The 69,373-nt window shown below is 35.0% G+C and overlaps 1 long non-coding RNA gene across 1 annotated transcript; it reads left to right on the top strand.

Moving 5' to 3' along the window:
• Nucleotides 1–23,564: 23,564 nt before the first annotated feature.
• On the top strand, nt 23,565–41,969 carry LOC102152262. Its single transcript, XR_005382511.1, has 4 exons — nt 23,565–23,689; nt 31,721–31,827; nt 40,963–41,071; nt 41,501–41,969. It is a non-coding gene; the product is annotated as an uncharacterized LOC102152262 (long non-coding RNA).
• Nucleotides 41,970–69,373: the final 27,404 nt, after the last annotated feature.

Raw genomic sequence — 69,373 nt, 5'->3', positions numbered from 1 at the left:
TTTCCTTGCAGATTGCCAGCAGGGGCTGCCAGCTTCTTTTTTTTTTTTTTTTTTTTAATTTTTATTTATTTATGATAGTCACAGAGAGAGAGAGAGAGAGAGAGAGAGAGAGAGGCAGAGACACAGGCAGAGGGAGAAGCAGGCTCCATGCACCGGGAGCCCGACGTGGGATTCGATCCCGGGTCTCCAGGATCACGCCCCCGGGCCAAAGGCAGGCGCCAAACCGCTGCGCCACCCGGGGATCCCTGCCAGCTTCTTTCAGCTATTTTTGGCCACCTGCTTTTCTTGTCACTTTGTCCCTTCCTCAAACCAGCAACAGCACTAATGTAACCTCTAATCTCTCATTTCTCCTCTGCTGCCTTTTTTTCTGCCTCCAGCTGGAGAAAATTTTCTGCTTTTAAGAGCTCATGTGGTAAGACTGTACCATATTTGATAACTCAGGACAATCTTTCAATTCTAAAGCAGATGACCCTAAATAAATACAAATGTTTTTGCTTTTTAGTATTATATATTCACACACTGCAAAGATTACATAAAGATCTTTGAGGGATCATCTTACCTACTACAGAATGTTAAATTTAATATTTAGAAACATTTTAGTAATTGCTTCTATAGTCTAAGTGAACAGTCTAGTTAAGAAATTGTTCCCTAGTTTTATAATAAAAACCTTCCTATAGAGTGTTTAAGTTTCCCAATAAAGGTTTGAAAATAATACATATGCCAAACTAATTATAATATTTTAATAGCTCTTATGGGGCCATGGTCACTTATGAAGAGCAACTCTTCTGTCAGACATTTGTTTATGGGTTGTTTCTCCTGGACAATGTTGCCCTAGTGGGATGCCTGGGTGGCTCAGCTGTTGAGCGCATCTGCCTTTGGCTCAGGTCGTGATCCTGGGGTCCTGGGATCGAGTCCCACGTCGGGCTCCCTGAATGGAGCCTGCTTATCCTTCTGCCCGTGTCTCTGCCTCTCTCTCCCTGTCTCTCATGAATAAATAAATAAAACCCTTAAGAAAAAAAGAAAAAAAGCAATGTTGCCTTAACTTGAATTCTTCTAATTCTTTCTCCTGTCCTGGGGAAACATTACATGGATTAGTCCAACTTCTTATCTGATAAGGAAAGTACATATGATAAGGAAAATACATATTTAAAATTTTTGATAGCACATAAGCATCATTATTAAAGGTTTTAACAGCAATGTTAAAAATCTCCTGACTCCATTTTATCTCTACCCCTGCTGCTCCATTAAGATTTTTAAGGTTTTGGCCAAGATCCTTTTAGAAGCACATCTTTCATCACAACCTGATACAGGCAAATATAAGTACTCAGAAATACTCATATCATGTACATATGTAACTGAAACACACATTCCCAAAAGTAACGCTTTTCCTACTTTAATTATTTTTTTATTTTTTAAAAAGATTTATTTATTTATTTATGAGAGAGAGAGAGAGAGAGAGAGAGAGAGAGGCAGAGACATAGGTGGAGGGAGAAGCAGGCTCCATGCCAGGAGCCCGATGCAGGACTCCATCCCGGGACTCCTGGATCGTGCACCGGGCCAAAGGCAGGTAGGTGCTAAACTGCTGAGCCACCCAGGGATCCCTGTTTTTCCTACTTTTAATATGTAATGTACATTCACTCATTTTCTTTTTTGGTTTTATTCTATTTTACTGCATTTTATTTCACTAAAAATTTTCAAACTGATTTCATGACTTACTAATAAATAGGTAACTACCTGTAGTTTGAAAGAAAAAAAAAAAAATCTTCCTTGAACGACTCCAGGCAGGGCAGCCTGGGTGGCTCAGTGGTTTGAGCGCCTGCCTTCATCCCAGGGCATGATCCTGGAATCCTGGGATCGAGTCCTACGTCGGGCTACCTGTATGGAGCCTGCTTCTTCTCCCTCTGCCTGTGTCTCTGCCTCTCTGCCTCTCTCTCTGTGTGTGTGTGTGTGTGTGTCTATCATGAATAAATAAAAAAAATCTTAAAAAAAAAAAAAAAAAAGAAAGAAAGACTCCAGGCAGGGTAAGATATATTCTATCAACTTCTCTCTATTGAAGTGATGATTTTTCAGTAGTTCTCACATAATGGAATATGGAAATAGAATTTACATTTCAGGGCAGCCTGGGTGGCTCAGCGGTTTAGCGCTGCCTTCAGCCCAGGGCCTGATCCTGGAGACCCAGGATTGAATCCCACATCAGGCTCCCTGCGTGGAGCCTGCTTCTCCCTCTGCCTGTGCCTCTGCCTCTCTCTCTGAGTCTCTCATGAATAAATAAATAAAATCTTTTTAAAAAATTTTACCTTTCAAAACTGGAGACTTCTCCTCTCTTCTGTTCTGAGCTAATTTTCCAAGAATCACAAATCTCTGCCAGTGTAGCAACATAGATAGAATCCCTCAACATCTTTATGCTAATTAGACACCAAAGGTTCTTGGCTCCCTTAAGACCCTCCCCACAAAGGACTGTTTATTCCAGTATCAATAGGTGCTAAAGCAATGAGCTGTTTCATCCTTACATACCATGAACTGCTATTTCCTTTACTCTTAATACAGCTGCATTTGCACTGCCATCAGCCCAAAGTGTGCTGATAACCCAGTTCAGATTAGCCCAGTGTCCCTCAGGGCCACTTGCCTGAAATTCACTCCAGGGGCCCAATTTTCCTATCAGCCAGAAACCTGGACTCTTAACTTAAATAAGAAATGTCACTTATATGGGAAGCATAAAAAAATGATGAAAGGGATTATAGGGGAAAGGAGAGAAAATGAGTGGGAAAAATCAGAGAGGGTAACAAAACATGAGAGACTCCTAACTAGGAAACGAACATGGGGTAGTGGAAAAGGAGGTAGGTGGCGGGGGATAGGGTAACTGGGTAATGAGCACTGAGGGGGGCACCTAATGGGATGAACACTGGGTATTATACTATACGTTGGCAAATCAAACTCCAATAAAAAATATACATAAAGAAAAAAAGAAATGAATTTACTGGGGCACCTGAGTAGTGCAGTCCTTCAAGCATCAGTCTTGGTTTCTGTCAGGTCATGATCTCAAGCTCCTAGGATCCAGCCCCACATGGATTTGGGTGCTCAGGGCAGTCCGCTGGAGATCATTTCTTCCTCTCTCTCTGCCCCTGTTACTAATACTATGCGTGCTCTCTCTCTCTCTCTCTGAAGTAAATCAACAAATCTTTAAAAAAAAATGAATTTACTGGGAACAATGTAGATGACTCAGAATCAAGAGGAAAATTTAGTAATCTGGTTTAGAAAGTGAGAAAGAACCAAAGGAAACCAATTTACCTGCACCCCAACCAATGCCACGCCCAAGATCCTAGGACAGGGGCTACTGCTGTCACCGCGGGTGCCACCTCCACGAGGTGGAGGGACAGCCGCAGGTGGACAAGGAACTGTCCTCCCGTGGCGTGCTTTCTTGAACCCTGCTGGAGTCCGTGTTGCCCCAAGTAAAATAAGGCTCAGATCCTGTGCAGTGACATACTGCTTGATGTTTATTTTATTTGAAGCAATTGCTATTTTCTTAATTACACTCTTTTTTTCTTACATAATTCTTCTGAAATATAATCCTTTGCCTAGTCTTTTTTTTTTTTTAAGATTTTATTTATTTATTCATGGGAGACACACAGAGAGAGGAGGGTGGGCAGAGACACAGGGAGAAGCAGACTCCAGGCAGGGAGCCTGAGGAGGGACTTGATCCCGGGTCCCCAGGATCAGGCCCTGGGCTGAAGGCAGTGCTAAACCACTGAGCTACCCGGGCTGCCCTTGCCTAGTCTTTATTACAGTCCTCTCTCCCCCCACCTCTCCCTTGGTTAGGATGCATTGTTTTCATGTTAGTCACAATTTACCTTCAAAATGAAAAGGGTGCCAACAAAATTGAGAAGTGTGGAAATGGGGTAGGGGAGTGAGCTGGGGAGCAGGACACTTGCGGAATTTCTCACTGACTCTGCTATAAACTCAACCTCTTTGTTTTCAGGATTCCACAATGACATCTCAGATTTCATATGCTTGTGTGATTTGATAAATTAGAATTTAAATATTTCCCTTCTCCCTTAAATGTGATTATCCAAATGCCTCTTACTGTCTCTCCTTTCATCTCGTGACCGCCAATGTGCAGCCAGCTTGTCATTCTAGCATCGTTCTGACCTTTTCTACATTTTCCTTCACTCTTGAAAGTGTGAGGATAATATTTGCCAGAATATCCTGCAGTTGGTTTCCAGTTAGCTTGCTCTTAAAGAGAGATGCTCACAAAAGCTTCCAAAGGCAGGAAGGATAAAGCCATTTTTCCCCTCTGGCAGTAGCAGATGTGCAGGCTGACAGCAGAGGTGCGGTTTGCAGTGGCTTCTAGGCATTCGCTGGTGAATCACCTGCTGAGGTGCTGCACCCAGCCAAGATCATTAGCAGCATTTTTTTTTTATGATTGATACATGTAAGAAATTAGACCTCATTAACAATTTAATCTTCAAATATGATCAATAATATGAAGAAGAAAACTGTTAAATAACCATTATTCAACTTCATAATTGCCTAGCTAGTTTTCTTCTCCTTCACATGTTTAGCATGGTTTACATAGATAACGACATATGATAAAGTAAGATAACTCTTTCCATATACATTCTTAATCTAAACATTAAATATTACCTCAAGTGTAATATGAAATAATTTTTTTAAATTCATGAGAGACACACAGAGAGGCACAGACCCAGGCAGAGGGAGAAGCAGGCTTCTTGGGAGAAGCCCCATGCAAGACTCGATTCCCTGAACTACCGGATCTCTCTCTGAGTCAAAGCAGACACTCAACCACTGAGCCACCCAGGTACCCCAAAATAAAATATGTTTAAAGAATGTATAGGGAGCCTGGGTAGCTCAGTCTGCTCAGTGTCTGAGTTCAGCTCAGGTCATAAACTCGCCGTCCTGGGATCAAGCCCTGAGTTGTGCTCCACCCATAGAGGAGTCTCCTTGTCCTATCCCTCTGCCCCTTCCCCCCACTTGTGCTCTGTCTTTTAGGTAGATAAAAATCTATTAAAAAATAAAGAATGTATAGAGTTCTGATACATTCTTTATTATTCACTTATAAATTTCAATTTGGCAGTCTTCAAATGGATGAAATATAGAATTTTAGATTTCCAGTATTAGTTGAAACTCAAATGATGCTAATATGAACTAAGGTTGGCAGCAATTTAAAATCAATAGAACAGGGGCAGCCCGGGTGGCTCAGCAGTTTATCGCTGCCTTCAGCCCAAGGAGGGATCCTGGAGATTCCGTATGGAGGTCCGTGTTGGGCTCCCTGCAAGGAGCCTGCTGCTCCTTCTGCCAGTCTCTCCCTCTCTCTCTCTGTCTCTCATGAATAAATAAATAAAATATTTTAAAAATAAATAAATAAAACCTAAGATATAAGTAAACTACTAGTGAGACTGATGTTAAATTTAGATGAGGCAATTTCTTTCTAGTAAAATTTATATCATAGTCACATAACTTGCTAGAATAGACTTTAATTCAAAATCTGGGCAATAAGTGATCTCTTTAAAGAAAAATATCCTTAAACTTTGCTGCTATTTCATGCTGCTACCATGTTAAAAGAAAGAAAAACATAACTTTTTTGTCTTCTTTTTCTGTATAGAGTTATGTGAAAAACATTATAATGTAATCACGAAAGGCTGTGACTATTTTTTATTATGAAAAAAACAATAAATAATATGCCTTATATTTCATAAACTCAATTTTCCAATGATGAACAAAAAGAACATAAAACTGTAAAATATAAATTCAGATTAATTGCACATGACTTTAAAATTCCCTTCTTATAGAAATATATACAGCAGTTGATTACTGCTGCCTTATATCATTATGTTTGCTAATATAATTCCATTCTTCTGTAAAGTTCTGATGTCATTGAGACAGTCCTTGGGGTATGAAAGTGAATTGAGATCCAATATCACTGTGAAATATATTTTCAAACTTAGAGTTGTATTTTTCCTTAGAAACACTGAAAATATTAAGGCAGATCCAAAGGGATATCTTTTAGGCTTTGATAAACATAATGCTTAGTAACTTTAAGAACACTTTAGTTTTAATTTACCCTCATTTCTAAATAATATCTGTAATTTTTTATTTTTATTTTTCATAAATTTTCATGTATTAGAACCAAACATACTTCATGTGAAAATGCAGTATACTAATGCAGTAATAGTAATAATTATTAGTAATACTAATTATAAGTAATACCTCCTATCTTAAAAGGCCTTCCCAATGACATCATGGGCTCATTGTATGGGCTCTTTGTATGAGCTCATTGCATGGGCTTTGTATGAGCTCATTGCATGGGCTCTTTGTATCTCTAGTGTGTGTGCTAGTTTCTCAAAAAAATCAAATAAAGGAAAGAATGAAAAAAAATCCCTCAATTATTTCATCCATTTCACCAGGTTTGTGTTTACACATGGACAGCAAGTCCATGCAAATAACTTCCAAATTTATCCTTTAGATTTTGCCTTGTATATGAAGATGTTTATTCCATATATGAAATTCATTGCTCATATTATGATGGACGAAGTTCCTTTTATTTCTTCAGTAATTTGCTATCTGCCTGTAGCCCAGCACCACATAAACTGCAAATGCTTTTACCCAAAGCAATTTTGATCAGATTCCCCATAACCCCACATCACTGATTCAATGATGCATTCTTTTTTGCTTTGTTTTATTTTGTTTTTATTCAAGGCCCTTTATGAAAATGAGACAACATATCTTTTCAGCCTTTTCCTCCTTTCTCCTATTATACCTTTTGTCCAGTCAAAAAAAAAAAAAAGCTAATACAACTGCCTGAAACCATACATTGGGCTTTGCTTGTTTTCCCTCCATGCATTTAACTAATACCTCTTCTGGGATTTGACACTCCATCCATCCTAAGGAATCAAAATTTTCCCTGACAATTTTTCAACACTGACGTCAAATATTACTTACTTCTCATAGTTTTCCCTCAATTATTCTCTTTCTCTTTGAAGTATGTAAGACATGTGCCAATCTTTTCTATGCTACATCATTCTCTTTAACTTTTTTATGGTACTCTTATTTTGTATTATAAATATTTATTAATATTATATTGAGAGCTTTTATGATCTACAAAAGATAGGATACCCTGTAAAAAGTAGTATTTAAATGTTTGTAAAATTTAATGCACTTAAGAGAATTATCTTTTTTTATTCTTTTTTTTTTTAAGATTTTATTTATTCATTCATGAGAGACACAGAGAGAGAGGCATAGACACAGGCAGAGGCAGAAGCAGGCTCCATGCAGGGAGCCCGATGTGGGACTCCATCCCGGAATTCCGGATCACGCCCTGAGCCGAAGGCAGACGCTCAACTGCTGAGCCACCCAGGCGTTCCGATAATTATCCTTTTTGTTGTGAATCATGATAATTATTCTTGTTTTTTATCTAGTCACGTAAAAGAAGAAATATATATCTCTAAGTACGTGCAAATGGCTGAAAAATAATTGCATCAGATCAGCACAGACACCATTGTCTCACACTTATGGGATGATTATAATTTGAATACTTACAGAGAATACCTGCAGAATGAAACAGATAGATATCAAACCAAAATCATTATTGTAAACTTTTCCACTCCTAGCTTTCTCTTATTTTGTTTTTGTTTTCCTTTTAAATGAATGTGACTAAAATACTTCAAATTACTTAGATGCAAAAATTACAATAATCTGTCAGCTTTCTCTCCTTGTTCCTTACATGTAGTTCTTCACACGGATATTACCTGCAACTTATGTTACTTCTGTAATGAATTGTAGAATATTCATTTTGAAGATTCTGCTTAAATGCACACTATCCCTTTGGGGGAGTACAAAACTAGGACCCTTATGTGAAAGGATTAAAAAGAGATTACTTTGGAATGGAAAATTAGAAAATACCTCTCTCCTTCTGATAAATGCTATCTGAAAGTAGGGTTTATCAATTAGTACATAGAAGATTAGCTGAATTTCAGCCCTTACTTGCCCTCATCCAGTTGCCTTGCACAGGCCACAACCTGGACAACTGTGTATAGCATTCCTACTTAACATGAGACCTCCTTCCCATTCCTATTATTATCCTTCAAGCTTACTACTACAATAGAGTTATCATTACCACTGGAGTAGTTTTTTCCCCGACCTCGAGTTATCACTGTATGTTTTCCATTTTTCATTGCAAGACTTTGTGGATATGGTTCTCAGATCTCTTCAGGGGTCTAAATTAGTTTTGCTTCATCATTCTTTTTGTTTTATTCTGTCTGCCTCCCTTGTTCCTGCATTTTACTGTGCAGCCTTTCTTCATTCCACTCTTTATTTTAGTACATGTTCTATTCTCAAAACTATTTTTAGTTTTCAAACATTGACATGGAGATATTTTTAAGGGCTGGTCTATTCACATTTCTACTTGTTATTAGCAGCTCTGAGACAGCGAAGGGGCTGGTGGCTTATTTGTGTGACTTTCAAATTCTCTCCATTGAGAGCTTAGTGGAGCATGTATGATAGATTTCTTACTGATTTTCAAGCTGAGAGGATTTGTTTTTCTTTCTCTAAATTAATTCCCCAGATCTCTGCTGCCCAATACAGTAGCTACTAAAAGCATGTGATATTTAAATTAACTTAAATGCATTGAATTAAATTAAAGCACTAGTGCTTTAGTCACATTGGCCTTATTCCAAGTGCTCAGGACAGCACACATATAGTACATTTCCATGTTTGCTTAAGTTCTGTTGGACAGCTCTGCCCTGGTACAAATTTAAAAAGCCTACATACATTTTCAACTACATTTCATAAGGCAATTATCATGTAATTTTGTCACTAAGGCTGTCCATTTCAGTGCTGTGTCCTATAGGATTCATAAGTTGTCTGATGAACCAGTCCTTAAGTAACGACTTGCTGTTTTCTGTAGAAGGGAGTTCACCACTTCCCAAGAGAAAGATAATATCAATTCCTCTGATCTGATATAAATACAGCTTCAGATAAGAGCAAATGATATCCTTATAATTTAGCAATTATAAAAGCTGTGGGTTAATTTGTGTCTGGAGAAAATTAGAGAGATACAACAGTATGGATACAGATAGCTTTAAAAAGTTTGCATCTGGTCAATGAAAATTGTTATTTTCTTACTTCTATGTAAATATACTAGCGTAGCTCAAATTAATATACCAGATTATACCCTATATTAACACAGCAGAGACAGGCTATGACAAGTTATTTTGATTATGATAATTAAGATTTGATAAATTTAGAGCTAACCTAGGCAGAGCTGCTAATCATTTACAGAGGAGTTTGACATATGTCATTATATTCCCACTAAAATATGGTATTATAATTTTGTCTTTGTATGCATGTGGAAATTGAGGTTTAATAGTTAAAGTAATTGCATGAAGATTATATACATAATATGAAAACAATTGAACACAGTGCTCTCTGCAAATCCAAATTGCATTATACTATTTTATTTATATTATCCATTCCTTTTAATGGCTTTTATTTCTTTATTGATTTAAATCATCCTTGGATGTAAGAAAGCCACCTGTAGAAATGATGCAGCCACTCTGGAAAACTGTGTGGAGGTTCCTCAAAGAGTTAAAAATAGACCTGCCCTACGACTCAGCAATTGCACTGTTGAGGATTTACCCCAAAGATACAGATGCAATGAAACGCCGGGACACCTGCACCCTGATGTTTCTAGCAGCAATGTCCACAATAGCCAAACTGTGGAAGGAGCCTCGGTGTCCATCGACAGATGAATGGATAAAGAAGATGTGGTTTATGTATACAATGGAATATTCCTCAGCCATTAGAAACGACAAATACCCACCATTTGCTTCGACGTGGATGGAACTGGAGGGTATTATGCTGAGTGAAATAAGTCAATCGGAGAAGGACAAACATTATATGTTCTCATTCATTTGGGGAATATAAACAATAGTGAAAGGGAATATAAGGGAAGGGAGAGGAAATGTGTGGGAAATGTCATAAAGGGAGACAGAACATAAAGACTCCAACTCTGGGAAATGAACTAGGAGTGGTGGAAGGGGAGGAGGGCGAGGGGTGGGGGTGAATGGGTGATGGGCACTGAGGGGGGCACTTGACGGGATGAGCACTGGGTGTTATTCTGTATGTTGGCAAATTGAACACCAATAAAAAATAAATTTATTATAAAAAAAGAAAGCCACCTGTATTGAAATACATTTCTTATATTCTACAATATTTGCAATGCAAAATGAGAAAATTTTTTGCTCAATATTTTATTATCATCAAAGCCAAGAGATTCAGATAATATTTTATCATAGGACTTTACATAAATTTATGGTAAATCATTCATTCGTTGAACAAGCAACTAGGAACTTATTATCTTCCATTACTAATCTAGTGTTTAGACATAAAAAGATGACCTGTTTACTCTCATTGACCCCCAGTAAGGTCCTACTCAATGGAGAAAAGAGCATCTACCTAGACAGAGCCAATCAATGCAATATTATAATAGTACCACACTATAGACAGAAAAAGTATATGCTGAGTGAAAAGTACTTTGATGATCATGTAGAAAGATTTTTGTGAAGTATCTACAAAGAATCTCAGGTTTACACATTGCATTTTAGGAAGGTAGTACAGCATATACTAGAGCTAAGTCAGAAATCTTTGAAATGTCCCTAACTGCAAATATTTATCTCAAAGTGAAGGTACTAATTAAATTATCTAAAGTCAGTAGCTTAACAATAAAGCCTTTTGGTAGAGAATAATAGAAAATGACACTAAGAGGCATGTTATATCATGAAATATCCTTCATGGAAGCTAAGGAAATTTTCTGTTAGCACAAAACCATTGGAGAAGTTCACATAAGGAAGTGATTTGATAACATTGGTGTTTTAGCTATATTATTATAGGGCTGCATTTAGGAAAATTTGGGGAAAGGATGTCGGGCTAGAATCACTGTGATTAGATCTAAGGGTTTTAGAAGTTATTTCTGTCAAGGAAGGAGCACAGATGCTGAAAAAGAGGAAATATCCTATTTAAAAGATACTTTGAATGCTTCTTTGGAAGTTTTGGGAGTGATTTGATTCAATTCTGAGTATTACTTTATGGATTTGAACAATCACATCAATGTATTTTCAGCCACAAATAGCGAAGGACTCTACTCAAAGTGGCTTAAACAATGAAGAAAATCGCTATCACGCTGTCTATGTCCCAAGGGATGATGATTGGCTAATTCAATGACTTAATGAAGACACCAACTGCTCTGGTTCTTTCCATTTGGTTTTCTCCATAATATTTGGTTTTCAGCTTCATCCTCAGGGTGGCTGCCCTCATGTCCATAGTCTCTGAATGACATTTCATGACAACATGTTCATAAAAGAAAAGGGGAAGGTGGTCTGCCAGTCTCCCTCAGACAAAGGAAACCCTTCCTATACATCTTCCAACAGATTTTTTTTTCTCCCATATCATTAACGAGAACTGTTTCATTTGTCCAGAGAGTGAATGGCACTACTATGACTGGGAAGATCAACTGGAATCTATCCCCTGAGGGGCAATCTTTTTTTATAATTTACAGATGTGGTGCCTATAAATTATTTCCCAGATCAATGATACTTTTTTCATTTTTTGAAATTATTTTGTCCTTCTTTGTTTCATTTTGTATCTTTCCTATTGCTATGTCTTTAAGTTCACTCCTATTTTTCACTCCTACCATGTGTAATTTGCCACTAGACAAGTTATCCAGATCCAAATGATCCAAATGATAGTATCGGGTATACTTCCCTGCTTAGACATCATTGATTTCACCTCTAAAAGTTTAAATTGAGTCTTTTTTATATTCTCCATGGCTCTATTTAACTTTCTGAACATATGGAATCATAATAAAAACAGTTTTAATATCCTTATGTGTGAACATCCGCGTCCTGGTTCGGTGTTAGTTTTTATTGAATGATTATTCTCCTCATTATGGTGATATTACTCTGTTTTTTTTTTTTTGCATGCTAGGAAAACTTTAGTTAGATGGCAGACATTATGAAATTGACATTGTTGCTGGTGACTATTTTTGTGTCTATAAATATTCTTGTGCTTTATTCTGAGGTGCAGTACTTGAAAATTCTTGAAAGCAGTTTGATTCTTCTGGGTATTGCATTTCTTTCTGTCAGGCTGGTTTGGAGCAATGCTTGATCTAGAGCTAACTTTCCCACTTCTGAGGTCAAACCTTCCCGAGTAGTCTGCTCAGAGCCCCATGGATAGTTTGGCTTGAGGGTGATAGTATAGGCAATGTTACCTTGAAACTTTTGCCTGGTGTTTCCATGGGACTTGAGTAGTTTCCTTACATGCATTCACTGATAAATAATCTCCTGGTACTCAATTTGGAGGGCTGCAAAGCTCTCTCTGTGCAGCTCTCTTCTCTGTGGTACTCTGCCCTGAGATGCCTAGCTGCCTTGGTTTCCCTGGACTTGCAAGTCTATCTCCTCAACTCCAGGAGTCCCAATAACTCCACAGCTTGCAACAGAGCCTGGACACTCTTTCAAGGTACTAAGGGAAGTTTTAGGGTGTGCCTCACTTATCTCCTATCTCTCAAGAACCAGTGTGTCTCATTGCCTGATTTTCATTGTTTTTAAGATAGTTGATTTCTTTATTTTTCTTTTCTGTTTTCTTTTGTTTCAGGCAGGGAGGAGGGACAGATAATCCATTTCTTGTAACTCCTTCTTTACCAGAAGCAGAATCCTCCTTATTCAGTCTCTCCTTAAATTCTTTTCTACTTTCCACAGCTCTGTTGTTTTAGATGCCTCTGGGAGAATTTCTTAGACCATAACTTCTACCTCTCTAATTTTAGATTCCATACCCATTTCTAGAACTTTTACATATTTCATTTTAATGCTTTCCATTTACCTGAGAAAGTTTGCAATCTCCCCTTTTATTTGTTCAATATACTAACTATATTTTAAAAGTCTGTGATAACTCCATTATTTGAAGCCCTGGTTTTAGAACATCTCTTGAATTCTGATCATGGTGTCTATTTTTGTTGAGTGCTTGATTTGGTTGATGAAATAGTATTCAGTAAACATGAAAATTTGTAAACATAATTTATGGTCTAGGATGATATTAATATTACGTTTGCTTCTTGTGGACATTTGGTGTACTAGCTATCTCAGACCATTTAAGGGATTCAAGATTTTGAAGTTGACTTTAGACTCTGCTGGGGGTAATTTCTTTCAAGTTTATTCTTGTAGCTTCTAGAAGTATGAGAATACCTTTTTGGGTATCAATTAAAAGCCTGGGACACTTAATAGGAAACCCCTCTTTGGAAGCCCTAAATTAAAACTTTTCTTCCTTTAGTTTGTCCCATTTGTTCTCTATCAGGTGCAATTTTGTCCCCCCTGAGGATATTTGGCATTTACCAAGAACAATTTGGTTGTCACAACTTGGTAGAAGAAGGATGTTCATACTAGTATTCAGTGGGTGTGAACCAGGGATGCTATAAAACATTTAAATTGCACAGAAAAACAAAACATCATTCAATGCAAGATTTTACTACTACCAAGCCTGAGAAACCCTTCCTAGCCCTAGCAGATTATGAAAAGTCCCATTCAGGCTCTCGGCTTCTTAATTGCTTCTTTCTGAGTCAGTAGAATACTACAAAGGAAAAATATCCCCAAATGTTTTACTTAACATCTCTGATTTTTCCTTATCTCATCCCTAATTATTTCCTGTCTTAAGTCTCCAAAGTCTTTGATATGATCATTTTTTTCCTGCATTTTCCAAGTTGACAAATTATTCTCAGTGGGAGAACAACCATAAATGAGAAAGTTAAGTTCTGTAGACCCTTGACATTTACAATATTAGTTCCCTATAATATGCACACATTTCCTATATTCACATTAAACTTTGCTGTAAAATTTTGAAATAATTTGATACTAGATAAACCCAAAAACTGTATAAAATACTATAAATTATATACATCATAAATGTCATTTTTTAGACATTTTAAAACTTTTTTTTTCATTTTTGCTCTTTTATTTTAACTTTAACATTTGGAGAAAATTATTCCTCCAGCTTCAAACACATTACCCCTATGGTTAAAAAATGGTACTAAAAAACTTTAAAATTTCACAGATATCTATTACTTATGTGAATATATTAACTATCACAATTTTAATTTATCACAAAAGAAATGCTCTGAGGAAAAAATGTTTGCCAATGGCATACAACAATCGCTCAGATATGAAGTGATTTTATTGCTGTATTTTACAAGACACATAAATAACTTTCATCTAGCTATCTCAGAGCTGCATGTGTTATAGCTGACATAATTGACAGAGGTAGTTCTGTCTTAAAAACACTAATTGCAACAAGCATCTTCCAAGAATCTCATGAATACAAAGTAACTCTGTGCAATGTCTATCTTAAAGTCTGACTGGTCCCATTTTGATGAAGTGACTATTGAAAGGCTAATTTTAGGAAAAAGGATACTTAACTGGTAGGTTATCTAAATTACATATTATACTTTCTAAATTATATATTATACTTATATAATTTAGAAGCACCTCACAATTTCTTACTTTAAACTTAAAAAAAAAGCATTTCTCTTTTGTTATTATCATCAGTTTCCAAAGCTAGAAAGGACAATGAGATACAGTTCCATTATTTTGCTTTGTTTTTTTCTCAAGATTCCAAGATACTAGTTTATTAGGTTATAAACACAATTACATAGGTTTCAATACTTTAACTTTCTCATTCTTGTTCTCATATTCTCGCTTTTTTTTTTTAATGTCCTATCGGTGAATTCACCACCGCTAAACATATAGTAGTGTACAGCAGCTACCCTGCCACTTGGCAGAGTTCTAGGTCTGGATCCTTTATATTTTAGTTGCTCTTTAAAACCATGGGTATTTTTCTGTGCCCCAGAGCATTCTGGGCTCACTCAGTGAGGTGACCCGCCAGCTATAGAACCCAGATTCTGCTTCTGTCTCCCTCATCAAGGTGAAAGGGGCATACAATAAATTTTATGTCTGATTTAATAAAACCCTACAAACTCACAAAAGGCCATCCAAAAATAAAATCAGCAGAATCGTGGAAGACTGATCTTTCACATTAGCATTATAATCTGAACCTCAGTATGTATAAGTACTGGCTTAAATAGTTCCCCCTCAAAATTTGTGTCATGTCTAGCTGGAACCATACAAAAGGGAGAAATTTGGACACAGAGACACAACAAACATGGCTAACACCATATGATAATGGAGAAATGATATACCTATAAGCCAACAAATGCCAATAATTGATAGAAATCACTAGAAGCTAGAAAGGTTGACAAAGGCTTCACTAGAGACTTCAAAGAGACCATCTATGGCTTTACCAAAACCTTCATTTAGAGCTTCTAGCCTTAAGAATTGTGAGAGAACAGACTTCTGTAGTTTTAAGCCACATAGTCTGTGTAATCCATTAGTGCAGACCTAGAACACTAGTACAGTACACATTTAGTATTATAGAACAATCACAATATTATATAATGTTATAATTTTATATTTCAATTAAATATCTAAACATGCATGAGCCAATAGAAACTTTGAAATTGTCTCATACCAAAATATGAGTATTAAAAAATAAATTTAAAAAAGAGCATTTGTATACAAATGTATACCTACACATTTATTGCATTTGTATTATAACTTGATGTGGTTTTACTGCAGAAAGGCATTTTTAGTTTATATCAGAATAAACTAGTTTTTCCCATTAAACAAATAATTCATGTATCTTTACAGACAACTTCAGGGTATACCATATATACAATAAAATGAGTATTAAAACTCTTCAAAAGAGAAGAAGCTATAATTCCTTATTTTACTAGAGACAATATTTATTTATTTATTTATTTATTATTTTTAATAATAAATTTTTTTTATTGGTGTTCAATTTGCCAACGTACAGAATAACACCCAGTGCTCATCCCATCAAGTGCCCCACTCAGTGCGCGCCACCCAGTAATCGCACCCCCCGCCCTCCTCCCCTTCCACCACCCCTAGTTCATTTCCCAGTTAGGAGTCTTCCATGTTCTGTCTCTCTTTCTGATATTTCCTACCCATTTCTTATCCCTTCCCCTCTATTCTCTTTCACGATTATTTATATTCCCCAAATGAATGAGACCATATAATGTTACTCCTTCTCCGATTGACTTATTTCACTCAGCATAATACCCTCCAGTTCCACGTTGAAGCAAATGGGTATTTGTCGTTTCTCATAGCTGAGTAATATTCCACTGTATACATAGACCACATCTTCTTTATCCATTCATCTTTCGATGGACACCGAGGCTCCTTCCACAGTTTGGCTATTGTGGACACTGCTGCTAGAAATATCCGGGTGCAGGTGTCCTGGCGTTTTTTGCATCTGTATCTTTGGGTAAATCCCCAGCAGTGCAATTGCTGGGCCGTAGGGCAGAACTATTTTTAACTCTTTGAGGAACCTCCACACAGTTTTCCAGAGTGGCTACACCATTTCACATTCCCACCAAAAGTCCAAGAATGTTCCCTATTCTCCGCAACCTTTCCAACATTTGTGGTTTTCTGCCTTGTTAATTTTCCCCCATCTCACTGGTGTGAGGTGGTATTTCATTGTGGTTTTGATTTGTATTTCCCTGATGGCAAGTGATGGAGAGCATTTTCTCATGTGCATGTTGGCCATGTCTATGTCTTCCTCTGTGAGATTTCTGTTCATGTCTTTTGCCCATTTCATGATTGGATTGTTTGTTTCTTTGGTGTTGAGTTTAATAAATTCTTTATAGATCTTGGAAACTAGCCCTTTATCTGATATGTCATTTGCAAATATCTTCTCCCATTCTGTAAGTTGTCTTTGAGTTTTGTTGACTGTATCCTTTGCTGTGCAAAAGCTTTTTATCTTGATGAAGTCTCAATAGTTCATTTTTGCCTTGGTTTCTTTTGCCTTCGTAGATGTATCTTGCAAGAAGTTATTGTGGCCGAGTTCAAAAAGGGTGTTGCCTGTGTTCTCCTCTAGGATTTTGATGGAATCTTGTCTCACATTAAGATCTTTCATCCATTTTGAGTTTATCTTTGTGTATGGTGAAAGAGAGTGGTCTAGTCTCATTCTTCTGCATGTGGATGTCCACTTTTCCCAGCACCATTTATTGAAGAGACTGTCTTTCTTCCAGTGGATAGTCTTTCCTCCTTTGTCAAATATTAGTTGACCGTAAAGTTGAGGGTCCACTTCTGGATTCTCTATTCTGTTCCACTGATCTATGTGTCTGTTTTTGTGCCAGTACCACACTGTCTTGATGACCACAGCTTTGTAGTACAACCTGAAATCTGGCATTGTGATGCCTCCAGCTATGGTTTTCTTTTTTAAAATTTCCCTGGCTATTCGGGGTCTTTTCTTTTTTTTTTTTTTTTTTTTAAAGATTTTTTTTATTAATGATAGTCACAGAGAGAGAGAGAGAGAGAGGCAGAGACACAGGCAGAGGGAGAAGCAGGCTCCATGCACCGGGAGCCCGACGTGGGATTCGATCCCGGGTCTCCAGGATCGCGCCCTGGGCCAAAGGCAGGCTCCAAACCGCTGCGCCACCCAGGGATCCCTATTCGGGGTCTTTTCTGATTCCACACAAATCTTAAAATAATGTGTTCTAACTCTCTGAAGAAAGTCCATGGAATTTTGATAGGGATTGCATTAAATGTGTAAATTGCCCTGGGTAACATTGACATTTTCACAATATTAATTCTGCCAATCCATGAGCATGGAATATTTTTCCATCTCTTTTGTCTTCCTCAATTTCTTTCAGAAGTGTTCTATAGTTTTTAGGGTATAGATCCTTTACCTCTTTAGTTAGATTTATTCCTAGGTATCTTATGCTTTTGGGTGCAATTGTAAATGGGATTGAGTCCTTAATTTCTCTTTCTTCAGTCTCATTGTTAGTGTATAGAAATGCCACTGACTTCTGGGTATTGATTTTGTATCCTGCCACACTGCCTAATTGCTGTATGAGTTCTAGCAATCTTGGAGTGGAGGCTTTTGGGTTTTCTATGTAGAGTATCATGTCATCGGCGAAGAGGGAGAGTTTGCCTTCTTCTATGCCAATTTGAATGCCTTTAATGTCTTTTTGTTGTCTGATTGCTGAGGCTAGGACTTCTATTACTATGTGAACAGCAGTGGTGAGAGTGGACATCCCTGTCTTGTTCCTGATCTTAGGGGAAAGGCTCCCAGTGCTTCCCCATTGAGAATTATATTTGCTGTGGGCTTTTCGTAGATGGTTTTTAAGATGTTGAGGAATGTTCCCTCTATCCCTATACTCTGAAGAGTTTTGATCAGGAATGGATGCTGTATTTTGTCAAATGCTTTCTCTGCATCCAATGAGAGGATCATATGGTTCTTGTTTTTCTTCTTGCCGATATGATGAATCACATTGATTGTTTTACAAGTGTTGAACCAGCCTTGTGTCCTAGGAATAAATCTTACTTGGTCATGGTGAATAATTTTCTTAATGTATTTTGGGATCCTATTGGCTAGTATCTTGTTGAGAATTTTTGCATCCATGTTCATCAGGGATATCGGTCTATAATTCTCCTTTTTGGTGGGGGCTTTGTCTGGTTTTTGAATTAAGGTGATGCTGGCCTCATAGAACGAATTTGGAAGTACTCCATCTCTTTCTATCTTTCCAAACAGCTTTAGGAGAATAGGTATGGTTTCTTTAAACGTTTGATAGAATTCCCCAGGGAAGCCATCTGGCCCTGGACTTCTGTGTCTTGGGAGGTTTTTGATGACTGGTTCAATTTTTCCCTGGTTATTGGCCTGTTCAGGTTTTCTATTTCTTCCTGTTCCAGTTTTGGTAGTTTGTGGTTTTCCAGAAATGCGTTCATTTCTTCTAGATTACCTAACTTATTGGTGTATGGCTGTTCAGAATATGTTTTTAAAATCGTTTGTATTTCCTTGGTATTGGTAGTGATCTCTCCTTTCTCATTCATGATTTTATTAATTTGAGTCTTCTCTCTTTTCTTTTTAATAAGGCTGGCTAATGGTTTATCTATCTTATTAATTCTTTCAAAGAACCAACTCCTGGTTTTGTTGATCTGTTCCACAGTTCTTCTGGTCTCGATTTCGTTGAGTTCTGCTCGAATCTTTATTAACTCTCCTCTTCTGCTGGGTGTAGGATCTATCTGCTGTTTTTTCTCTAGCTCCTTTATGTGTAAGGTTAGCTTTTGTATTTGAGTTCTTTCCAGTTTTTGAATGGAAGCTTGTATTGCGATGTATTTCCCCCTTAGGACTGCTTTTGCTGCATCCCAAAGATTTTGAACAGTTGTATCTTCATTCTCATTAGTTTCCATGAATCTTTTTAATTCTTCCTTAATTTCCTGGTTGACCCTTTCATCTTTTAGCAAGATGGTCCTTAACCTCCACATGTTTGAAGTCCTTCCAAACTTCTTGTTGTGATTTAGTTCTAATTTCAAGGCATTATGGTCTGAGAATATGCAGGGGACGATCTCAATCTTTTGGTATCAGTTCAGACCTGATTTGTGACCCAGTATGTGATCTATTCTGGAGAAAGTTCTATGTGCACTTGAGAAGAATGTGTATTCAGGTGAGTTTGGATGTAAAGTTCTGTAGATATCTGTGAAATCCATCTGGTCCAGTGTATCATTTAAAGCTCTCGTTTCTTTGGAGATGTTGTGCTTAGAAGACCTATCGAGTGTAGAAAGTTCTAGTTTGAAGTCACCAAGTATAAGTGTATTATTATCTAAGTATGTGAATTTTGGTTATTAATTGATTGATATATTTGGCAGCTCCCACATTCGGGGCATATATATTGATGATTGTTAAGTCCTCTTCTTGGATAGATCCTTTAAGTATGGTATAGTATCCCTCTCTTCTCTCACTACAGTCTTCGGGGTAAATTTTAGTTTATATGATATAAGGATGGCTACCCCTGCTTTCTTTTGAGGACCATTTGAATGGTAAATGGTTCTCCAACCTTTTATTTTCAGGCTGTAGGTGTCCTTCTGTCTAAAATGAGTCTCTTGTAGACAGCAAATAGATGGGTCCTGCTTTTTTATCCAGTCTGACACCCTGTGCCTTTTGATGGGCTTTTCATTAAGCCCATTCACGACCAGAGTTGAAAGATATGAGTTTAGTGTCATCATGATATCTATTCAGTCCCTGTTTCTGTGGATTGTTCCATTTGACTTCTTCTTAAAGGGGAATTTTAAGAGTCCTCCTTAAAATTTCTTGCAGAGCAGGTTTGGAGGTCACATATCCTTTCAGTTCCTGCCTGTCTTGGAAGCTCTTTATCTCTCCTTCCATTCTGAATGAGAGCCTTGCTGGATAAAGTATTCTTGGTTGCATGTTTTTCTCATTTAGGACCCTGAATATATCCTGCCAGCCCTTTCTGGCCTGCCAGGTCTCTGTGGAGAGGTCTGCTATTAACCTAATACTTCTCCCCATAAAAGTTAGGGATTTCTTGTCTCTTGCTGCTTTAAGGATCTTCTCTTTATCTTTGGAATTTGCAAGCTTCACTCTTAAATTTCAAGGTGTTGAGTGGTTTTTATTGATTTTAGGGGGGAATCTCTCTATTTCCTGGATCTGAATGCTTGTTTCCCTTCCCAGATTAGGAAAGTTTTCAGCTATGATTTGTTCAAATACACATTCTGGACCTCTGTCCCTTTCGGCGCCCTCGGGAACCCCAATTAAATGTAGGTTTTTCTTCCTCAGGCTGTCACTTATTTCCCTTAATCTATCCTCATGATCTTTTCATTGTTTCTCTTTTTTCCTCAGTTTCCTTCTTTGCCATCAACTTGTCTTCTTTGTCACTCAGTAGTTCTTCCACTAGAGACAATATTTAAACTGCACTGCCAAATAGATAATCTTAGTCTGTGCAATGCTGATTATAATCCTTCAGTGCCCCATAAGCCATTCAACTCAAACCAAACTTCCTGTAGGATTTCCCATAGAATTACATCCTTTGGTAATCCATTGAACTTGTTGTTAGATCTGTTATTTATCTTAGAGTGATTTATCAATATTTTTTCTATATAAATATTTATAGATACAAATATAAAAATATAAATATAAATATTTATAAATTTAAAATCTAGTATGAATATTTGATTATAGAGAAATTGTTTGCTAAAATATACATACAAACAAAATTGGAGATCTTGAGCAAAAGGCATTTGATTCCAAAGTGTGGATATTTATGATCTTTCTTTTTTCTTTTTTTAAAAGATTTGGTTTATTCATTCATGAGAGACACACAGAGAGAGGCAGAGACATAGGCAGAGGGAGAAACAGGTTCCATGCTGGGAACCCAACATGGGACTCGATCCTGGATCATGCCCTGGACCAAAGTTGGTGCTAAACTCCTGAGCCATCCAGCCTGCCCACTTATGATCTTTCTAGTATAAATTACTATACTACTAACTAAATATATTATATGACTTAACATAGTTACATAAAACCAAACTACAATCAATAATTTGATAAAATTTTAAGTCTTTATGTGAGGAAATAAATCCTTTTTATTCAGCAGACACCTTTAAATAACTGTTGTAAGGAATGGCTAAATCTCCATAGTCTTGCTTCTAAATTAAATACATTCTAGCTACCAATAGTCTTATATTACCAGTGCTCCAAAGTATGCAATAAATTAAAATTTCAGGTTGGCTAACATAAAGGCCAAAATATTCACATTATGTGATTAGTTGAAGATAATCACCCAATGTAGAGCACTAAAGATAATATTTCATTTCATCCTTTATGAATTTGTGAAGGCTTGAAAGCTTAGAGGAAGGAAACTCTTTAAGCAAAATAATTATATCCATTCCTAGGTTAATGCAATTTATTCCTTGATCTCAATAATTTTTAGAAATGGTCTTCATGACTTTTGTATTTTATTTACGATTTAGCCTATATTTCCTCTCGAATTTGGGGGTTTTAATACATTTATTATTTTATTATTTATTAAATTATTTTAATTGAAATTAAAACTGGTGGAAAATAATAAGTATTGTTAAAACTGCTTATATTTATATAATGCTTTGTAGATAGTATAGTGTGTTTTAACTCACATTTCATTGAATTTCCTAACAATGGACCAAATAACAAAATTAAAAAGTTTTTAAGATTTACTGTACTCTTTCCAAACACAGGGTCAAATACTAATATCTCCATGTTAAGACATTCAACAAACAGCCCTCATTTTAAAATTAGAACTGAAAGGACAGAAAAATATATTTACACACACACACACACACACACACCACATGGTAGCCAATCAGAAAAATAACATGTCTTCTGTTTGGACACAGTGCCCTATTAAAATTTTCAAGTTCCATTTCTTCAAGTATTCACTTCAATTCTGTTCCTCATCATCACTATCCCTAAAAGCTGGCGTTTAATAAGTATCTACTATGTGCGAGGCATTTCTATATATCTCTTCTCTTTAGCAAGTAAGTATTATGATTCTCACTTTTTGGTAAATTATCTCAGAGAGATTATGTTATTCTTCTTAACTCAAAGAAAGAGTAAAGAGAAGAGCTGAAATTCAAAGGAAGCCTAAGCCTTAAGGTAATGTTCTTACACTATACCAAACTGCTTCTGATTCCCTCATATTACTTAGTCTACTTCAAACACACAATTGCTCAGCTGATAGAACATAGCAGTGGGCAGAATCAAGTAACATACGGTGCAGATAATCAAGAGGGAGAAACTTTTGTCCTCTAGGTCAGAGTGCGGAAATCAAAGGGACAACAGGAAAGATTTTTTTCACTTATTTTCCAAACCAAGCTGGGCTTGAAAGCATGCAACTAAGTGTTTTTAGAAGTCAAATAAATATCAAGGCTTTAGAAAATATGGTTTATTTTTCATTTTGATTATTAAAAATATGACAATTTATCCATAATTAGAAACATGTCATAAATATACATCAACAATACGCATCAAGAGAAACTTAATAACTTGCGGGAGGGGGGGGACCTATCAAATAGTAAATTAACCAGGGCGCACATAAAATATATTATCATAATTGCTGTTTTAATGTTCTTTTTTACTATTTAACCTTTAATTTCTATCATTTGTGTATTTTCTGTGTCAGTTTTGATTTTCTCCTCATTAGTTTCTATTTTCCTTCCTCTTTACATACCCAAAAATTTTTGCCTGGATACCAGATATTGTGTATTTTTCCCTCATGGTTATAGGATGTTATTTTTTGTTACTATATACTTCACCTTTGTTCTGGGACGTCGTTAAGCTTTTTGGAAATAGTATAATGCTTTTGAATCTTGCTCTTAAGCTTTGTTAAGTGATTCTAGAGCTGTGTTAAGAGTTAAATTTTCTCCCACTTTTGCAGTAAACACTGCCTCCCTATTAGTAAAGTTTTCCACTTTGATAGTTGAGAACAGGCATTAGTACACTTCTTTAAATGCCAGATATTGTTATCTCTAAATTTAGAGTGGTTCTTTCTCTGATATCAGGCAGTGTCTTTACTTGATGCTGCAATTAGTAATCAACTGAGCATTCAAGCGGGTCCTTCTGAATATATTTGAAATTCTTTTTCAGGATAGCTCTCTTTTCTATATTACTCTGTTCTACAGACTGTACCTACCTTGGCATCCCAATGCTGCTAGCTTTACCACCTTAATTCAGGGAAATGGCTGGACTGTGGATTTCTCCTCCCTGTGCTATAGCCTAGAAAGTGAGTCACCTCCTTGTTTCCTATCCTTTGTCATTTCTTGATACCTAATGTCTTGTGTGCTGTTGTTTCAAACATTCTGTCTAATATTTGGTTGGTTTTGTCTTTAGGCAGCAGTATATTATTATTCCATCTTAACCAAAAGTAGAAGATCCTAGCATGGTTTTATATTTAAAATATTTGTCTCTCCCTTACATTATCTCAGTTATTTTAATTTTTATGGGATCGACAACTCAAAGACAGAATAGTTTTTTTCTTATATTGCTACTTAATACTGGAAAGCTACAGCTTTCCTTAATACTAAAAATAATTTTACACATTCGTGCACAAAGTGTCACTTCATTCACAGTATCTACATGAGTAGGTGATTTGGGAACACCTGAAGTTTATTTACACTTCATATCTGGAAACTTTTTTAGGTTTCAATTTGGGGTTTCATTTTCCTTTAATTTAATATCAATTTCTTTTGTAACCAAAAACACACATATTCGAGACCTAAGTAATATTTTTCTAAAGTCATTCTGACATACTTCCTCAAGTCTAGATCTGTTCCATAAGACTTGACAATTTCTGCTCAACTAATGTAAGTAAATTAACTCAATTAACAATTAAAGCAATAACAATAATTCATAATTCAGTTCACTGCAAAAAGAAAATAACCTTGCAACACTTAATACTCTGTAAACTTACAAGCTGATTTTGTGAGTCATGTATTCTTGATCCCAATATCAGAAAGATATAGTTGAAGTGAGGAAGGATGGTTAATCCTAAATTATAGATGAGGAAACTGAAATTTCAAGACCTAAAGTGTTTTTTTTCAGTCACAGGAGCAAGAAATTGATGAAGAAAAGTTTTGAACACAGACCAAGCTTTTGATCCAGAGATCATGCACTATACCACTATACTATACTAGCAGTTTTTAGAATTTGTTAAAACTTTTAAATGAAAATATTTTAATCTTATTAAATTCATAACTAATTTGTAATCTTTGTGACATTTGAAAAATCATGAGATTTGATCAATTTATTTGGAATAAAGTTATTAAGATACATAATTTGGATTAATACAATTTGTTTTGATTCAGTAACTTGAGATTCTTTATGCCATATATAGAAGTATAATAATAGTAATAAGAATTTTTCTGATATATTTGTTGCTATACATAGCATATTTCCCTTTATTTTACAGCAGAAAGAAGCAATGCTTTATAAAATATGAATCAGTTATTTTTTTGAATCAGTTATTTAATCCATGCTTACCTGAAATCTATTCTAAAGGTCTTTGAACATTAGAGATAAGGTTATATTTACAATATAAAAAAATAGGATCATAGGAAACTGAGATTAGAAAGATACTTTCAAGGAAGTAAAAGAATCAAAAATATAACAATAATAGGAGTAGACTATAGCTACTCTTCATGAATTAATGTGCGTTTACTCTCCTATCTGTAAATGGTTTTTACAGATTTGACAATTTATATATTCACTTGAACTAGTATAGACTGACAACAATATATGTATCAATAATATCTTTGTTTTCTGGGACACCTGAGTGGCTCAGTTGGTTGAGCGTCAGACTCCTGATTTCAGCTCAGGTCATGATCTCAAGGTTATGAGATGGACTCCAAACTGAGTGCTATGTCAGGCTCTGTGCTCAGCAAGAGTCTGCTTGAGATTACCTCCCTCTTCCCTCTGCCCCCCGCCCCACTCATGCACACACGTGCACTCTCTTTCTCTCAAATAAATAAATCTTTCAAAAAAAGAATATCTTTGTTTCCTGACATTGATCAGTATGCATTTTCCTTATTCTACTTTAGCTACTTTTCTGAAGGCTTTACATTTCAGCGAACAGTACAAAATCTGAAGAGGTCACTTTTTTACTTAACAAGGCACTGTTTTCTGCCTCATAAAGTATTTTCACCTTTAAATAAATATAACTAAATAGGAAAAAAGTTTTCATTACCATTCAATTTATTTATGTGTAGCCTTTTTTTTTTCATTTCTTGACAGATGATATGAAGAAATTAATGTGCATTAGATAATGAAAAGTATTTGGAGATGAATTTATATATTTTTTTATTTATGATAGCCACACACACACAGAGAGAGAGAGAGAGGCAAAGACACAGGCAGAGGGAGAAGCAGGCTCCGTGCACAGGGAGCCTAACATGGGATTCAATCCTGGGTCTTCAGGATCGCTCCCTGGGCCAAAGGCAGGCGCTAAACCGCTGCGCCACCCAGGGATCTCTGGAGATGAATTTAAAAGAAAAACAGAAATGCAAAGAATGGGATTTTATTATTTTTAGGGTATAATTTTAGCCAATTAGCTCAATATAGCATGCTGATGCGCACAGGTCACTCATGATTTTCTTATTTTTTTCTTCTACTGACTGTTATGCTTTTCTTCCCAAATTAGGTTTCTTTGATTTTTTGCAAAAGACAACTCTTTTATAGAATATATTCTTTTCCCTTCAAGTTGAACTGGCTACTGAGAAGTAGAAAAGGATTAAAAGAATGATTGGAAAATAACAAAAAATGTAAATAATTTTTGTAAATTCAATCTGGGAGAATACTTTAGTACATTTGAACATTTCTGACCCTACTTGTGTAGTCAGTAGTTCTTGGAGTCTCGCACTGAACTTATCACTGATTCACGGATCTGAAGAATACTCATTTCTCATCCATCGAGAGTCAGCTCTCACAATATGGTGTACAGACAAAACAATATGTCCAAATTCCCTCCAGCACCACCTACTTTGTTTATCATTAATACCATCAAGATGGATATTTGCCCTATAAGGTTCTACCAACCACTCAGTCTCAGGAAATTGGAATTGGGATATGGAGAGACCTCTTTCGGTTATACATGAGGCCCAGTCCTAAAATATAGGCTGACCCAGTGTTAAGATTGCTACACTGGAGTTGCAACATTGGGTACGTACTGATCAAACCATGAAGAAGGAGTTTACCAGCAGAAACAAGAAATGAATAAACAAATGATCAATTCGAATAGGAAATAGATCATTTGACCCTAAAGAGTAGGAGAAAAGAAGAAATGATGCATCAATTCTTCTGGAGGTGTATACTTTCTGTTTTTTTATAAGGCCTTGCTGTGGTTTTTGCTCATAAGTCCCAAAATATGTTTCAGCTTACTTAGGCTCATTTGGATATATTTCTGTTTGTTTCAAACAAATGATTCCCAATATATTAGCCAAATATTAAATGTCTTATATTCTATTTGGTAACACAATCTTTTTTGCCATTTTGTTTTCCTATAATGTAAGTTTAAGTGTTTTAGGCCTTGGTGTTAACTGTGGAATTACAGTGCTCAGCCTTGAGAATGATGATGATGAAAAATAATATCAAAGAAAAAAATATATTGTTTCTCACAACTACACAGGTGCAAAAATAGTTGAAATTCATAAAGTTAGAGTTGATAAAGTATTGAGAATATTCCCAAAATACTGGTTTATTTCTTGTCAAATATAGAGGTTTATATATAAAAAAGTACAATCCTATTCTACTTTCTGTTACTGCGAAATTCTCCTTGGAAATAAATCTTTTAAGATACCTAAATTTCAGAGATTGAAGCGTGCTCTGTTGTTAAACAATTTATGGCTTCTAACTATCCAAATTCTACAATTATAGTGTTTGCTTGATATAATATTATTATTGACTCCTGAGTATTTCTGTGAAGCATGCATACTTGTAAAATTTCTTGGTCAGACAAGAAAAAGATATTTGGCACATTTTTTCTTCCTTCATGTCTGAATGAAAAGGCAACTACTAACTGGGAGAAAATATTTGCACATCATGTGTTTCATAAAGAGCTTGTGTCCAAAATATGTTATTTTTTGAGATGTTATTTATTTACTTATTTGAGAGAGAGAGGAGAAGAGGGAAAGGATAAGCAGACTCCATGCTGAGCCCACAGCCTGAGATTGGGCTCGATCTCAGGACCCCAAGACTATGATCTGAGTCAAAATCAAAAGTCAGAGGCTCAACTGAAGGAGCCACCTAGGCACAGTGAATAAGTTCTTTAGATAAAGCCCTAAAAACTCAAACTCTTAATAAGGTTTATTATGAATCATACAATACAATTTTTTAAGGGCATAAGATTTGGAAGAAGATAGATAACCAACAAACCCTTGAAAGCATGTTTGACATCATTAACATTGGGCAAATGCAAGTTATAATCACAGAATGACTTTATTTTTAATATCCTTCAATATGTAAATAAACATACGAATTGTAGGGTTTCCATACAATAGAATACTACACAGCAGTAAAAACAAATTAACCATTGATACACTCTGCAATATAATGGATCTCAAAATAATTATTTTGAGTGAAAAAAAAATGAGACTAAAATAAAGCATCTATGCTCTGAGATTTCTTTTATATAAAATTCAAAATCATGTGAAGTGACCCATTTTGATAAAGCAGATCAGTTGTCTGGGGCTGAGGTGTGGGGGCCAGAAGGAGGCATTGCAAAAAAGCAGGAGGAAACTTTAGGTAATAATGGATATGCTCATCATTTTGATTGTGGTGATGGATCAAGAAATGTATACACATATCTAAGCCTTTCAAATTGTACACTTTAAGAATATACTTCAAATTTCATATTATCATCAAATAAAAATCAACAGATAATGACCTCTGTCCAGAAGACAAATGAAGGCAAACTCCTCAACTCTTCAGGAAGGAGAGAAATGTGGTTTACTTTCACAGTGCTTGAAGACATCTAGAACCCTGAATAATACACAATGAGTGTTCATTTTTCATCAAAGCAGACTTCTTATTACAAACAAGTGTTGCCAGAGTTATACTCATAGTTTGGTCAAATCTCCCTAATATAAAGTTGCAATTTTTTTTTTTTTGCAAATGCTGGAAGGACTGTAATTGGAGCAGTAATTTTTTTTTATTTTTATAGAACATAAATAATGCAACTGGGTTCAGGTAAAATATTTATATAGCAGCCAATTCTTAGTATAAAGAAACACCAGTCTTTGAAGTACTACAGTTTAAAAAAATATAATATAAAATAAGTTGTAACCAATTCTTATATATATGGCTGCATTTAGATTCTGTAACAGTAATTCAGTGTGCTCTAAAGTACAAATATCATTGCCCTCCTCTCCACTAGCTTGGAGAGATAAAAGTTACATGAAACCTGTATTTTGTATCCAAAGAGAGGTCTAAAAGCTTTTCAATGCAATGTCACACAATTTCATGGTGTCTTTAAACTTAACTGCTGCCAGTGAAAGCCATCACCTGACTGTAAAGGGCCAGCTTCTTCTTACCGCTTGCTTTATTTTTTCTCACGAAGCAGCTTTCTCAAGATGTATGCCCCAGCAATGCTTCTTTTTCACTTCACTTTCATTTACTTTTTCAAGGAAAAAATGGCCCTTTTCTACTCATGATAAATAGCAAAGTTTTTTCAACTGGACAGAATAAGATTGGTTCCACAGAATTCATTATTGTCTCAAGGAAATACTGCTGATGGCAGGGGCAGTAACTCTCATGCTACAAGTGGTTCGACAATGACAATTTGACTAGTTAATATAATGTTGCTCTAGGATAACGTATGATATACATGTGTTACACAAAGGGGAACAGACTCTAATTGCTGACAATTTATGTGGAATAACTTTGATCATCTCTCAAAGCAATTGGCCCGGCAGAGTCTAGAACTGTTAAAAATATTAATTAATATTCATTTTGTGATCCTTTGAGAGATAGTAGTCATTGCTTGGCAAAGAGAAAATTGCTTCTCCTTGTACTTCATCAGAGCTGTCTTGGAATTTCCTCAGCAGTTGTCAAGAAGCATGAAATTATATGTAAAGGAGAAAGAAAACAAAGAAAACCTTCCAACCTTCCCACTATAGACTGACTACATCTTTTAAAAATTTCCGTTGTGTCCTGCATACATATTAATTTTTTATACCAGGTTTGAAGTGTTAAAAATGTACTAAATGAAAAATATAAAATCTGTATAAGTATTGCTTTGAACAATTTTAAACAAAATTATTCACAATATAAAAGATATGCCAGGCATTAAAAAAAAGTTTTACACGCATCTCTTGACACCCAGCCAGGTAATTCACCTATGATCCTGCAAAGTAATTATGTGATATTAGACATCCGCAAGGCAAGACTGTATCTATCCCAGCACATTGATGATATCTGACTTCTTCTTGCATATCTGCCCTTTGTTAATGTGTCCTTGACCCTCAGACCTACATCTCTATATCCAACCTCTTCTCTGAACTATAGATTTATAAATTACCTTCTTTCTGAAAACCTGAACCTGGATGATTAATAGGTTTATTATTTTCTCATTGCTACTGTTAACAAACTGCCACAAATTTACTGGTTGAAAACCATACAAATTTATTATAATACATTTCTGTAGATTAGAACTATGTCACAGGCATCCTTGGGGTTAAAATCAAGGTGTCAGAAGGATGGGATTCCATTCTGGAGGTGCTATGAAAGAACCCATTTGCTTGACTTTTCCAGCATCTGGAAACCACAACCTTAATTCCTCTCTGCTGTGTCAGGTAACATATACATAGGTGTCAGTGATCAGGATGTAGGCATCTTTAGAGGAGTCATTATTCTGCTACTATACAAAGCAAGTAAGATACACACAATTCACTCTATCCCTCTTAATAGATCAGTTCCTCTCCCATCATTCTTCATGTGAATAATTACTACTTTAAGGCCAATACCTAAGAAAAATTCATTTATCCCAGTCCTTCTCCTCCATATGTAATGCAACAGCAAGCCCTGTCATCTCTAACGGCAAAATAAATCACAACATCTCCATTTACACTGTCACAATGCCTGGATTATCTTCACTAGGAGAATCGTTTTAGCCTCAGATCAGTCTCCATGTTTCCACATAGCATCTAGGATAATGTTTAGCCATAATTCTATTTCCATTACTCATCTGCTAAAAGTACTTTACAAGCTTCCATAGCACTTAGGAAAACATCTGAACTTCATATTTTGTACCTTCACCTCAGAATTTGGCCTATGTTTATCTTTCTCTCTTGCTTTTTTCCAAATACAAATTTGTCTTCTTTCTATTCTTCCTTTATCTTAAATTCTGCAGTGTAATTCAAATGCTAACTACCTGGAGTTAATGTGGACTTCTCAGGTTGAGGGCTCAATCTCCAAAAAAACCCTACACCAACTACAACTTCATCATGGCCAATGAGTTCACCAGCCTCCTGCATAACTGACTAATTGGCTACAAACCCAGTGGCTCTCAATGCCTTCTCAGATTTCATAATTTGCTAGGATGACTCACAGAACTCAGGAGAGCACTTTAATTATAAGTGCAATTTTATTATGAAGGACGCAGATCAAGACCAGCCAAGTGAAGAGACACATAGAGTGAGGATGGGAGAGTATATAACATGGAGCTTCCCTGTCCTCAGTATCATCATTCTTCTAGTACATCGATGCATATCACCAATCAGGAAGCCTCACTCAAGCCTTGCTGTTTTTATTGAATTTTTACTGGAGTTTCATTACATAGGTATGGCTGATGAACTCATTGGCCAGTGATGAAGTTCAACTCCCAGTTCTCCTCTCCCAGGAAACCTGCTAGCATCTGGGCCAAAGTCCCACTCCTCTAATCACATAGTTGGCTTTTCTGGAGTGGTTAGACTCCACCTGAGTTATTTCATTATTATAAACTAAGGGACTCACTGTGAATAACACACTCCCATCGTGAGAAATTTCAAGGATTTCCTTGGAGGAATGAATGACAAACATGAGCCAAATTTTTGAATACACAGTGAAGTCCCTCCACCTGGGATGCTGTAATTTTGCTTCTCACTACCTGAAATATTTGCTCCCCTTATTATCTGTCTCCTTTGAATATAACCTCTGAGGAGACTTCTTCCTGGAATAGTCTGCAAAAGGCTGCCTTCAGTACAGACTTTCATCTTGTTTACATTTCTCTATTTTCCTTAAAGCTCATATAACTTTCTGAAATTGTATTGTATGTTTGCTTGTTTAGCAACTGCTTCCACAATAGGATGTAAGCACCAAGATGGAAAGGGACTCCTCTTTCTCATTCACCACTGAATTCCTAGGTGTGGTACCTCCAAAAGCTCCAGTCACATTGTAAGTATTCATTTGTTTAATGAATAAATATCTATCTGACATACTTGACAGAAGTGACACATTTTCAAAACATTTCATTTTTTTAGCTGGCAACAATAATTTCCCTAAGACTTTTAATCTATAACATACCACTCAATATTGGACTATCTACTGCTATTTGTTATTCCAACATCATTTTCTGTCTGATAGGCTTATATCCTTACTGTCCTTATTCTTGGCTTCTGAAGTCTACAGAGCTCATCTCTATTGTTTCCAGGATATCGTTCTGTAAATAACTATACTTCTTGTTAAGTAGATCTTGCACATTAAAATTCCAATTACTAAAAATAACTTTTATTCAAAATATTTTTATAGTTTTAAAAATCATTAAAGAAAGGGTTTTTTATGATTGAAATCTGATACACATTTCATGATATACAATGATATTGGCTTTATCTTCTTTGACAGTAGTTTATTTCAGTTTTACTTTTATGTCTTTTTTGTATATTCACAATTTTCTATAAGGAGCTTATGTTATAATTTAAGATTGATAATAGAGCTCATGATACAAGAGAAAGGCCTCAAATTCTAGAATTGAATGTGAAAGATGGGATGGTAGGAAAATTGAAAAATACTAGTTATTGACTTCCCCTGTTCTCTTTTGGCAAAAAAAGATGCATGTTACCCTGATAGCATAAAATGCCACAGCAATCTGGCCACAACTTCCTTACAATCACAAATATCCAAACTATAATCCTCCAATTTTTTTTCTATCATAAAGCATTTCTTATTTCATAAATATGTTGGTACTCTTTCATGGCTTTATATATTTTCATATTCTTTTTTTCTGCTTAGAACAGCTCTTTCCATTTATTGCTGGAATACTCCATCTACTTTTTCATTGAACTCAAAGCTTACTATCTCTGTAGCATCCTACTCATTCACTGAGATTTTTTTTTCCCTTTGCCTTCAGAGCTGTTTAGAATCAATTATATAACTTATCATACCATATTGTGTTTATGTACAGATTATGAAGACCTATCTCTGGGGTCAGAAAACTATAGCCAGTGGGCGAAATTCATGTACTCACCTGTTTCCATAAATACAATTTTATTGGAACATAAAAGCTATTTGTTTAGATATTTTACACTAGAGGCAGACATGAATAATTAAGACAGAGTCCTTATAGCCTATAAAACCTAAAATATTGTCTGCCCCTCAATAAAATAATAAATTTCCAGCCAATGATTCATTGTTTTTATCTGCATGGTACTTTTTCTCTATTTTTTTCTGGAAATAATTCTCATCTTCTTTTAGAATAATGCCCCTTTCTAATTTCCAAAAGAGTCTATGTGCACAATGACTGGTCCAAAGGGTGGAAACATTACCTAAGCTAGCTCACCCAAATTCTTGACATGAGGTATTTAGTAGTGGGTAAGGTGGTATATTAACCTTTTCCTCCCTGTTTGTGTGTGTGTATGCTTGTATAAACATTTTTTTTAATTTTTTTTAAGATTTTATTTATTTATTCATGAGAATACACAGAGAGGAGAGAGAGAGGCAGAGACACAAGCAGAGGGAGAAGCAGGCGCCATACAGGGAGCCCGACGCGGGACTCGATCCCGGGTACCCAGGATCACGCCCTGAGCTGCAGGCGGCACTAAACCGCTGAGCCACCGGGGCTGCCCTGTATGTTTGTATATATGTATATACACGTTTTATATTTATGCATGCATGCTATGTATATATATACATATACATATGCGTATATATACACAGACACAATGTACGATGCACATAAAGTTTGAATTTAAAAATACTTCCTATTGACCTTTGTCAATTTAAGAGAAATTTTTCTTTTTTTTTAAGAGAAAGACCATATTTTACATACCAAGATTCCCAAGAACTAAGAGAAAACCTAAAAACAGTAAGCTGTTCGCATCTCTTTTCTTCTTTCTATCTACTTTCTTCCTCTCTTCCCAACTTTTATATAATATGCTTTAAAAAATACTTCAGTGAATGTGATTATAATACATACGTGAAAAAAGTTTGTTAAAATAAAAAAAATTAAGGGGCACCTGGGTGGCTCAGGAGGTTAAGCATCTGCCTTCGGCTCAGGTCATGATCCAGGGGTCCTGGGATGAGCCCCATATTAGGCTCCTTGCTCAGCAGTAAGCCTGGTTCTCTATCTCCCTCTGCCCCTATCCCTCTTCATTCTCTCTCTCTCTCTCTCTCTCTGAAATAAATACATAAATAAAATCTTTTAAAAAAAGGAAAATTTAAATTATGTGTAAAGAAAAAAGGAGCAAAAACAATAAACATCTAATAAAATTATGGTGTGACTATGTAAACAATCCTGTGTGTATCCTTGGCAGGCACAATAAAGCAAATACACAAATACCATAGACTGTTTCATTATGCTATTAAAGGATGCCTAATAATTCTCAACAGAATAAAATTTTTAGTAGTTTGAATTTTACTTAAATTTATTCTGGGGACTCCAGTAATCTCTCAGGGAATTTTATTCAAAGCTCTCTGTGTCTGTTTTAGGGCAGAAAGTCTGTGTAACTCAAACATCCAGGTGTCCTCGGTTTTCTTCTGTTCTTGATGAAGTGACACACCCTATAACATGTTTGGTGCAAGACTTCTACAACATGAGGCACCTGAGGTAGTGGGTGAGGCATTGACTCAAATGAGGCTATATCTGCATTGGGTGGAAGACCTATTCAAACACTCAACTCCTCTACCCAGAACCACGTTCATTGAGCACTGAGCCACATACTCATGCATCTGTTGAACATCCTGAAATTATCTCTCAACCTTTGTCTTATTCTATCAAGAAAGTTCTTATTACACTATAGTCTGAATTTTACACTGGAAGAAATATGAAAAAAAATACAGTTTCTAATCTGAAAAGTGACACAGAAGTATAGTTGAGCTGGAGGAATTAAGATGCAATACAGTACGTTATGAAGTCTAGTAGAGGGCTGAAATCATCAAATATTTTATTTAGGGGCATAGGACTTGAGGTATGACCTAAAGAAAGAGTGGCAATTTCATTTGTGTGTAAAACAGGTAAGAAGATACAACAGGATTAGCATGAATATAAAACGTTAATAGGTCTTAAAAGCCAACCTGACTGGAGTTGTAAATATAACTAATAAACCAATTAATAAAATAACTCTTGGTAATGATAACAACCTAAAAGCAAAAATGCTTAGAATCACTTATTCATTAATCTCTTATTTTAGGCTTCACAGAAATAGTACCTGAGACAAGTGTTCAGATGTTTATCTAGAAAAGAAATACTGGTAGGTAGGACAGTGGGATAAAGAAATAGGGGAAAGAAGGCAGCTTATCAAGCCAATATCTATTGTGGGTGACAGGAGTTTAATCTGCTAGGAAATCTCTGGGAGCCAGTGTGGGATGCAATCCTCAGAATTGTCCCAACTCAGGGGTGAGAACATTGAGGTTTTTATACATCTACTCTAGTATGTCACTAGTTATGAGGCTATGGCTTCTCACCAGGGTCATAATTCCTCAGCACCTCTGGCCTGCTATGTGGGTGGACAAAAGATGCAGATATATTGAAAAGAAAGCATGAGAGATGGGCACAAGGTGGACAGTGTCTCCTATAAGCCAAGCATTATACTAAGGGTAACATGCCTTATGTTACTCACAAGGTAATATCTACATTTCCATTTTGCATACAAGAAAACCAGAGCCAATAGTGAGTTTAAATAATTTGGTTGTCAAAGCAACAAGTGCCAAAGCTAATTATTTGAAATATAAGTCCCTTCGATTCCAAACACTTTTTAAGATTTTATTTATTTATCCATGAGAGACACAGAGAGAAAGAGTCAGAGACATAGGTAGAGGGAGAAGCAGGCTCCCTGTGGGGAGCCTGATGCAGGACTCAATCCCAGCACCCTGGGAAGCACAGCTTGAGCCAAAGGCAGACACTCAACAACTGAACCACCCAGATATCCCTACAAACACTTTTCATTACACCCATGTCTGTACCAATGGTCGGTAGTTCCTACTTTTGTATTTGTTAGATGAATATCATTTAATTTAAAAGAATAATTGTTTGGATGTGCATGGCAATAACTCCAATTTAAATTAGGGATATTGTTAAATTTTAAATTTCTTCATTAGATGATCTCACTTCTAAACCTCTACTACATAAGTCCAAATTTTCAATGAGATTCACTTTACAAATTTTGTTTTAATATGATTATATGTATACGAAATAATCTGAATATAACTCAGCTTTGCATCTATTTATGTGCAACTCCCTCTGACATAAATATTTGATGAACACATAGAACCACATTCAGATGACAAAGCCAAGTAGGAATATACAAAACACACACATGCACATGAAGGCATGCACACATACACACACACACACACACACACACACCCCTAACACTTGATGCTCAATTAACTACATGTGAGCTCTAACTATCTACATCTGGTATTACAATCTCCCCTTCAATTCAGATAAACATTCCTTAAACACTCCACAGTAATTCACGCACAGACACTGACATTTCTACCAATGTCCTCTTCCACAAGCAAACTTCAGATGTTTTTCAAGATAAAGTGCCGTATTTATTGTGGCATTTATGTAGTTCTTCACTATTTGACATTATGTGTAACTGTTACTGTTTTTTATTAATTTTCTATCTTTTTTATAAATTGGTCTCTCACAAAGTTTTTAAGTGTTGTGCCCCTGAAGGCTTTTTCCCCACTAGGCCTGTGATTATTGTGTGTGTGCTTTTGCAGTGTGGTTATTTTAAGGAATGCATACGTCCCATTAAAGCAGAACTGACCATATTTCTTTCTTTCTTTCTTTTTTCAGATTTTATTTTATTTATCTCAAAGAGAGAGAGAGAGAGAGATAGGGAGGGGCAGAGGGAGGAGAGGAAGAATCCTTAAGCAGACTCCCTGCTGAGCATGGAGCCTGGCTCCTGACTCAATCCCAGGTCTCTTTGATCAGAACTTGAGCCAAAACCAAGAATTGGCCGCGCAACTGACTGAGCCACCCAACGCCTGGACTGTGTTTCTAAATACATTATCTATATTCAATACTTCTCATCTCACTCACTTCCTGTATTTCTTCTTATAGTTAATAGCATGAGAAAGCCAAAAATCTTAGATGTAATTAGGATGTACATTATTGCACATTGGTGTCATTAGATTATTATATTAATTATCATTAATTATTATAAACTTTGGGCCCATACCTTGATCATTATTAGTTTCTCTCCATGAGTGCTATATTTATGTTTTTCTGATAGAAAGACTTCTTTATTGTTCTGATTTACATATCATTTGACTTCAACATGTAGTCTAATTTTCTAGTAGTTGTCTCCAAATGCTTGGAATCATGCAACTATATTATTACTCTTCTGTATATGAAATACATACACAATACACTTATGTGCATTAATATATGCACATACATCTGATTATATTTGTGTACCACTATGGGTATATTGCTATATTGCAAAGCTAAATATAAATTAATTGAAATTTATATTTACAAATTAATTGAAATTTATTTAATTGAATTTTAATAATTTTAGCAGATGGATTTAAGCTTCACTGAGATTTTTATACCAAACAATTAAATTAGAACATTTCTTTACCAATTTTTTCTATAGTCTCCCATTATGAAATTTTTTTGTGGATGACATATACATGTTATATTTGGTATCAAAATCAGTGTGTGATTGATAGAAAAATGCAAATAGAAGAAAATAATACAAGTTTCTTTAGATAAAAAATACAGAAACTTAGGAATTTGATGATGGCCATCAGATCAGAGCACCCATGATGTGAGGGACAATTATTGGTGGTCCCACAAAGTGATTCCAATGACATATAAGCTCCTACAGAGAACAGGTTTAACTGCAATGCTTCATTTTCCTTCTTCCCTCTCCTTCCCCCTCTGTCCCAGAGATTGTGAATCATCCTTTACATACTGGTCAAGTGAAAATAACTGAAACAATATTTGACATCCCTACATGTTCCTTTCATGCTTACTTAAAACAGGGTGAAGGGGATCCCTGGGTGGCTCAGCGGTTTGGCAACTGCCTTTGGCCCAGGGTGTGATCCTGGAGTCCCGGGATCGAGTCCCACGTCGGGCTCCCAGCATGGAGCCTGCTTCTCCTTCTGCCTATGTCTCTGCCTCTCTCTCTGTCTCTGTCTCTCTCTTTCTCTCTATGTCTATCATGAATAAATAAATAAAATCTAAAAAAAAAAAAAAAACAGGGTGAATTAAGGCTAATTTCCTGGCAGTCTTTAAGCAAGGGCTTTACACCTTACTGGGGTTTCTTAAGCTGGTAGAAACTCTATTAACCATCTGTTTTCAAAATGCTTTACAAAATCCTCCTGAAAGGCAGCCACTTTTACCTTAAAGGTGAAAAATGTCCATTTATTCTTTCAAAATTATCCATTTGTGATACATTTTTTACTTTTTCTTTTCATCCCAGAAAAGTCAATTGATTTGGAGCATGTGCTTTTTTGTAAAATATGACACTTACTTATACTTAGGCTTGTCCAATCTTTTGAATGCCCTGTGATGATGTCCTTAAGCACTTTGCACACTTTGCTGCATTAACTAGGTTATGAATAATTCATTGAAAAATTTCGCTAGTGCTCTATTGCTCACTCTGTGAAGATATTCCATAACCTTCTTTTTTCAAGTTAAAGAAACCACTTCATCAATGGTTATCCACACATAGTTTTTACCCAAGCCTTCACCTGTATTCTTCTCCATGACTTATTTCTCTAATAGGTCGTTAAAAAGCCATCTTAGAATATTTTATTACTGTAAGTGAATCCAGAAAATACCACAAACCAAGATATTCTAGCAATATCTGAACATACTGCAACCAGGTAGCAAATTTTTCACACTGTATTTTACCCTAACACTTGACTCTTCATATTCTCTGCAATGTTTCTATGCATCCTCCAGCAGCGTTCGCTGACAAAGAAGTGCACTTCATGTTGTCATTATATTGTTTTTTTGTACACAACCAATTCAATATATTGAGAAAAGCAAGTATTTTCATAGTAGTAGATGTTTATTTTTCATCCCTAGTGAGTAAGAAAGCAAAAAAAAAAATTCACAATATTTATCACTATATTTAGTGAAATTTTCTAAGATGTTCAATTTAGTATGGCAGAGATTGAAATTGAAAGAGAAATTGTGCCTGTTTCTCTCTTTTTTTTTTCATATTCTGGATGCTCACTTTTAAATTTCTTAACAATCCTACTCGTTTGACACTATTATTAGCTACTATTCTAAATTACTGAGTCACTGTTATATTATCCTATTTTGCTGAATCCACTTCTTTTTGAAGAGTTACTTGCCCAACAGAACACCTACCTCAGGTCATTCATGATTCAACTTACACAGATAGGGGAGGAGCCTCTGGCCAATAGACTATAAAGTGACTCCACGATTCACTTCCTAGTGTTCACAACCTTCAGGACCAGTGTTTTACTTCTACCCAGTGGAAAGCAGCAAAGTTGATGTGATGTATGTGCTTACATGTACATGATTGCACAAGCTTAGCACTGTCTTGCTAGAATCTCCCTCTCTCTCCCTCTCTCTCTCTCTTTTTCTCTCTGGCTTTGAGGAAGCAAGCTGCCATTAATCTTAAAACCACAAGGAACTGAATGCTGCCAAAACCATGGAAGCCAGGGAAGAATATTCTGTCCTAGTCCAAATTAGATACAGACTATCCTTGATCGACATCTTGATTGCAGCTAGTGAAACACTATGCAGAGTATCCAACTAAGTTATGTCCAGACTTCTGGCCTGAAGAAACTCAGATAATGAATTTGCATTCAAAGCCAGTAAATCTGTGGCTAAATGCAGAGAAATAGATAACTAATAACAGCACCTCTGCATTGCCCACCTGTGGTCTTCTCTTTTCAGGGATGTTGACTTCTGGAGCAGTTGGGCCAATGTATATACACAAATCACACAAGTCATGATAACTTTTAACACTTATTTTAAAACTAAATACTTATTTTTTTGATCTTTTTATTTACTCCATGAGGATTCCTTTTTTCATATATTTTTGTTTGGAGTTCAATTTGCCAACATATAGCATAACACCCAGTGCTCATCCCGTCAAGGGCCCCCCTCAGTGCCCGTCACCCCGTCACCCCAACCCCCTGCCCGCCTCCCTTCCACTACCCCTTGTTTGTTTCCCAGAGTTAGGAGTCTCTCATGTTCCGTCACCCTCTCTGATTCCATGAGGATTCCTATCCAGTACCTCACTCAAGAGTATCTGAAAGGATTTAAGTTATTTTTGTTTGCCTTAAGTTTTCACTTAAATTCCAGTTAGTTGGGCAGCCCCGGTGGCGCAGCGGTTTTGCGCCGTCTGCAGCCCAGGGCGTGATCCTGGAGACCCAGGATCAAGTCCCACGTCAGGCTCTCTGTGTGGAGCCTGCTTCTCCCTCTGCCTGTGTCTCTGCCTCTCTTTCTCTCCCTGCATCTCTATGAATAAATAAATAAAATCTTAAAGAAAATTCTAGTTAGTTAACATACACTATAATATTGGTTTTGGAGCAGAATTTAGTAATTCGTCACTTACATACAACACCTAGTGTTCAACAAAACAAGTGTCCTCCTTAATACCTATTACCTATTTAGCCCATCCCCTCACCCTCTTCGCTTCCAGCAATGCTCAGGTTTTTTTTTTCTCTATAGTTTAGAGTCTGTTTTATGGTTGCATAGCCTCCTATGTTCATCTGTTTTGTTTCTTAAATTCTACATATAAGTGAAATCATATGGTATTTGTCTTTCTCTGACTGACTTATTTCACTTAGCATAATACACTCCAGCTTCATCCACTTCATTGTGAACAGCAAGATTTAATTCTTTTTATGGCTGAGTAGTATTCCATTGTATATATACACAACATCTTCTTCATCTATTCATCAGCTGATAGACATTTGAGTTTTTCCCATAATTGGGCTATTGTGATAATGCTGCTATAAGTATTAGGGTGAATGTGTTCCTTCAAATCCCTATTTTTGTATCCTTTGGATAAATACTAGTAGTGCAATTACTGAGTCATAGGATCATCCTATTTTTAACTTTTGACTTTAACTTTAACTATTTTCCAGAGTGGCTGCACCAGTTTGCATTCCCACCAACAGTGTAAGAAGATGCCATTTATCTGAATCCTGACCAACATCTATTGCCCTGTGCTGTTAATTTTAGCCATTCTGATAGGTATGAAGTGGCATCTCTTCATGGTTTTGACTTGTATTTCCCTGAAGATGAGAGATGTTGATCACATTTTCATGTGTCTTAGCCATTGGATGTCTTCTTTGGGAAAAAGTCTATCCTTCTTTATCCATTCAGTCATCAATAAGTACTTAAGTTGTTTCCATGGTTTGGCTATTGTGGATAATGTTGCAATGAATATGAGAGTAAATATATTTGTTTGAGATAAAGATTTCATCTTCTGTGAATATATAGCCAAAAATTGCTATGAGAGTAGAGTTTTAATATTATCATTATAGCGACAACAAAGTAGCAATTATATGGAATAAGAATGTGTTAACTGTTGGCATTCCACAATATATCCATATATCAAATTATCATATTGGTACACTTTGAACTTACACAATGTTATATGTCAATTATATCTCAATAAAGGTGGAGAACAAATAAAGTGAAGGAAGGAAGAAAGAAGGAAAGGAAGAAAGAAATCAACCAACCAACCAAACAACCCTGGTGCACAGTAAGAATATATGAGTTCAAAGGGAGCTTAGCTATCCATAAAAGCTCTGAATGGGGATGCATGTTGACAGTGCCCATCCAAGTAATATCTAAAATGCAGGCAATCTTGACCAAAGATTCAGTGTATTCCAATCTAATTGACTAAGTCATCTCCATTGTAGATATTAGGAAATGTAACTGTAACTTATAAAAGATTTAAATGATGAAATTCTTATTTTGAGATCATGATGGTAGTCCCCTAAAAATCTTCATCTCCTTCAAAATGTAGCTATACTCACAGCCTTTAAGAATGTAGTTTTAGGGATGCCTGGGTGGCTCAGCGGTTGAGTGTCTGCCTTCAGCTCAGGGCGTGACCCTGGGGTTCTGGGATCGAGTCCCACATCGGGCTCCCTGCATGGAGCCTGCTTCTCCCTCTGCCTGTGTCTCTGCCTCTCTCTGTGTGTCTCTCATGAATAAATAAATAAATAAAAATCTTAAAAAAAAGAATGTAGTTTTATTTTCTAGTGCCCTAGCAAGTAGTGAAGATCATATTACTAAGTTATGGCCAACGGAAGACAAATTAAATATTTGTGCAACTTTCAGAAAAAAATATTAAAAGGAAGTATTCTCATTACTTCTATTTCTTCCTTCTTACTGGTTGAAATGTGGATCTGATAGCAGGGCTAAAAGAGCAATCTAAAACCAAGAGTATGCTCAGAAATGGAGTTACTCAGCACTACATCCAGGTAAAAAATACTAGTGTCTTCAAACAGTTGGGCACCATTCCAGCCCTGGAGTTCCTGATATACATATATTATATATATATTATATAAAAATATATAAAAATTTATTATATATATATATATAATTCAAATCAAGGTGGTTTGGATTTTCTGTCACACTTGTCTGGTCATTTTTTTGGCAAGAAAATATTTATTTTCAAAAGCTCAGGGAAATATATGCTAGATATTATGAAATTAGACTGATCTGTATTTAACATTTTAGACAAGCCTAGGTAAAAGTGGTAAAGTGCTATTTTAAAGCCTTTTATTCCATTTTATTAAAATCATCCTACTAACCTGCATCACTGTGAACAGATCAAAGCCTATTTGCAACAACATTGCAGGAAAGATACATTCTGAAGTCAATGATAATATATTCCTAAGCATCTCTCTGATTTCTAAATATTATAATATATAATCAATTCCCTAAAAGTCATTAGTACACAGATAATTTACTTTTAAAAATCCTGTAATTTAGTGGAAAATTTAATGTTAATATAAAAATATTTAATTTACATAATATAAATTAATAATAGATTAGCCTTTACTGTAGTAACAACTTCAAATTAAAGTAGCTTACCGCAGGAAATATATACCTCACTCACTCAAAATCTGCTGTGCATCCCAGAAACACTTCAGGACAGTTGTCTATGTGTAGACTTAGTGGTCTAGGCAGCTTTGCCTGATAAATGGTACCTTTTTATCACACGTTGTTTTCCACAATTACCACAGCAGAGAATGCATGGGCTGAAGAATAGAGCGACCAGATCTTAGTCCACCTGGGAGGGCACACATTTCCTTAACCATATCAGAGATAACATCAAGAAGGTAGGACATGGAAATAGTTTGTAGGCCTGGAAGAAAGAGAACTATAAATATTGGTAAATTTGTACTAATGTCCACCACACATGACATTTATAATATGGGCACACATAAAAATGACTTTGTTTAGATCATTAGAAGAAAAGTATAGCAAAAGGGATAATATTTTATGATATGGATAGAGGTATGTGAAGATATGGACAGTTCTGCTGATACTGAATTAAAAATAGCTCTATCTAGAGAATGAAGGATCATCTCACTGGTCTCTTTTCCCTTCTTTGACTCTAAAATATTAATTCTTTAAGTGTCAATATTATATTGCAAATTATTTATAAGTGAAAACAATGTCAAAGAGCTACAGTGGTTAGGCAAAAAAGAAAATGTAAACAAACACTGGAAGGAGAAATCTAAAGAATGAATTTCCATAAAGGCTGGAAGTGGGGTCGGAGCAATCTAACTGTTGACATATACTGAGCACTTATGTGCCAGATAATTCGAATTACCTTGCATTTTTAAATAAAAAACTCACAATGATATTGTGTATATACTGTACATTTTACAAATGAGGTAACTGGTAAAATAACTTACCTAGTTATAAGACATGTCTGGTTGAGACCAGCAATAAGCTGATGCAGGTGTGAACAATGAGCAATTTATCCATCTGCCACCTCCCTTACAGCTTAGAATCATCAACCATGGATCTAGTTAATGCATAGGCTGTCAATATTCTCGTGTCTCTTTCTATAATTTCACGAACTGAGAATTTCCTTTATTCATGGAATAACATTTTCACTTCATATTAAATAAAAATTTTCAATGTGTTGACTTATTTGATTTCATAACTCTGTATGACAAATATTATTATCCTCATATTATAGTGGAAACATTTGATGCTCAAAGAAGTTAAATAATTCACATAAGTTCATACATCGAATACATGAAATATTGAATCCCAAGATTGAATCCAGTACTTTAGGGTTCAAAATAAATTATCTTTTCATACAACCACAACACCACCACCACAAGAAGTAAGACCTAAATCTAAAATAAAATTGATTTACAAAAAAAATATACAAAGTATTTTTTATTTAAAGACAGTTGTTGGTAAATTATTTCCAATTTAATAATTAATAAAATGTTTAGCACTTTCATATTTAGCCATCCCATTAAGCATTAGTTGTGCTTTACCTTGATAGCATAAGTAGATTGAGAAAATAAATAGAATATGATGGCACAAAGACACTATAAATTCATACAGATGCTATGTATGAAAGACGAGCCTTATGATAGCCACAAGCATACACTCAAGTTTGCTGCTAATACTTGTGAAGCATTTGCCCAATTACTTTGCTGACCCATCTTTCAACAGTCCTGAAATTAAATAATAAGGATAATTCTAATGTGTAGAGAAATAGAAAGCTGCAGCTGGGGGAAAAAAAAGATAATGGGTTATTTATGGAAATATATTTATGGGATATTTAAAGAAATAAATTTATGGAAATATATTTATTGGCCAAAATATTTTAGCACTATCCTTGGGTGGAAAAATTATCTTGCTTTCTATAGACATCCTCAAAATATAGTTTGACATTTTGAGGAACTGAGATTTTGTCTCCTATGTTTCTTCCAAATAGGTATGGATATAAAATTAAACACAAATGCTAATTTCCATATATTTAAACAAAAGAATAGAACTTTGGAGAACATATTAGTTCCATGCATTCTTATTTTAGAAATGTGATAATTAAGGCCCATAGAGATGTCATAACTTTCCAAAAATAACTTCATGACATGTGAGGATCTGTTACACAAACTATAAGTGGGTATAAAATTGGCATGTAGAATCATATTCACAATTCTATAAAATAGCCAGAATTCTATAGAATTTTATTTTAGTAGATAATCCAATGTAAATGTGTGAATGTATCTGGTTAGACTTCAAACCTGAATTTTTAAAAAAAATCACATTATTTGATTTTATTATACAAAGTAATATATGTTTGGAAACCAGTTAATTTCTGATTGCAAGTCTTCCGAACTCCTCAAGATAAAAGTGATTCTAACATTAGTAATTCATAAGGATTACTCCAGCCACTCAAGGATTCCATCAAAACTTCTGGGACTTAGAAGTGCCCATATGTTAATGAAGTAAAAAAGGCAGCTCAAAGTCATCAGTAATTTGTCATTTGTTCACACATTTGACTGCTATGATGCCCCCTACTACTGACTTCATGACCCCTTGTATATAATATTTAACATTTCTATCTCTAGGTTGAAACATGAGGATCTTTCTTTCAGAAAGTTAAAGGACTGGTGTTTGTGATCTCCCCTTCCTAGATGGTGAATGTGCAAGCCATCCCATTAAGCATTCAACATACTCTAAAGTCTTCAGGATTTCTCTTTTCTCTAGGGCATGAGAATATTTCTCAAGTTTTGACAGAAATTCCCTCATTACTTCTAGCCACTTTAGTTCTCTAAGGGAAAAAAAAAAATGCAGCCCTGACAGCTGTCAGCTTGTCCTTGGTCTGGCACAGACAGCTGTGCCATGACGTTCCCTTCCTAACATTGATAATTCCATAGACTGTCATTAGACAATGTCACTATGAATGTGTTGGAGTGGAGCAAAAACAGGATCATTCCTTAATCATATCTAAACCCAGACAAAAACAAGAAAACCATGCAAACCACAGAAATGACCAAACATTTTCTTTGCTTGATTATCTTTAGTGAACAATGCCTCTTTACCAATTACATCAGCCCCATTTTGTTTCTCTTACCTGCACTGAGATTTCACTACAAATTTTTATTTTTTTTATTTTTTTTATTTTTTTAAATTTTATTTATTTATTTATGATAGTCACACACACAGAGAGAGAGAGAGGCAGAGACACAGGCAGAGGGAGAAGCAGGCTCCATGCACCAGGAGCCCGACGTGGGATTCGATCCCGGGTCTCCAGGATCGCGCCCTGAGCCAAAGGCAGTCCCTAAACCGCTGAGCCACCCAGGGATCCCTACAAATTTTTAAATACTGATCAAAGAGTGCCTGGGTGGCACAGTTGGTTAAACATCTGACTCTTGGTTTCAGCTCAGGTCAGAATCTCAGGGTCGTGATCTCAAAGCCCTGAGATCTAGGCCTCCATGCTCAGCGTGAAGTGTACTTAACACTCTCTCCTCTCCCTCTGCCTCACATCCCCTCCCTAAAATAGATAAATAAATCTTAAAATAAAATAAAATACTGATCAGGCAACTCTTCCTAAACAAAATAAATGTAAGAGCATTATTACTCTTGAGTACTACTGTGGTAGCATAAATGTGACTCTATCATCAATTTGAGAATAGTTTGGAATTCATATATTTCTTTTTATATTACATAAAGGGGAAAAAGCAAATTAATTCCTATGAATAAATGCAGTCTGTTTTCCAACAGTGCATAGCTTCATAAGCAATAGATAACTAATAATTACAACTGACAAACACATAAATGATACCATAATAATTAATTATTATAATAATTATTATATAATATTAATTATATTAATTATAATTATTATCCAAATAATTCAGAAATCACATTGATTTATTATACATATTTCTTTCTCAACATATTATGGCTTTATTTATTTTTTTAAGATTTTATTTATTCATTCATAAGAGACACAGAGAGAGAGAGAGAGAGAGAGGCAGACACAGCCAAAGGGAGAAGCAGGCTCCATGCAGGGAGCCCGACTTGGGACTCCATCCTGGGACTCCAGGATCAGGCCTGGGCCGAAGGCAGGCGTCAAACCGCTGAGCCACCCAGGGATCCCCCATATTACAGCTTTTTATTACGAAGAATCATCAGCTGAAAGCTAGCTCCCCTCACATAGCTGGAGGCAGAAAGTCTGGCTGAAACCGTGTTGCATAGTATGATCACATACCCGCAGATCTCCCTGGGTTGGTTTACCTTGATATTCTACTTGTTGCAAAGGAAACAAAATACTCCACCCCCTCCTCCTGGAGATGCTTCTCTGCTCTTGTTTTCCTCAGTTGGCAGCTGTATTCCTTCCTCATTTCCCTATCAAACTATAGTCATATTCTCCTTTTTAAGATGAAGAGTAGGATATTCCTCATTTATTAGGAATTTTACCATATTATTACTTTGATTATGATTTTATTAGGGCCCTGGTTACAAAGTTTCTTAGGTTGTAATGCCTTCCTAAGTTAACTATTTCCTCAAAAAAAAATTTTCCCCAAAGTATTTTTGTAATATTAGAGCAGAAACTCCAATGCTCATGTAATTATAATGAGCCTGATTTTAAAATTTCAGACCAACAGAACTTCTGACATAATCACAAAAATGTCCTTAACTTTTAAAATATTTAACTTCTCTTTAGGAGATATACATTGATCTCTAAACTGATTTATTCATCAACAACTAAAAATAAAACTACAAGTACACCGAATTAACACAAACTCACCTAATAGCAATTAAAGCACTGACTTGTAGCTTTTTAAGAAGTTAATCATACCACTAAGACAAAACTGAATTTAGAAACTGTAGAGTTAAAAGCTCTATAAATTTGATTGCTTCCTTGTGTAATTGTGGTGAATAGTTGACCCATCATCCTGTAATAATTAAGAGATTCTATTATGAATTGTTGGTCAATTTTATGATGTTAAGAAAATCTCAAATCCTGCTAGAGAAACCTGTGAGAATACAGTGAAAAGTATTGCATAAAGCTGTCACTATGTCAATAGAATCTTTAAATTCCTTAAAATTCTTATGGTTCTTTTAAAATAAAACCAAATGGTGAAGAGATCAACATTAATATTGAATTCTTAATAATGAAATAAAAGAGAAGGAATAGCATAACTGCTTTTCAGCAAAACTTTAAAAATGAATAAAACAAAACAATAGCATTGAAAATAGTGCACCATAGAAAATGATTGGCTTTTTCAAGATTCATTTCAAGTTCATAATAGATTTTGTTTCTCTACTTTTTCAGTAATGCATTTATTTCATGCCCAATTTAGAGCAAAATCAACCACAGAATCCCTTATAAATGTAAGATAGTTACTTTTTATCTTGTGAGCTACACCAGTCTGACCATAGTAAACCTAGAGTATTGTAATGTAGTATTGAGCTATGTGAGCAGGGGTTTTTCTAGTGCCCTACTAAAGAAAGCATAACTACCTTATCAACACACATAGTTATGAATACAATCTATTCAGGTATTACAGAGCCATTTTAGTTGGCTCAGTTCCAAATATTTTAGTTGGGCACACTCTCTTTTTAGTGTTTAACAGCAAATTCTCTAAAATGGAGAGAGTTATGGTAAAACTCAAGTAAGCTGGCAAAGGCAGCTTACTCATGCACTCCACAATATACTAGCTTTTGAAAAAGAAAAAAATCCATTAATTATTTAATGAACCAGTAATCAAAACTGAAATGTGTGTGTAATTCTTAAAATAACTATTAAGGAAAGCATTTACCCTTGAGCCTCACAATGGCTAACTACAAAAATGAGGTTTTAAAATAGGGTCTTATTTTAATTAACAATGGCACATATAAATCTATTCAATGACTAAGAAGCATAAAGCCTCAGAAATCTCTTGGTCTTCTTCAGCTAGGCTAAAAAGTCTGTCTTTCTATAATCCCAGTTATTTTTTTCCCTTTTGTTTCATCTCCATTAGAATTGTTGGCTCACTTTTCATCAGATTAATTTAGCATGGCTTTTGAGGATATAGGTCTGAGAAATAGACATAGGACTTAGAAATGGAAAAAAATACAAAAGTAAACTATTGTGATCCTACATTTTGTCTACAATGTGCATTTCTAATGAGTTTTAAATGAAAGCTGACTTATGTCAATGTGATTATAATTTTTTTATGTTTTGAAAATAATTTTGGTTTTATGATACTTACACAAAATATTACTTATATTTATATACTGAAGTTATGCAGGTATTAAAACCTTCCCTAGGCCTCACTAGATATCTCTCAAAGGTTATTCATATACTAAAAAAGAAAACTCAGATCCATAGAACTCTCTTTCCAATCTTTTTTTTATCCCCCCAAAGAATTATCAGAGCAACACATTCATTTCCAATCATATAAAGCAAATATTAAAATAGAGAAACATTGAGCATCCTCACCACCCACTGACCTACTCCTCAAGAATGAGCACTATTGGCCATTCCTTGGTTCTATAATATTTACTTATTTAAAATCCAAATGCAGTATACAGAACTTGGCTAAATTTTACCCTACTTTCCACCTTTCTTTAACATCCTCCTCAACTCAGACAATTATACCAACAGTTTTGGTCTCTCACTTCATCTTCAAATAGCATAAATAAAACCCTATTTTGGGGTACCTGGGTGGCTCAGTTGGGTAAGTGTCTGGCTTTGCCTCGGGTCATGACCCCAGGGTCCTGGGATTTAGCCCCATGTTGGGCTCTCCACTTAGTAGGGAGTCTGCTTTTCCCTCTCCCACTCCCCTGCTTGTGCTCTCTCTTTATCAAACAAATAAACTATTTAAAATAAAACACCCTATTGTTACATGTACCACAGACTGCATTTCTCTCATTTGTGCAGTGACCCCACCCTTTCTCCTTCTTTTCATCCCTTTCACTTTCCTAGACCCTCATAGCTGTAATTATAATTTTATTTTGTCATTTATAACAGTTGCAAAATATTTCAAGATTGTTCTCAAATTTGATTGCAAAAATTGAAAATCAGTGAGTATCACTTATATTACTATGATATTTAAATATGCTTTACTCCAGAGACAATTATTCTGTTAGGATTGCTTTGGTCAGTGTCATGATCTCTGATCAATCTCATTAACTGGAAAATGTTCCCAAGATTAATTTTGAGTTCTCAGTTGATTGTCTGATTTTCCCAGATTTCAATCTCTCTATATACATTCTCCTTATTTCTTTGAGATGTTCCTTGTGGATCTTACTAACTAGCCTATTGCATTCAAGCCAGCTCACAGAGGTCATCCCTGTGCAGGATGGTTTGATACCATGTCATCCTCTGTGAAATACGCACTCTTCCATATCTTGTATGATCCTCTGCTTTACTAACTCATTTCTCATTATATAGGAATAGAGTTCTGAAATGTTGCAACTACCAAAAGAAACCAAATGCTTTATTTCTCATTGTTTTTTATAAAAGCAGCTGCTCAAAAACAGAGACAAAAATAGTGACATTTGTGGAAAAAAGGAAAAAAATAGTCTAAAAGGTAACAGAAAGTGAAGATTTAGTACAGTAAACAAAATGCCTTCCCTGGGCATAGTTGTGGCCTTTTAATTGGGCTGTCATGATTAGTAAAACAAAAGTAAGGCCACTAGTATTACTGGCAGCTACCTTTAATAACTTACATATGTGTGGCAGTGAACTTCACCAAGCACTTCCTATACATCATCTGTTTACTTAAGTCTTTTCTAGGCCAATGAGGAATTATGCCTTGTATTAAAAACAAAACAAAACAAAACAAAACAAACAAACAAACAAATAAACAAAACACCATATGTTATAACCTCTCCTTTTCACATGGGGTCACCAGCTGTCCTCTCCTTACATATCAAAAAATAATATCAAAAGGTATTAGTTGGGTAAAGCAACTCTAACATTTCAGAGCATATCAACATAGCTTATCTTGCATTCATATGACAGTCCAAGGCCTGGTACGTTAATGGGAAGGTAAATGTGGGGAGATGATATAAGTCCACAGGTCCTTCCTACTTACACTTCTGCTTTCTTTAAGGTCTCATCTTCATCTGTAGTCCGTAGGCCAAAGGAAAAGAAGTGTGGAGAGAACTACCATCTCCCTAAAATCCTTGACCTGCAAGAGCTACACATCACTTTCACACATATCTCCTTGCTGAGATCTAGTCACATGGGCACAATGAACAGTGAGAGAAGGCAGCCAAGTAATGGAGATGAGCTCTGTGTGGGGAAGAGGTTGCTGCTAGTCAGTTAGGAGTCTCTGCCTTGGAAATCTCCTATGAAACATTGTATAGAAAGGACTAGTAGCTGAGGGAGTTGAAGATGCAGTCCTTTAGGCTATATACTCACACTCTTATGTTTGCTCTCTATAGTATATGGTTCTTAGAAAACAGTCTTATTTTAAATTCTGGTAGGCAGCTTTATTTTCCACAACATCTGTTGCATGATTTTCAGTGTACATAAAGTTTAAAAATTACCATGGGGGAAAGTGTGTCTTGTACTCTCATCAAGTACAGTCTGTGCAATGAACTGGATAATTTTTTCAATAATATCCATATTATAGAAACAGATTTTTTAATCACAGGGTTTTTCTCATAATACTTCATAGAAAGTTATTAACATAGTAAGGTGCATTTCACAAAATGTATTTATGTGCAGACAACCAGATGCAGTCCAGGTATATAGCTCTTTTATGGTATTCCTTAAAAGATATATGGATTATTTTTAAAAATGAGTGGCAAATTTTTCAGACAATACTTCTCAAAAATAAGTTTCTAATAAATGCAAGGGAAAGTAATGTTAAGAATGTGTGCTCTACCAAGTGTCCATCGACTGATGAATGGATAAAGAAAATGTGGTGTATATATACAATGAAAAACTACTCAGACTTCAACAAGAATGAAATTTTGCTTTTTGCAGCAACATGGATGGAGCTAGAGTGTATTATGCTAAGCTAAATAAGTCAGTCAAAGACAAATACCATATGATTTCACTCATGTAGAATTTAAGAAGCAAAACAGATGGACATATGGGAAGGGGAAGAAGAGAGAGAGAGAGAGAGGAAATGAACCATAAGAGACTCTTTTTTTTTAAGATTTTATTTATTTATTCATGAGAGACACACAGAGAGAGGCAGAGACATAGGCAGAGGGAGAAGCAGGCTCCCTGTAAGGATCCCAATGCAGGACTCGATCTCAGACCCTGATATCATACCCTGAGCTGAAGGCAGACACAACCGCTGAGCCACCCAAACATCCCCCACAAGAGACTCTTAATGATAGAGAACAAACTGAGAGTTAATGGAGGGAAGTTAGGGGGCAGTGCACTAAATGGATGATCAGCATTAAGGAGGGCACTTGTTATGAGCACTTGGTGTTACATATAAGTGATGAATCACTAAATTCTACTCCCATAACCAATATTACATTGTATCTTAACTAACTAAAGTTTAAATACAAATTTTAAAACAAATAAGTAAAATTAAAGCAGAAGGAATGCCTTGGTGGCTCGGTGGTTGAATATCTGCCTTTGGCTCAGGGCATGATCCTGGGGTCCTGGGATCCAGTCCTGCATTGGGCTTCTTACAGGAAGTCTGCTTCTCCCTCTGCCTATGTCTCTGCCTCTTTCTCTCTGTGTCTCTCATGAATAAATAAATAAAATGTTTTTAAAAATTTTAAAAATAAAAGAAAAATGAAAGAAAACACTAATATTTTTTTAAATGTATGCTTTAAAAAAGATCTGGCCTTTCTCTGTTGGCAAATAATAGAGCTGCAAATTTTAGTCAGCCTTGTGTAGTGTTGATGCTCCATCAGAATAGTCAAATGGACAAACAACCTTTGGACACAAAAAATATCTTACCCACTCTGCAGGGAGCTTAATTACATGCATTATGTTCCTCAATTCATTGCATTGTTTTCAGAAAACGGGCTATATAATTAAAGCTTTTGCAGGCCTTGGAGCATTGTTAGGCCTAGAATTATTTTTTGCTTTTGCTCAATGAAGAAAAAGTAACCTTTCGATTTGTATGGCATGAGATCAATATATTTTTAAAATATGAATGCTTTTGTGTTCGATCTGACTGTGTCTATCATTAAATGTGTACTGATGCCAGGCTTTGCTGTGAAATAAAGCAACGCTTTAAATACAGTTCACCTGAATGGATTTAACCTGAGGGTTACTGTTACTTTGTGGCCAAGGGGGATGGGGAGTGATAGAGTTAAGCTTATCAGTCTCTTTTAGGCATCCAAACAAAGAAAAATGGGCAGAATGTGGCAGTTAGCAGTGAGAATATAAGTATATAGATGATGTTCCAGGGAAAGAGGCTGAAAAGACACACTAACAACATTTACATAAAAATCGTGACTGGACAGAAACTTTGAACACACTGAAATTAGTCAATTTATAGCAAGGGGAGAAGTCAATAAATGTGAAGATAGGAAAAGAAATGCCATGTGAAAGAACAAGGACCCTAACCCTACAAGCCTGAATATAAGTGGCAGTGAATGCTGAGCCTCTCACAAGCGCCCCATTACACATTACACTCCCAGAACAAGCTGTGATTCCAAACCTCTGTCCTTCCAAGTGGACCAGAATCTCTGTGACTATTTGAGGTGCTGCTCATTTAGGTCTCTGCTGGAGAGTCTTCTAAACAGTCTCTGGTGCACTAAGCTACCCAGGTACCATCTTGACTATTATTCTAGAAAATGCTATGGCCAACTAAGCCCTGGTATCTGTGCTGATTACTCCATAATGAAGTCTTTAATTGTTTATTCCCTCCCACTGGACCTCATCCTCATTCTCTCATTCTCGTCAGTAATTCCTTTTGTGTTGCCCAAACTCCTTCTCATATACACCCAGATAGTTTCACTGTACACTCTAGACCCTCAGGTCCTTAGATAATACATTCCTGTTCCCAAGTCCTTTTTTTTTTAATAATAAATTTATTTTTTATTGGTATTCAATTTGCCAACATACAGAATAACACCCAGTGCTCATCCCCCAAGTGCCCCCCTCAGTGCCCGTCAACCATTCACCCCCCCACCCTCCTCCCCTTCCACCACCCCTAGTTCATTTCCCAGAGTTAGGAGAAATGGGTAGGAAATATCAGAAAGGGAGACAGAACATAAAGACTCCCGAGTCCTTTCATTTTTTGATGTAACTGAGACTAGTTATGCTGCTTTCACTGCTGCCCGCCTTGAAAGGTGGAAACAGAGTCCTGCTGATTCACCTGAGCCACCCAGAAGTCCCAAGGCTCACTGATTTAAATCCATCTGTCATACCAAACAATACTCTGCCTCTTAGTTATTTGACTCAGTTTATCCATGGAGTCTCCTTGAATGTCCATTCTCTCTTTTTTTTTTTTTTTGAAGGTCCATTCTCAATGGTACTTTCAGTTTCTTTTAATAATATGGAGGTGCTGCAAGTTCATACACATCATACCCAGCTCCTTTGTTTCCCTCAGTTACCGCTGCTGTAACTGTAACTCTTCCTTAACTTGGAGAACTCCAATCTTGTGTCTGTTAAGTTTTCTGTTTTTTTTTTTCTCTTGTTTGTTGTTTTGTCACTGTTGTCCAATCAACTGTTTAACAGGATCTCTTGGCTTTCCTGCTTTGGTACGACGGCAGATCTCCTCAGGCACATTCTTACCAAGAACCTTATCCTCCATTCCGTTGTCCTCCCTTTGAAGTCACCTGGTAAAACTCCAGTCCTGGGAAACTCCAAATACATGTTGTTCTGCATTCTCTCTTCCTACTTTGAGGTTGCTCTATACTCCTGGGTAAGTTATCAATCTTTAAAGATTTTTCCGGGTTGTACCCTCAATCCTATAGGACAATGATCTGTTTCACTTACTGATCTGTTCATCACAATAGCTATTTAAATGGTTTTCCAATTTCAGTAAAGCATACAAATTCTCCTCTAGCAGCAGAAAAACTCAGCCTTTTTGCAGAGAAAATGCAGTTGACCCTTACACAATGTAAGCTTGAATTACATGGTCTGCTTCTGCCTGGATTTTTTCAATAAATACAGTAGTACAGTACTCTAAGTGTATCTTAGTCTTTCTTATGATTTTCTTAACGTTTTCTTTTCTCTAGCTTTATTTTTTTAAGATTTATTTATTTGTTTGTGGTTTATTTATTTTAGAGAGATTGCATGATTTGGGGCGGGGGGTGGGGATGTGCAGAGGGAGAGAGAGGGGGGAAAGCAGACTCTCTGCTGAGTGCAGAGCTCAATCCCAGGACATAAACATCATGACCTGAGCAGAAACCAAGAATGGGACGCTTAACTGACTGAGCCACACAGGTGCCCCTTTAGCTTACTTTATTATAACAATACAATATTTAACACATAAAATATGTATTAATTGATTTTATGTTATTGGAAAGGTTTCTGGTCAAGAGCGAACCATTATTAGTGGTTAAGTTTTTGGAGAGTCAAAAGTTACACTGGAGACTCAAAAGTTACATGCAGATTTTTTCAGTGTTGGGGGTCAGCACCCATAAGGTCCATGTTGTTCAAGGGTCAATTGTAATATCCAGCCTCCAGCCAATAAACTAACAAATATATTTGCATTGCCATTCACTCTTTTCTGTTTCCTCCTGATTTTCTTTTCAATAGCTGATGACCTGGGTCCTGGAGGTTATGTTCCTGTATACCACCATTCTTCTCATTCTTCAATAAAAGTTATATTTTTTAATATCTCATTGTATCTTATGTATTAAATTACTACCTATGACTTCTTCTTCCTCCTAAACAATATATATATATTTATAATATTATCATCCTTATGTCGACCCTCACCACCATAGTTCACACTTTTCTATCATAACCAAACTTATTCAGAGATCTACCTACTTTTTCCTCTTTACCACTTATTAACTTTTTAATTCATTTCCACCTCCAGCAACCTAATGGAATGGCTATGACCATGCTTAGCATTGAGCTACTTATTGATAGACATGTCTATCAATTTTATCCAATTAGCAGGCATAAATTATCAGAAGAGCAAAGAAATAGTAATCTTACTAATTTATGATCCTTGTCCTTGGAAAACATAATTATTAACTTCCTGCCAGAGTTGAAATATGTTGCTTTTATCTTATTTTGTATGTAAAGATTCATGAACTGTTTTTTTGTTTGTTTGTTTGTTTTGTGTTAAATAGCTATAGGTATCTTAAGATTTCAAAGGAATTGTGAATGAGACATTAACAATGTCATCAGAGTTGGAATTCCTGGATTTATTTAACAAATTTTATAATTTATAGATTTCTTTAATAGAGATTGTGAGATTGTCATTTTCCCAGCTACACAGAGAACAATTTAAACCAGAGTTCATGATCTGGTAATTCAAAAACCACTTTTGACCAAAAACATCTTTTCATTATCTGGAAAAAAGGAAATATAAAAACTATATATATGAAAGTTATTACAAAATAGATTGGATACTTTTCTCTGTCAATCTACTTAATTTTCCTTTCAAAAAGACATATTTTTCTCCTGATTTATATACTTCATTTACTGAAACTTGGCTACCAAAAATAATATTGCATACATCCAAAACACTGTTATCAAAGTATTAATGTATCAAATCAGTTAGTAGGTTGTTTAAATGACTTTACAGATTGGAAAGCAACTGTATGTAATGGAAGAGTGATGGTCTCTTGTTATAAAAGTAATGGAGCATGCTGGAAAAAATTGAACGATATCAATTCTTTTAAGGTTATCTTCTAACTTAACAATAATTATAATGAGGAAACATTAACATCACATAAAACCTTTTTAAATGGGAGTTTTGGTAAAATAGGTCTATGAAAAATCAACACACATCTAACATTCATTTTATAGAATTGTTTTAATTTCAGGTGTAATCATCAAATCACTTATTTGTATATCTCTTCACTACCATCTTTACTGTCTTTATTGTTACACATGGCATCTAATTTATATATAGCATTGTATTGATGTTAAGTGATCTAGACTTTGTTCTATATGAAACAATAAAGACAGGTGCTATTTTTTTTTTCTTTTAGTAGCTATTTAAGTGCTAAAATAGCAGTGTCTTATTATAGTCTTTCTTTTGGGGGTCATGATTATTTCCTTAACCAACTCAAATGAGCAGGAAATACTGGCTTTTTAGTAGACTAAGGGTATAAAATTACTATAATGACCTCACCTGTTAGTTTAATGTCTAATTGACTTGAGTTGCTGAGTGAGAAAATTAATTTTGTTAACATAAGTATTCTGTGATGAAATGTATGCAAGTTCAACTTGGGATGATTTATATATTTGTATAAGACCAGAATCTATTCATTTAAATGCTATTCTAGGCATTTATGATGTACTAAGTTTCTTTAAAGATCATTGCAATCTTTTTAGGCAGCAATAATTGATAAAACACATAATTAAAGTTGTTGGTCAAATCAATAAAGAGACACAATCACACTTCTAATTAGATTGTTTAAATAAGTATTTAATTTGTATGGACAAAGTTGTTAGTTATTTAAAAGCCATTTGATGGCTCTAACAGAATTTATTGATATTTTCTCTGTAGTTAACTAAAAAACATAGTACTAAAGTATAGTTTTGAATTAGTTTTATTTAGAAATTGACCCTATCAGATCTTTATTTTTTTTAATTTATTTTTTATTGGTGTTCAATTTACTAACATACAGAATAACCCCCAGTGCCCGTCACCCATTCACTCCCACCCCCCACCCTCCTCCCCTTCTACCACCCCTAGTTCGTTTCCCAGAGTTAGCAGTCTTTACGTTCTGTCTCCCTTTCTGATATTTAAAAATAGACCGTATAATAACTTACCCCTCATTTCTACAATATATTTATTACTTTTATTCAAATACTTAATCTGATTTTAGTATTTTTCAAACTGATGGTATAAAACAAGGGCAGACAAATATTTTACATAAAGAACAAGTAATAAATATTTTCAGCTTTGCAGGCCTATAGTCTTGGAAGCAACTCAAGTCTGCTGCTTTTAGCAAGATATCAATCATAGGCTATATTTAAGTATGTGGGCATGGCTGCACTCCAGTAAAAGTTTCTTGCAAAAACTGGAGTTCGTTGAACCCTGGTATACAAAAAGAAATATTGAAATGAATGTAAATGAGAAGATAATTGATGTCTATCATGTCACCTTCTCCATAGAATGTAATATATTTTCTAGTAAAGTAAGGGTATCTCTGTCTAAAAAGTTCAAATTAGCAAACATTACTTTCTAAATATTGAAAAAAAATTTTAAAGTTTATCTGCTGGAGACGTCAAAATCAAAATTGAAAAGTATCAGGAAAAAAATGTAAGACCAGACATTTTGCAAATCCCCTAGTTGTTCACATTGTTCAGTCTTCTAAATCTTCTTTGAGTCTTCATTTTGCCTCTGTAACTGAAATAAACATTTTATAGAGATAATATTAAATATTAATAAAATTTATGATTTTAAAAGTTATCTCAGGATATTTTTTATAAATTTATTTTTTATTGGTGTTCAATTTGCCAACATATAGAATAACACCCAGTGCTCATCCCGCGGTGCCCATCTCAGTGCCCGTCACCCAGTCTTAGGATATTTTATTTTTGCCTTTCATAAGGTAACCTTTTTTCTTTTCTTTAATAACTAGCCTGGTGATTTTTTTTTTTTAAAGATTTTATTTATTTATTCATGATAGTCACACAGAGAGAGACAGAGAGGCAGAGACACAGGCAGAGGGAGAAGCAGGCTCCATGCACCGGGAGCCCGATGTGGGATTCGATCCCAGGTCTCCAGGATCACGCCCCGGGCCAAAGGCAGGCGCCAAACCGCTGCGCCACCCAGGGATCCCTGATTTTTTTTTAATGACTAGTCACACTTAGATATTTCTGAATATGTCATTGCCAGCCAAAGTTTCAGGTAACTAACAAAATTTTGAGCACCCTACCATTTAAAAAATGCATTTTTATCTCCCATTATAAATAATCAGCTCATTTATCAAATATTAATTGGGTACCAGTATTATGGTATAAACTTACTATGGTGTCTACTGGGGGCTTAAACTTATCCACAATAAAAAGTGGAGGAAAATGTTCCCAAAATCTATCCTCTTTTGCATTTTTCTGGGCTTTCTATCTATATACAAGGTTGTTAATAGTCTCAGAAGGAAAGAGACAAAAATCACATTAAATGTGTTCAGTGAAATTTCAAGAATAAGAATCTCTTTCAATTTGTTCAAGAATGTTTAGGCATTATGTCTAATATCTCAAACAAAATTAATATTGAAGTCTGTTATGATAAACTTTAATATTTAGCATACACTTAGTATATTGTAAATTCAAGATGTATCACTATTGAATATACTATAAAAATTAGAAAATTAAATAAGACCTGGCTAATTTCTCCATGGTGTTCTCAATCCTTAGGGGAGAGAGAGGAGGGTATGTGTGTATGTGTATATGTGTCTACATGTGTGTCTGTGTTCTATAGAGTTGTGACCATGGACTAATTTCATCTTTGTACTAGAGAAGTTGATGAAAATACAAGCACTGTCCTCTTATGTTCAGGATCATATAACTATCACTGTTGTAAATTAAATAATTATAAACAGAAAGATAATCTCATTCTTACATATGAATTTGGGGGAGGTGGTGTACAGATTAAGATGTCAATGGAAAAATGTGTTTTTGATGAATAAAGTTCTGAAGCAACTCTATTTTGGTTTCCTTGAGTCCTCATAGAAAGGTTTTCTTGTTTGTTTGTTTGCTGGTTTGTTATCTCTCAGAAACAAAATAGAGATGCTTTCCCTGAACATTCTAGTTGTTCCTCCTTACCTCCAGTCTCATTGACTGGTGCAGGGGGAAAAAAAATAATTCTACAAAAGCTCTAAACTTAGCTATCTTGTTGGGTATGTTTTTTTGTAGAAGAAATAGGATTTTGCATCCATGAGCAGCATTCTCAGCTATGTCCATAGGCAATAAATGAGTGCTATCAATAAGAAATACCACTGTGAAAGTATTTATATGAACCCCCCAAAAAATGTAAGCTTTTTTTTGAAACTCAAGTATTCCTGAGGACTTAAAAAAGCTTTTAGTCTCTTATGAAAGAATATTGATTTTATTACTTACCCAGCACATCTGAGGAAGCCTTTTTATAAAACCAGCTATCCACCTGTTCTGAATAGCCTTTTGTATTAGCAAACATTCACTTCCCATCAGGGATTCAGAAAGACAAAGAGGGGTAGAAAAAATTCACAAAAATACCAAAAATGAGTAAAGAAAGAGCTGTTATTAAAATTCTAAGAAAGCTACTGAGGATATTTTAAAAATCTATTTTTTTAAATGGAAGGAGGGAAGGAGGGGGACAAGAGAAGGGTAGAGGGAGAGAAAGAGAGAGATCTTAAGCTGGCTCGATGCCCAGTGCAAAGCCCCACGTGGGGCTCGACCTCATGACCCTGAGAACATGATCGATCTGAGTCAAAATGGAGTGTTGAGCGCTTAACCAATTGAGTCACCCCATACCCCTATAAACATCTATTTTCATAGTTGCTTTGAAAGTATAACATATATGAATAATTTCTTTGAATTCTCTTCTACTCAACTTTTCATAGCAGTAGAATTAAAAGCAAATGTTTACTAATATTAAAACAACAGTGACTCAGGTACAAAATTAAGTTAAACTAATTAGTTGGCATCAGACGTTCAAAAAAAGTATACTAAATATTAGTGAAAATGTAAGAGCACTAAATACCTACCTCTGGTATGGATGTAAATTGAATGAGAATTTGCAATATGACACATTAAAGATGACAAGAAGGCTTCAAAATCATCTAATAAACTTTTACTCATTGTTTTTTTGTACTTTCCAGGTTTCTACATAATTATGACACAACTGCTCTGAAAATATATTAAATGTTGGCCTTACCTTATGCTTAAGATATTTGAAGTAAAGCTTACAAATTTAATTTTTTAACTATATAAATAAATGGATAATTTGAAATTTTACTTTTGTAGATAACAACTTGATATTGTCCAGTGTCAGTATTGACATAATTACTTTGTGAATTTGATAATTGTAATTATTTTCTTCCATAATGAAAGCAAATTGATGCAGAGACCAGATAATCTTTTCAAGCTTATATGCAATTTAGTTAGTTTGTTTGTTTGTTAATCACTGAGCCCAATCTAGCTGTGGTCAAATAAACCAATGTGTATTCAAAAGATGCCATGCCATTTTTCCTGTACCATTATATGGTCACCTATTGATCTATGCACTTTTATCCTCCTACAAGGTCTATCACTTATGGTTAGTTCTTAATACCAAACTACAAATGTAGTTCACACCCACATCAAAAGGCTACTTTTTAAACAGGAAGCAAGGAATGACTTAGAGATAGGGGTACTTCTAAATTTAGGAGTTTGTATGGATTTCTTTACCCAGTTGAGGAAATGCCACTTGAAGGAAATAGCAAACCTCAGTTTGAAGCAATGTGTGGAACAATTTTTAGGAGCAAAACAAAAGGTATTATAGTAATAAATAGGTGTTGGAAGACAAAAGAATGAAGAAGGACTCTCTGTGTTAACTTTTTCCAGACAGATGCAAACTTTAGGAAAAAGCAGAGACAATGGAGCCTTGGAATAGGGCTAGAATGAGAATGTAAAGGAGATGGTAGGAAATATGGTGAAAGTGATTAAGATCCCAAGATAGACATGCACTTTGCACCTTTATCGTCCACTTTCTTTCCTCTACGAAAGTCACAATAGGAACTTTGTTTTATCCCACAGGATCAGAAGTTTAGAAATCTAATTAGGAGACTGGCACCATTATGAGCAAATCTCTCCATAAGTAGTAAGTTTAAGGAATGAAGTGTTACTAATATTTCTGTCCTGATTAAAAGTTAATTCTTGCCAATATGATGACCAACTTTTCTGAATTTACTTTTATTATATTTAAATTTCTTGTACTTCATTTTAATTTTTCCCCTTTTTTGTAGTTTAGTTAATCTTCATTTTGCTCTTTAATGGTAAATATCAAAAGTATTTAAAATTTTATTCACACCTTAGCCCACTAAGATACACATACATTTAATATTATCCGTTTTAGCAGCTATTTGGCAAGCATCATTGAGGAATCCTTACCATAAATTATGTGTTCATAAGCTCAAAAACCTCTAGCAATTTATGCAAATCTTTACCATTTCTTCCCCTAGATCTAGAGCTTTTTGAGAGCAGAATATGAGCCAGCACATATAACTAGGGCCTGTATAAGTACCCTGTGTATAGTTAAGGAATGAGTAACTACCAGATACAATGCCTAAATATTTCTCTATTCAATGTTAATAATACATGCCAATCCTTTGACCTGACTCACTTAGTTTTACTGATTACCATTAAAGGTCATTCCGATATCTGTCATAAACTCTCCTTGTTCATTTTTATCAGGACACTTTGTAATAGGCTTGTACATTTTGACCATTGAGATTTTTTTGTCCTTCTGGAATATAGTTTCCTTATATAATATAAATAGTTTTTAAAAATTTTTATTTTTTTATAAATAGTTTTTATAAAGGGGAATTCCTTTTCTTTTCCCGGAGATACATTTTCCAATCTTTTTTTTTTATTTTTTATTTTTTTTACATTTTCCAATCTTAAAAGTAAAATGTCTCAATGCTAAAACTGAGAATATTTTTACATATTTTCTGATGTTAGTGCTCTGGTGTACATGCAGTTTTAAACCACTTAATGAATCAACCAATTGTGAAATACTGTCTATTAAAATTTCATATATTTTCAAGTGAAGCACTAAATTTATCCTATGCAGGCTAAATTAAGATAGAATCAAGGATGAACATAATGAATTAGCAAAAATGTGAAAGAAATCAGTTATTCAACACTTTTGATTAATAGTGTATTCAAATTCTACAAAACTGCTAGACTTTGATAAGAGCATCTACATTTATTAATATTAATGATATAATAAGGTTCTCTATAAGTCATCATACATGTAGTGCCTCGTATTCCTAGCAAGATTCAGTATCTTAAATGTGTACAACAACTATGCAAAGTACTATGAGATGCTGAGGAACTCGAGATACTACTTGATTTTTCCCTCTCCATTAAATATAAATACTCAAGTCCAGGTCTCTTCAGATATGGGGAAAATATTTTTTTCTTTTGTTATCTCTAAACTATATTTTCTTGGTAATCAGATTTAGAAAAGTTTGCAATATTGGAATAAAACTATAAAATTCCTTAGTTTGATAAAGACTCAACTACATTAATAAATGATTAACTATACACCTGATTTCTTCAATATAACAGTAGAGATTATTTCCATGCTTTGTAAGTTGAGAAGAGATCTGATTCATCTAAAAAATTACTTGAATACCAAAAAAAGTTAGTGTGGGCATAGAAAACAATGAGTAAAACTGATAGATTTCTTTCTAAAACTACTAAGAAACATATGTATTGTTTTATAAGCTATGTCACAAATTATGGCAAACTTAAAGGCTAACATGACAAATACACTTATTATTTCACAATTCTTGAGAGTCAACAATCTGATGTCAGGGTCTCTCATCAAGCTACAACTAAGGTATCAGCTAGGCCTTAGTTCTCATTTCAAAGCCTGATTTGGGAAGGATTCAATTCTAAATTCATTTATGTAGTAGTTACCATGATTCACTTGTTTTGGGGCTATTGGATTGTGTCTCATTTTCTAGCCAGCAATTGGCTAGTCGTCAGCTTTATTTCTGGCCACAGAAGTCTCACTGACATTGCCATATGCTTTATCAAACCATCAAGGGAAAGAGTAAATAGTATGTAGTATGCTAGAAAGAGGTTATAGATATCTTTTAACCTAATCACAGAAGTGGCACCTTTATCATACTCCACTGTTCAGAAAGGAGTCACTAGGAATACCAGGAGGTGGAGATCACTGGAGGCCATCTTAGAGAGTGCTCACCAAAGAATATTAACTGTTAAGGAATCTCCTTGAAGTTAAAAAAAGCATCACATTATCTTCAATATAAGACATGTGTATCTACCTGTGTGTACACATATGGCTAAATGACTGTGTTCAATATTTGGAAACTGTAAGAAAATCAAGTTGAAGGATTATTTTCTCATAAACAGTTAAAGGGCTATTTTTTTTAATTTGACTTCCCAAGGTCTATTTTTCATAGATGGTATACTGCTGCATTATAATTAATAGAGATGCAATATTTTAAATAGAGTTGAACAAATAATGAGATCATTCATATGCCTTTAAAAAGTCAGGTCTCGGGCAGCCCGGGTGGCTCAGCGGTTAGCTCAGTCTTCAGCCCAGGGCGTGATCCTGGAGACCGGGGATTGAGTCCCATGTCGGGCTCCCTGCATGGAGCCTGCTTCTCCTTCTGTCTGTGTCTCTGCATCTTTCTCTGTCTCTGTGTCTCTCATGAATAAATAAATAAAATTTAAAAAATAAAATAAATTAAATTAAAAATCAGGTCTCCATATTCCCAAAAGGGACATGATTTAATATAAACACAATTTTCTAAACTGTAATACCAAGTAGATTTCTGATCAATTATTGAGCTAAACTACATGAAAGTGATAAAGGAAGTAATAATTCAAATACGATAAAAGAAAAACTATGAAAGTTTTCAAAATAGACCAAAGAGATTACTGCATATCCTCAATGGAAGCAATTGTCTAGTAACTGAGATCACTTGATTTTGTTTGGTTTCTGAGAATTGCCATATCTTCGAAATACTTAAAACTACGAAACTGATACAGATCTTATGTATACTTTGTGTCATGAGTATTTTATTTATTTAATTTTTTTCAAGATTTTATTTATTTGAGAGAGAGAGAGGGAAAGAGATAGAGAAAGAGCATGAGCAGGGGAGGAGCAGAGGGAGAAGCAGACTCCCTGTTGAACCGGGAACCCAACAAGGGGCTTGATCACAGGACCCCAGGGATCATGCTCTGAGCCAAAGGCAGATGCTTAACTTACTGAGCCACCCAGGCACCCCTTCATTAGTGTTTTTAAAAACATTTGAATTTGAGTAGTAATATATATGGCACTTAAAATGTAGTCAGTGATGTGTCAACTGATGAACCATATCATAATTTTTATATACTCCAAGTTTGTTTTAAGTTGAATAATACAGATTTAAGTCATTGAGAAATAATATCAAAATTTGTAGTTGGTTAGTGTAAATTGTAGTGGAAAACCACTTATTTAAATGTAGTACTAAAGAATGGAGAGTATCTTTTAGAAATGAAGAGAATTACAGATTTAATTAAAACATTAGATTATATCAAAACAAAAGTCATAATCATCAGATGTAATTGAAAGTTCATTACCTTGTACCCTAATGTATTCTTTCCATTTTAAAATATATATTTTATTGTATAAAATGCAATTGTGTATTTGCCATTGAAAGAATTAATGGGTATTATTTTGAGTGGATAAACTAAGATGATGAGAATTGTTATAAACTATAAAGTTTAGGAAATGTATTTATCAAATATTCATCTTCTCTGATTGTGTGCTATTTACTCTCTGTAAATCTCTGAACTAGTAAATTTTTGACAGTATTAGGGCTCAATACAGTGATGGGTTTCAATATAGTAAAATGTTCTTTATATTATATAAGCATTCTTTGATGCATTAAATTGTAAGGTGATATTATCAGCTTATTAAACATATATATATATATATAAAATTTAGGCCTATATCTATAGATAATTATCCATATCATATATTAAGTGATACACCACATCATGTATTACAAAAAATGAAACTGTAGGTGGAATGTACATCTAAGCACTTATTGGAATTGCTAGCTCCAACTCTGGGGGGGGAGAGGGAATAACATAGTATGGTAGTAAGAGCATTGCCCTGGAAAAACAAGAATTCCTTTAGCTGCATAGTGCTAGAAATATATCAAGGCTATGTTCTCAGCATCTGTCAAATAAAAAGTAAAAAAAAAAAGGCCTTTATGAACCATTGTATCAGTCTTATGTTCCAGAAACCTTCATAGATGAACAAAAAACTTTAGAAATTATAGATATCTTTTATTTTCTGCCTTTGTGTTCTGGAAATAGGTTTTAAAAATTCTAGTTGTCTGTCGTTTATTTTTCTAACTGAAGCAAATGAGGTAAATCTAGTATTTGAGAGCATTTTATATAATGAATTATTTTCTACAAAGTCATTCAAGAGTAGATTTGAGAGTACAGAAAGTTTTCAGTGTAACAAATATGATGATGATGACTGAAGCTACTAATGAGGTTTCAAAATTGTGGATAAATCTTTTAAATGTTTACCTTTAACATTAATTTTCATATATGATATAAAATACACTCTGATAGGGGTGCCTAGGTGGCTCAATAGGTTAAACATCTACTTCAGCTTACATCATGATCTGGGGGTCCTATGACTGAGCCAGGCATTGGGCTTCCTGTTCAGCAGAGAGTCTGCTTCTTCCTCTCCTTCTCCCTCTGCCCCTCCCCCCACTTGTGTGCACACACTCTCTCTCTCAAATAAATAAATAAATATCTTTTTAAAAAATACTCTCTGATAAATTGTTCTTTAATGATTGTAAATACTGAGATGACAATATTTACCCCTACTAAGCTTTCTATATTTTATAACATGTAATTCTTCAATTGCTATTTCTTTCCTCAAAGCAATTCTATTGATATGCCTAAATACCAATGAAGTACAAAAATATTTTGGGAAAGTTTTTCATGCTACTGTCATTTAGAAGAGAAATCATGAGTAATCTTTCTCATCGTTAATTCAGCAAAAAAAAGTAGGAGAATCTCTGGCCTCAAAATTATTTTGTTTTCATTTTGGTTGCCAAAAGTACAAAGATATATACATCTTGTATATACAGTTTTTAACCTCTAATGGGTATTCTTGTCTGTAAAACCGAAACCACCGATAACTACATCTGATGTTCTTAATAACAGAATTTATTCCCTGATTGAAATGTCCTTTAGAGTGTGAAATATGGTATTTTATGTGAATAAGGTTGTCATTTTCAAGGTTATTTGGTGAAGAAATTCAACTTTCTGGGTTAAATGTTGCCCTAACAGAAAGGAGATCTTGAAAATGTAAACTGTCAGTCTAACAGTTTTAAAAGTGAAGTTATGTTCAATATGATCTATTTCCTCGTAAATCATTGTAAAGAAGCTCATGAAATGTGCTGCATGTATCTCAAAAATAGAATTCTGATCAAAAGATATGTAATACTGATGATATATTACTCTCCCATCACTAAATAAATTTTCCCCTAGTATTTTTTTTCAGTGAGGAATCTCATGACTTTCTGTTTAGAATAACAACTGAATCATTCCAATGTAGAAATTGCATTATAAATCCAATTGGATTTGAACTACAGGATTCTTCATATTGTATTACATCCTAGCACTAAATACTTTTTTTTACTCTTTTGCATTGTAATTTAGTATGTTTAAATCAGTTTATCCCTTTTCATCTTAGTTGATTTTGAAAAGTGAAAGAGAAGCGAAACAAATGTATTGACTGTTTTGGGAAAGCAAGGAGAGTACTTACTTTAAGGAAAACTATGTGCTACTTGGAAAGCTCTTTTTATATAATGGTATCATTAGTATTAAATTCTATGGACAGAAATCTATTTTAAAGTTGGTTCCAACTGACTCCAAAAAAGTTATACATTTATATTCTATAATTGCGCACCTGAAACAAAAAATAAATGCTTAAATAAGTCAGAAAATGTAACTGATACAGACATTAGACATTTAGGATAATACGAAAAATAATGCATCAGAAAAATTATTTTTTCATATGACAAAGCCAATGAAAATACAAAATAATCTTTACCTATCATGAATGTAAAAACCACATCTGGTGTTGGTTAGACCTCAAACCTAAGCATCATCATATATGTATAAACTTGTGTGGCTGTATAATGCTGTTCTTGACAGACAACCATTTAGCTCATTATAGCTTTAAGTGGGAAAATGGTTGCATTCCAAATTTCCATTTATAATTAAGTTGTTTACATTACCATGTATAATTTTACACAGAAATCTTTGGATATGAACACATATTCTTTAAAATCATCATTTGTTACATAGTGTTTATGATTCAGCTTAATCAAAATAAAGAATCTCAACTTTAATCAGACACTATAATTTCTTGGGCTAGGAAGACCTCAGAAAATTACTAAAAAAAAAAAAAAAAAAAAGAAAGAAAATGACTCTTACTGGGGAAATAGGTTTATCATCCTGCTGGTACCCTCCTTAATGAGTTAAGTTAATTTTTAAGCAAATTCATCTTATTGGTATTATTACAGGGTTTTTAAGTTTTTCTTTTTTGTAATTAATTCTTGCTGTTTTGAAAGCCAAACACCAGCCAAACCACAAGAAAAGGGCAGGTGCTCATGTCAGCAGACTCTACATTAAGTCATCCTAGACTTGTTACCCGAGGTGAGTGAAAAAGTCTTCAGGTAATTATAGCCCCCAGCTTTCACAACAGCTCCAGCTTTTGATTTTGCTATGAAAGCTCCAAATTTCACAGAGGAAAAAGCCATCCCCATCATTAATTCTCTTCAAATCTCTGAAACAGAACTGGTAAGCATAGCAAAATGTTTGTTTTTGAGTTTACCGTTGATAAAAGCCTTATTTCTCACTTAAAGGAAGTAAAATATTTTTCTAACTCAAGATCATAAAATATTTATGTTTTAAAATAAATGAGTTCTCTGAGGAGCTTGGGTGGCTCAGTCGGTTGCCTCTGCCTTGGCTCAGGTCATGATCTCCACGTCCTTGGCTGGAGCCCCATGTTGGTCCTGCCTCCTGCTGCTTAACATGGAATCTCCTCCTTTTCCCTCTGCCCCTCCTCCTCACTTGTGCTCAAAATCTCTCTCTCTGTCTCTCTCTCTCTCTCAAATAAATAAATAAAATATTTAAACGACAATAACAAAAGACTTGACATTAACCAGTGAACAAAACTTCATGTTTGTATTAAATCAGATCCATCTTCACATGTTGCTGCTACAGAAATAAACCTAACCTGGTCATTATCACTACAAAAAAATATTTCCACTTAAGACTGTTGCAAGTGAAGATTATGCCTAATAACCTGCCTTAATCTATTCCCTCAACTCTTAAATAAGTCAGAAAATGTAACCTTTGGAAAAAAGGTTAAATCTTAAGAACCACGTAAACCTACCCTTAAACCTTTTCATCAGATGTATACTCTAGTCATATTCTTTTTCTCATGCCATTGAAATCTACTATTTAGTCTTCATTAAAAATATTTTCCACATATAATGCTCTATTGTTTTATCTTTTCAAATTATATTCATTGATTGTCTGAAGCCACACATTTTAATGGTTTATCTTGATGATGCTCAATATCATTAGGAGGAATGCTCCATGATTTTTACATGCTAACATAATGTACTGAATAGAATACTACTACTACTACTACTACTACTACTAATAATAATAATAATAATAATAAAATTTTAAAAAGCTCTGCT

The sequence above is a fragment of the Canis lupus genome, chromosome 32 (genome assembly GCF_011100685.1).
Source record: "Canis lupus familiaris isolate Mischka breed German Shepherd chromosome 32, alternate assembly UU_Cfam_GSD_1.0, whole genome shotgun sequence".
NCBI classification, from domain to species: Eukaryota; Metazoa; Chordata; class Mammalia; order Carnivora; family Canidae; genus Canis; species Canis lupus.
This window is presented reverse-complemented; position numbering and strand designations above follow the sequence as displayed.